The following is a 71,843-nucleotide window of genomic DNA, read 5'->3' as shown; positions in this document are numbered from 1 at the left end:
AAAAGGAAAATGTAAGATTGGTCATAATCATCACAGAGAGTTACCTTTGATTTAAATTATAAGCAATGAGAACATGTAAGTTCAGAGTCTGATGTACAGGCTCTTTTCAAAAGAAATTTGAAAGCAAGTATTCCTAAAGTTTGATGTTTCTTAGTAGTAAAAAGTTTCAGGGCAGAGAGCACCTGTTAGAACACTAAGCTTCAGGCATAAATACTTATTACCACTGACAAAACAAAGCAATTGTCATGATTCAGTTCATAACAGCTGATTCTTACCCAATGATATAGGCCCATTTTCTAAGTTGGTTTCTTCTCTCTGTGGCCATCAGGCAACTGCTACCATTTATAAGGATTCCTATCAAATAGCTTTATGAAACACATTTATCTATAGAAAACAAATAGAATGCAGAAGACCTGTGGGGTTGCATGGAACAAATGTTGAAACTTCAACTATATTTTAGGATTTGTGTCCCCAGTCCTAGCTCTGGGGTATAAGCAGGGTCACAGTAACAGTCACAAAACAGTATTTCTCTTGCTTTGCTTCTTCCTGCTTTGCAGATACTCCCAGCTAATTCTGAAAAGACCGGTGGGAGCTCTCTTGTGTTTGCTAACTTAGTCTCTGCTCCTACTTGGCATTTTCCATTCCTGCTCTCTTCTCCAGCCCACTGTGGTGATATTCTGGAGCTGCCAATATTGTCAGGGCCCTATTGGCTTCTGACAATATTTCCTTCTCTCCTGATTTTCCTCTGGAAAACACTGCATTGGGTTTCTTAAGGTCTATAAAGGTTAGTGAAATAACTTTTTTAGTTTTATTCATACTTTATTGTAGTCCCTTCCCCCCTAGACACTTGAAGTAAGTCCACGGGAGTTGGACTGAAAGACAATCTGAGTAGTAAAGACCTGGTCTACTCCATTCCTTGACTTCCTTCCCCATTGCCCACCTTAATCCTTTGTTCTTGAACCAAACTTGAGATTTGGACACTTGTGTTTGTTCGAATAAATTCTTTCTTTCCCAGAAGGTTCTTCAGTCCTTTAGGTAAATAAGCCCATTGTGGGCCACTGAGCTGGCATTCTAAATATACTCAGACATTTCTGGATTCTAAGATGAATGTGGCATAAGTTATCAACCCAATCTATTTTCTATGAATTTAGATTTGGGTTTCCAGATCTAACAAAGTGGTATGGGATAGAAATGTAAGAACTTCAGCCAGCACTTGAAGTTGCCAGGATTTATAGGCAAGCACAGTGGGTCTTCTTTTTCCAGAGTCATTTGAGTGATCCCACATAGTTCTACAAATAAAAGGCACACAGATACCTATTGCCCCAGGAGAAGGGTGAAACAGAATCTTAATATAACCTGACCATAAGTCCTCTCTTAAGACCCCTTGATGAGCATGGCTAGTTGTTGTATGAGGTAGACAGATTTGCATAGATGCTAAGCAACTTCCTGGGAGAAAAAGGGAGTGAAAAGCCTCTTAAAGTTCAGTTCACTAGACTCCTTCTGATGAATTTGGATGTTTCTAATTGAGATTTTCCAGCAGTTTGAAAGGATAATAGGTCCCCGAAGAAAGCAAACCATGCAGGATGAGGAGCCTGGTCTGACGCGCAGGGTAAGATCTGCACCACAGGGCTGAGGCTGGAAGGCCTCCCCAGGAAGTCCTGCTGGCCTAGAACTCAGTCTTTAGAACAAAGATTGTGAACGTGTGGATTGGCTTGTTCTCTTCTTAAAGCTCAATGTGACAGCATGATCTGGGGAAGCAAGAATGTCAGTTCACCAGGAGACAGTGCCCATTGACCTGTGTGAGATCCACAGCAGCAACCAATGCAAGTCTCTTCTACCTGGTACTTAGAATCAAAATTGACTTTTCTGAACTGAGTAGGCACTTGACTTTCTTGGCAATTGATGTGGGTTGGGGTTGAAGAGGTAGGAAGGGCTTAAGATTGAGATATTGGACTTGTTGATGACTTGAAGGTGATGCTAAAATAATTAATGGCTAAAATTAGAACATTATGACTGCTGTTGTGCCTCTAAACTAATAAAGCCAGTCGTGGGTCATACAGACAAACAAAAACAAAGCCACCTTTCATGAGTTTTAATAACAGAGACAAAGGGCTCACTCATTTAAAAATTTTTATTAGTTTTAAAATTATTGTCCACTGTAACTCAGGGCTCAAATGAGGTTGCAGATTATACTTTTAACTTTACTTCTTAAAATATTAAATACTTCTGGGTTTTAAAAATAGAAGTTAATATGATTATTGGCCATACCCTTGTCTCTTTAATAAGGTCAACCTATCCACACAGACCTTTGGAACTAATCCTGATTATCTCCTCTTTGGATATTTCCACTCACCAGTTTTTGCCCTGTGACTCCTGGCTCTTTGATTTGAGTCCATCTCCAGACCGCAGCCCTCCCTGTCTGCCTGGCCCTCCTGGACTGACTCCCGGTTCTGGGACAGATTTTTTTAGGGGGACAGAGATATTCTCCTTCCGCCTTTAGCAAATACCCACCTTTCTTCTTCTGCCCTCAGCTCCTGCTCTTCACCTGCTGCTTTACCTGCAAACCCTAGGGAGAAAGCTAGATGTTTCCACTCTGCCTTTTGAATTATGGAACGAACATGATTTTTTGTGTAATAATTTTAAGATACACATTAAAAGTTTCCTTCAAATCAAATGTGAATTTTTGCCTTGGAGTACTGTAAGTGCATTCATAGTTCTCAGTTTTTTACAGGATCATGATGATGTGGAGTTTTATGAAAGTTAAAACCCTTGAAAAAATGGAAATTTTTAACAAGTTGCAAAGCATTATATCAAACCTTGGTATGTATTTCCCCTTCTGAAGAGGGAAAGATGGAGGTTGATTAGAGTTGATATAATGGAAAGAAATGCTGAAATCCTGGCATTAATTTTACCTTAAAAATCTGGAGTTTTTATTCACATCAACTTGATAATATAAGCAAAAGTAATGGAGAAATTTGCCCAAAACTTGGTCTTCCCACCTTTATTCAAATTACCATCTTTATTACTTTCCATATCTTAACAAGGGAAAAACTGAAAGTAAGGGACGTGTGTGCTCCACAGTGACTGCAGTCATACCTTCCACCACTGAAAATGAGAATGAGCAAGCAATTTGTTTTTCCACATTCAGAACTTTATTTTTTTTAAAGCACAATTTTCAATGGCATGAAGATTAAAAGCAATCAACAAAGGCAAGAAAATTCACTGCAGAGGAAATGAAATTCCTTCTTAAATCATAAACCCAAGAAAACATAGCCTAATGGTTTGATCATGTCAGGAATCCCCTGCCCATACTCAAAAACAGTCTTTTTTTCCCTGTAACACATCTTTTTAGTCATACACAATGGTGTGTCTCATACACACAATCATGAATAGATTTTTTAAATCAAAGTCCCAAGAGGCTTGTTAAGTTAGGACTGCCTGTATATTTCTTTGAGAGTCATTGACAAGAATGATCAAACTACAAAAACTTTCTAAGATTTCAAACCTGAAGAGATCATGTTTAATTGTGGGGAGGATGAGTAGTAAGTAAGACAGGTCTAGTTTTTATCTTAAACAAAATCAAGATGAGAAAACCGAAAGGAAGATTGGGTTGGGGTTTATGCAAACACAGTTTCTTCCTCTCTACCCCCTTCCCTGCCCTGCCTGCAGAAAAATTTACCTCTCCCTTTTTTTATTCTATCCCTTCATTCCCAGACCACTGCTAGTCAGTCCAGGGAGATTCTAGCATTTTATGTAAGTTTTAGATTGAATAAACAAGGTCAACATTTCTCAGAGTCAACTTGTAAAAGCAGAGTCTCCAAAATAAAAAATACAGTAAGACTCACTATTCTTTCAGTCTGACAGGAGCAGAAATAATTTGGAACTATGTGGCCATAACTATCAAGAAATATTTATTAGGAACCCATTTATATCTAAAGCTGTATTAAGTCAAAGGTACAGTCCTCACCCTAAGAGACACAGGAGATAACAATAATAATGATAACCACTTAGCAAGTAATTACCATATGCCAGGCATTTATATTATCATTCAATCCTTACAGCCACTCTAATAATTATACATTATTGTGTCTACTTTATGGAGAAGAAGCTGAAGTTGAGAACCATTAAACAATTTGCCCAACTTGCCCAATTTGCACGCACACACACACACACACACACACACACACTGTCCTTTGTCTCCAAGAACATACTACTAAACTGTACTCTCCTTGAGCCTAAGTGAAAACTGAGCACATAAGACTGGTAATAGCCTCTTCCCACTAGTTTGCTTGATTGTAAATATATAAATGCATGGGGTCCTTGGATGGAGGGGGAAATAGAGAAAATTGTAAAATCTCTTCTTTAGATGGTCCATGATACTTGATTCTTGGAATGACTCCCTAGAGTGAAGTAAGGAGGAAGAAGATACTAAAGGAACCATAAAATACCTGTATAGTTTTTTCCCCCAGATGCATGAAGTTCACACAAAAAATATACTCTAGTTAAAAATTCAAAAAACACTGGGCACTTGGGTGGCTCCGTTGGTTAAGCAACTGCCCTTGGCTCAGGTCATGGTCCTGGGATCCTGGGATTAAGTCCCACATCAGATTCCCAGCTCCATGGGGAGTCTGCTCTCCATCTGACATCGCTCTCATGCTCTCTTTCACTCTGTCTCTCTCTCTCTCAAATAAGTAAGTAATGTCTTTTAGAAAAATTTTTCAAAAAACAAGATGGGATAGGGAGGGAGACAAACCATAAGTGACTCTTAATCTCACGAAACAAACTGTGGGTTGCTGGGGGGAGGGGGGTTGGGAGAAGGGGGGAAGGTTATGGACATTGGGGAGGGTATGTGCTTTTGGGTAAATTGGAAGGGGAGATGAACCATGAGAGACTATGGACTCTGAAAAACAGTCTGAGGGGTTTGAAGTGGCGGGGGGGTGGGAGGTTGGGGTACCAGGTGGTGGGTATTATAGAGGGCACAGCTTGCATGGAGCACTGGGTGTGGTGAAAAAATAATGAATACTGTTTTTCTAAAAATAATTAAATTGGAAAAAAAAAACAAAGAAATGTATCAAAGAATCCTACCAGAGAAGATTGCTGGTAATGGTTTGTATATATTTTCCTGGATTTTTCCCACATATAAATATATAATTATTTTAAAATAAGATCTAGGGGCATCTGGGTGGCTCAGTGTGTTAAGCTACTGCTTCAGCTCAGGTCATGTTCTCAGGGTCCTGGGATCAAGCCCCGCATCGGGCTCTCTGCTCAGCGGGGAGCCTGCTTCCCCCTCTGTCTCTGCCTGCCTCTCTGCCTACTTGTGCTCTCTCTCTCTGTCAAGTAAATAAAAAAAAAGAAATCTTTAAAAAAATAAAATAAGATCATCTAGTAGTATGCTACATATTTTTTTTCACATCTTCATTTTTTTCCCTGGGAGTTCTCAGTATTACATTGTATGATTATACCATAACTAATTATCTAATATATCTGTTGATTTAAACATTTAAATTTGTTTTAAATTTTTCATTATTACAAATATTCTACAATAAATATTTTTATATACACATCTTTTCATTGCATTTAAAATAAGTCTCTGGAAGTGAAACTGTCAGGTCAAAGGAAAGGCATCTTTTAAAATTTTAAGGACTATTGTCAAATACCCTCTGCAAGATGGTACTATTTTATATTTCTACCATCAGTGTAGAATAGTCCCTATTTCCTCATACTTTTGCCAGTACTGGATTTTATTCATCTCTTTAACATTTGCCAGTGTGATGACTGAAAATCATTATTTTATTAGTTTTTATTTAACTGTCTTTCATTGTTAAATTACTAAGCATCTTTTCATATGTCTATTTGGCCACTTGTATTTTTCTTCTGTGAATTCCTAGTTCTTTCTTCCTATTGGAAATTTAATAAATTTCTTATTAATTTTGATGAATTTCTTATATATTAAGGATAGTTTAGCATTTGTCTATGTACATATTATAAATTTAGTTTCCTATTTTGTCTTTTTTGATTTCCTTGTTTTCTCCTTCTCCTCCTGCTCTTTCTCCTTTTCTTCCTCCTTTCTCTCTCTCCTCTCTCTCTCTATATCTCTTTCTCTGTCTCTTTCTCTTTGCTATTAGAGGCTTGTAATTTTTTGTGTCAGAAAGTTTTTATGACCTTTGGACTTCATGTATTTATTAGAAAATCTTTTTATAGTCTCAAGAGTATATAAATAGCAATTCATATTTTCTTCTAGTACTTTATTTTTTTTCACAAAGATTTTATCTAAGTTGAATTCATTCAAATTTAGCTAGGAATCTAGGTTTTCATGTAAAATTGTCTGTTTAAAAATTTTTTTTTATTGTGTAAGCCAAATTAAACAATGTTGATGGCCAGATCTGGCCATAGACAAAGAGTTTGTGACTTCTTATTACAAAGATTCCACATAAGAAAATAAAACCAGACTGTTTTCATTACATTGCTGATGGATTAAAGGAGTACATACAGTCAGTCTGTAATTAAATTCAGGGAAACCTGTATAACTAGCAGTTTGAAGGTAGCGACATTCAAGCTCCATCTCCTGAGGAAAATTACTTAACCTCTCTCTCACTTTCCTCATTTACAAACTGGAGATAAAAGGTTTCAGAGAATGTAAATTGTGCTGTGGCCTTGTATGGGGTCTGGCACATGGGATAAGTCATTAAAGGTTAGTTATTATGAAAGATTTCAGGGAATTACAGACCTTGTCTTGGCCCTTCTTAGCCATCTCCGTGGCATATTCTAAGCTTATTTCAGGAAGAACTGACTCCAGCGGAAAATCTGTTAAAGTCCAGTAGTGCTTATGTGTGTTGTATTAGTGATGGACTCCGGAGGAGATATGGAAAAAGCATGAAACATAGAATTTACTCTCAGTAAGTCTCCAATTTGGTTGGAAAAATTAGATTTTCATTTAAAAAACAAATGAAAATACAAATAAGGATGATATAATTAAGTACTAAATTGAAATAGAGATATGTTTTATGTAATTAAGGTAAAGTCGCAAGAGAAATGGGAGTGAAGGCCTTGAAAAACGCGTAGGATTTGTTTGTGCTAAGAAAAGGGCATTCCAGGTTTGGGAAACAGCATGAACAAAGGCATAGATAAGGATTCTGTGTGTCATTGTGCATCTCTGCAGATGGTGGGAGGAAGTGAGGAAGGCGTTGTGAATGAGGGTAGCGAGCAAAGGACAAGGCCAGGGCAGAATTGTTGGGAATATGCTAGAACAGACATGTTGAACTAAGTAAAAAAGGGTTACAGTTGTGGGCTGAGCATTTTTGAGGGGGAATACAAGTGTCTGTAACAGTATGAAGTTTGATAACCTGGGCTGATCAGTAACTGGAGACTGTGAGCACTCCCATGGAAGTTGAAGTTGTGACTATGGATGAGAATGTAAAATGAATAATGGCTAGCATCTGTTGTCACTAACATTATCCATAATACATCACTAACATAAAACATGTTTTCAAGAGCTTTTTTAAATCTTATTTATACTCTTATCACCTAACATTACAACTGTAATAAGTTAGGTGACGTTCTTATTCTAGTTTTACAGATGAAAACATTGAGGTATAGAGAGGTTAGGAATTTGTCCAGGAAGAGGGAGATATCTTCAATAACACTAAAGGGTCTGGCACTTTGGAATCTTTAGAAAAGCCACTCATGAAATCAGTCCAAACACCAAACTCTCACCCTTTTGAATGCACCTTAGGACATAGGTCAATAGGGAAGATGAGGATGGGATCATGGTGTCTTGGTGACATCTGCACCCTCACAGTGTGATATATCCCACAGCCTTTCAGAGGATTAGAAATTAGTGAACAGATAAGGTTCATAGACTAGAGAAAGTCTATTCAAGTAAAAAAAAAAAAAGCATTCATTTTTGACTCATTGATTTTCTCTGCTCATTGAGTCATGATTGCTTAATGTTGCCAGGTGTTTCAATAATGCCCTCTTTCCTTTTTTGACTATTAGGTACTTTTTCTCACTTTTCCTTTTCAGTTTTAGGGATTTTCCATATTTTAATTCACTATTAAGAAACGGGGGGAGAGAGAACCATTGATTTTTGTAACTATTTAACACTTAGATAAACCAATTCTCAGAGTAATCAAGAACCCTGTCCAAGAAAACAAAGTTAATCTTTATTAGCAATAGAACTCAAATGTCTTAACATTCTTCTTTGGATCTTTATTATTCGAGAACTTTTAAGAAGTTTTAAGTTATCAGTTTCTGGGATATTGTGTTATTTCCTTCCTGAGATCTAATAAATTCAGCTTTTATTTCTCAAGTCCCTAAAAGAAAAGGAAATCATTCTCTTGACACCCCTAGGTGAGTTAAGGGACCACTCCGTAAAAAGTGAAAATGATAGGAAGTCTGACAGATAATTTGTCCTGAAGTTTACCTATTCAAAATGCAACTACTGGAAAACTCTTTCATATAATGAGCAGAAATTTATTTTTCTGGAATATCAACTCAGAAATCTAAGGCTAAACCAAATTTAGTGTTTTATAATGTGAATCCAGAATGAGCCTGGGATCCACTGTTTTATTCCAAGAACCAGAGGAGAATAACCTCAGTGACTATTTTAGATTACACTTCTTTTCCCTCATGTTTTCAGAATAGATAGTGACAGATGTTTCATATCTGAAGAATGAAGATCACTTCTTATCAATGCAAACAGAAACTCTGCTATATGTTGGGGTACTTTGGATTTTAGAAGACAACAAAAAAATACTTATTTATTTTGTGTGCCTGTGGCTTGCATGAAAACACCTTTCTTTGGTTTGTAAGAATTCATGAATAGATGCATATTTTTTGATAGATGATATATCAGCAAACTATCATTAGCATCTCCATTATAGATCTCAAATTTATCAACTTGTTTTCAGCCCCACTACAGCCACCCAGGTCCAAGTCATTCATTATCATCTTTTTCCTGGACCACGATAATTGCTTCCTGGCTTGGTTTCTAGCAACCAGAATAATTTTTAAATCAAAATCCATTTCTGAGTTCTTTCCTGTTCAAAATCACCCGTGACCTACAAGATCCAGCCTACCCTGGCTTTTACGTACCTTTTCAGTTTTGTCTCATTCTACTCTTGCCCCAGCCCTCTGGCCTCTGGCTTTAAAACATAACCAAGATTGTTTTCCCTAATCTTGTTGCAGAATTGATTTCCTCTTCCTGGAAGACTGCCTTTCTTGTTCTGTACAGCAGCCTCTTTCTTCTCGTTAGGTCTCGGTTTGATGTCAGCACCAAAGATTTGAAAGCTTTCCTTACTACCTTAAGTAGGACCCACCATTTTAAACTCTATTCTTTATCTTTTTTGTTTTATAACAATTATATTAATTTATGTTTGTATATTGTTGTTTATATTATCTGTTTACTTTTTGTTATTTTTCTTTATAAAAAATCTGAAAGCTCTTTGATAGCAGGGACCAACTCTGTTCACTATCATACACCTAGTACCTTGATACCATGCCAGGAATGTAGTGTATTCTGTTGCATATTGATTTCTGTATGCTCCAGAGAGAAACTGCAATGCATTTTTGCTAGTCATTTTTTTAAAATAATAGTTTGAGATTGGATTATTGTCAATAATCTTGACTATGAGAAGACAACTAAGACTGGACTGGTAACTAAGGTAACTAAGACACGGTTTGTGTCATTTGACAGACTGGTCTCTAGGCTAAAATGTTAAAGTGCCCTGATTAAGCAACAGATACTTGCACTGGTAATAGTCCAAAGATACGTCCATATTTAGTTACCAAAAGACTGTGACAAAATCAAGTGTCTTTGGAAAAAGACAGCTAAGATGAGGAAGGATTCAGAAAGCATAGAGTTATAGTAGAAGATGAATAGTGAAGGAGAACAGAAGATGAAAATTTTAATGTCAGCCGGGGATAGAATTGTAAAAAAAATGAAATTAGATGAACATCAAAGGACTGTTATATGGAAGAAGTACTTATTCTAAATTGTTCCAGAAACAGAACTAAGATCAGAAGAAAATGTATTTCAGATCATCATAAAAAAGAACTTGCACAGCTATCCAAAAATAAGATAAACCTTCTTGTGAAGAAATAAGCTTTTTTTGTCAAGACAAATAGTCAGGTGAGACCAATTATCTCTTCAAATGTATTAATGGGAGAATTTTACACTTATTGACTTGTACAAAATAAACCCTCGATTCATACTGATAAATAATTGCAACTATGTAAAGTGATGAATATTTTAATTAGCTTGATTGTGGTAATCATTTCACAATTTATGCATAGGTCAAAACATTACATGTGCACCTTAAATATACATAATTTTTATTTGTCAATTATGACTTCAATAAAACTGGAAAAATTTATTTTTGGTAAATAAATGAGTGTATTATTATGCAAGATTAGACTAAGTGGCCACAGAAGTCTAGAAGAATGCTGATACTCTTGATTTTTCTAGTATCCATTCTGCACCATGTGGGAGATACAAAGAGAAATCAACCCTTGCCCCTCGCCTTAAAAGTTGCTGAAAAGATAAAGGAAATGCTTGAAACAATGAGAAATTAAAACAGTGTTTTAACAGAGGATGTTAGAGAAGGTAAAACCCCTGAGCTGCTGAGTTTTCTTAGAGGAGTTGTATGAGTTGGTTCTTGAAAGGTTAAGAAAAACAGAATAAAGAAGATAATAGCATTTTAGAGAATTAGTACAGAGGTCTAGAGATAAAATTGATCGTGACATAAGGGACAGTGAGCAGATAAGCTTGTTAGAGTGATGTGTTCAATGAGTAAGAAATGAGGCAGTGGATACTTAGAAGCTAGACTGGGGAGTTAGGGCTTGATTCAGGGAACATGTGAAAGTTCTATAAATCATTAAGTAGAGGTGGGTCATGATTAGGATGTGTGTGAGAAACATTCAACTGATAGATACATGCTGGACAAAATAGATGTGTGCTTTTCAAACTCCCACTCACATTCACACACTAAAATGTGTTGCATTGATTTTACTTGAAGATTTGGGGGAAAGGTAATTTAGCTTGTAAGTACTCTAGTATTTTCTTTTGAAACAAATATGATAAAACCTGATTTCAGGGAAATGATGTTCTTGTTGCAGAATGGCCATAGGTTCTGCTCAAGAGTCTTGCTAGCTCTCTTGGTCTGTCTATGGCAGGTGGTCCTCAGATGGGGAAGTTGGAGCAGCTTGTGAGAGAAGGCAAAAGAGCAGAAAACAAAGCCCAGTTAATAAACACTGAAAACATGCTGCTCTGGACACTTGTGCTAAGGGGTGGGGGTAGAGAGGTAAGGATGGTGCTGCCCTGCAGTAGCTGTTCATCTCCTGGGGGAAATAGATGTTTAAGAAGATAAATGTATTTTGGAAACAAATAAAAACCAGATATGCACAGATTGAGGCCCTGAGTAAATTAGAGGAAACAGCTAGAGAATATAATGGCAAATTGAATGCAGGGGCTAAAGGGTAAAACAAAGACCAGACCAGGGCGCCTGGGTGGCTCAGTGGGTTAAGCCGCTGCCTTTGGCTCAGGTCATAATCTCAGGGTCCTGGGACTCATGATCTCAGGATCCTGGGATCGAGTCCCGCGTCGGGCTCTCTGCTCAGCAGGGAGCCTGCTTCCCCCTCTCTCTCTCTCTCTCTCTCTCTGCCTGCCTATCTGCCTACTTGTGATCTCTCTCTGTCAAATAAATAAATAAAATATTAAAAAAAAAAAAAAAAAAGACCAGACCAATATTTCTGTCCTGGGAGACCCATAGGATGAAGTTACTTCTAACAGAAAATGTAGGTAGATATGTGATTAAGTGCCCAAAGTGGTGACTGTTACTAAACAACGTCTGTTTAAGTACAACAGAGAACTCAAACCTAGGGAGAAAACAACACATGAAAAAAACAAACACCCACTTATAGATCTTGTTTGCACCCGCACTGTGTTACCTTACTCTACAGCTCTCCTACCTACCTGTGTACATGAGCTCATTTCCATCAATGATTTTAAGGCACAAGTTCTGATATTTTGTAATTTTTTACTTACCCTGTCTGTCTATTGAGAATAAAACCAGTTGAAAATTCCAGAATAACTGTTTCAGTAAAGAACCTAGAATCTCACAACTCTTGATAACAATTAAAATAAAGATCTAACCTATAGAAATAGAATGTACCTTGTTGAGGTTAGCACTTGAACTATACACATGACTTAGATTTTTAGTTTTTTAAAGAAGAAAATTATAGCAAATTCAAAACACAGTTTCTACTTTTCTTATAGAGCAGTGATTTATATTCATAGAATTGAATTTAATTGAATTGAATACCAGTGGCACATTGGCAAATGAAGTCATTTGTTATTAATAATAGTTTTAAAATAATAATCACAAGTAATTAGCTATTGCTAGTAACTAACATTTCTTGAATGATTAATGTATGCTAAGCACTGGTCTAGCTCAGCAATTCTCACTTTTGGTGCAAGAGATGAATTCATTTAATTTTCACACATCCATATTTGGTGGATATCATTATTTTCTTTATTTGATAGATAAGGTAAATGAAGCAGAAAAGGTGAAGATATCTGTCCAAGGTAACATCATTAGAAGGTGGAGGAAGTTGTATTGCTTAAGAACTCTAAAGCTCAGGGATGCCTGGGTGGCTCAGTTGGTTAAGCAGCTGCCTTAGGCTCAGGTCATGATCCCAGCATCCTGGGATCGAGTCCCACATCGATCCCAGTCCTGGAGAAGTCCCTGCTTCTCCCTCTGCCTCTCCCTGCTTCTCTGTCTGCCTGTGCTCGCTCTCTCTCCCTCTCTCTGACAAATAAATAAAATCTTAAAAAACAAAAAAAAAGAACTCTAAAGCTCAAATGTTTAAGCACTGTACTTCACTCTCTAATAATAATAATTTCAAATGATTTATATATATAGCCACCATATTTTATTAGGTCACCAAATATGTGTTCACACACATTATATTTATATAAGTAATATATAATATATATAAAATCATGTTATATATAATATACTATGTGTATATATAGTATATATACTTAGAATATTATATATATAATATATATAGAATATACTCTGTACCATATATAATACATATATATATACATATATATATATATATATATATATATATATATATATATATATAAAATAGTTATCCCTATGTGACTCTCTAGTAGACAATTCCTTTGAGTAGGAGAGAGAGGGAGATAATAATCAGGTTATGTCAAATACACTAGGAGTCCCACCCCGTCTCAGGAAAGCTCATGGGAGTATATGATGTCCTGATACATCATCTGGGTATGCATCTTAGTAGAAAAAAATTTTCAGACTTCTGTCATAGATCATGAATTGATGGTCAATTAAATTCTACTCTATGCAACATTTGAGAAAACTCAGCAATCTTTTATGTGTATTGCTGATAAACAATAACATGAAATATTTTTGAGAAAATTATCCCAAAGGATTTCAAAAATAGGCCAAATATTAGATGGGTATTTCAAACTGTCAGCAGATCACCCACAGCAATTATTCTTTTGGAAACTGTATCAGACCTGGTTTATGCACCTTTACAGATTTACTCAGGCCCACCTGCCCTTTGGGTTCTTGCTCTTTGGTCAAAGGAGGGCGCTGGCCACCACTGGGAAGTCATCACCTAATACCACCTTCTGTCACCACCTCCTCAGAGTGATTGCTGGACTCCAGTATGGTCTCTGTTGTGCCTGTTGAGAATGCAGATGTGATCTGACCAAACCTACACAAAATCTGGCTCCTCCCATCACTGTGGCCTCAAGTGAATTTTTTTTTTAATGTTACATTAGTCACCATACAGTACATCATTAGTTTTTGATGTAGTGTTCCATGATGGGTATTAAGGAGGGCACATATTGCATGGAGCACTGGGTATTTTACTCAAATGAAGCATTTTAATATAAGGCGTGATATCTGTTTTCTCTAGCAGCTCCCAGACAAGGGTGGGTGGGACAACCAGGATGTGCAAAGGAGTTAATGTACCACATGCCAAACTTGGACTGTTGAAGCATGGAAGATGGAAAGTGGTTGGCTGATAATTCCTGTCCTTGTTAGATTGTTTGAAAGCAATATGGCCCCAAAGAGTCTGTTTGAAATATATCCTCTGTGACTGAGCAGACATCAATGTTTTCTTGTGAAACTGATCAGCTTGTGAATACAATAGCTTATATTTGCTTTCTGTCCTTCCCTGCTACACATTTCTTTTCCCCTCACTTTCTGCCCTAAGATTGTACCTCCAAATAAAGTCTTTACACATAAAAATTTTCTTCAGGCTCTATTTTCTAGGAAATGTAGGCTGGGTCAAACTAATTATCCACTATATAAATGGGTATTGATCTGATATACACATGTGTGTTTAGATAATCTCTCTCCTCAAGAAACTTTCTGCTCCTGAAATTCTGTTTTATTTTTCTATTTCAGCCATTTCCAAAATGTGGTTGTACATGGTAATGAAGTTATGATAAAAATTTTTAAATAGCTGGCAAATGAAGGAAGTTTGGGAAACACTTTAGAAACCTGTTCAAAAGTGAAATCTTGCCATTTGTAGCAATATGGATGGATCTAGAGGGTATTATGCTAAGCAAAATAAATCAGTCAGAGAAAGATAAATACCATATGATTTCACTCATATTTGAAACTTAAAACAGATGAACATAAGGGAATGGGAGGAAAAATAAGTTGAAAATCAAGGGAGGGGCAAACCATAAGAGATTCTGAATTCTAAAAAACAAACTGAGGGTTGTTGAAGGGGATGTAGAGCGGGGAAAAGGGTGATTCCATGATGGGCATTAAGGTGGCTACTTGATGTAATGAGCACTGGGTGTTATATGCAACTGATGAATGACTAAATTCTACCTCTGAAACTAATAAAAAACAAAAACAAACCAAAAAACACAAAGGATTATGAAATAGAAGTGGTAAAAGTGGACACCCTTGCCTTGTTTCAGATTTTAGGGGGAAGGTTTTCAATATTTCATCATCAAGTATGATATTAGATGTAGGTTTTTCATGCATATTTTTATCAACATGTTCTCATCTATTCCTCAATTATCTGGAAGTTTTTATCATGAATGGGTATTGAATTTTGTCAAATGTTTTGCTGTATCTATTGAGATGATCACATGATTTATTACTTTAGTCATTTATTAACTTACATTAATTTTGAGGTGTTATACCCACCTTTCAATTCATAGGATAAACCTCACTTAGTCATGATATGTTATCGTTTTTATATAGTACTGAATTTTATTTATTAATATTTTTCAGGGTTTTTGCATTTATGTTTGTGAGGGATATTGATCTATAATTTATCTTGTAGTATCTGACTGATTTTAGTATTACAGTAATACTGGCCTTATAAAATGAGTTTGGAAGTGTTTGCTTAACTTTAATTTTCTGAAACAGATTCTATTAAATGTTAAATAGAATTCTCCAGTGAAGGAATTGGACCTAAAACATTTTTATTGGAAGGTTTATAATTATAAATTCAATTTCTTTGAATTTGAAAGACTCTACTTGAGTCCTTTAGGGTTTGGGATGAAAAATAAACAGTACCCCTCCTAAAAGTCCTGTGTCTACTATGGGAAAGAACCTAGGTCACTTTCTCTGTTGTTGTTAATTTTTTAGAATAATTTAAATTGATTAAATTTAACTAAAGTATCTTTTGGATACATAGCTTGATTTCTTCCCTCACTTTTCCCCATACAATCTTATTTTCCAGTAAGGAAAATAGAAATTTGCTAAAAATAACAGCAAGGCTAAAAGAGAGTTCTCCAACTTCTGCCGTGTGGACTTTTAGAAAATACAGTATGGCATGTTTGTCAAAGGGAAATGTTGGTATCAGATTGGTGTCATAGCACAACTGCAGCTGGATGGTCCTGGGCAAGTTATTACCCATTCTGTGCTTCAGCTTCCTCAAAATGGAAATGAATAGAAATTATGATTTCCACTCAAAGTCACGGTGAGTTTGTGAATATAAAGTTCTTAATAAAGTGATTATAGGGCATCCCTTATGAGGCCATAGGTACAAGCTGGGAGAGATAACAGTATAACAGAAGTGGAAACTATGTGCAGTTGACCACCTCTTCATGTAATTTACTTGTGCCTTCAGGGCTGGATCAGACTTGATCACATACGTACCACTGCCATCTGATGAAGGAATGCTGCTGTGCATGTCCAGGTCTGTGGTTTGGCAGGTCAGACAAAACCAGTTCATGAGAGGCAGGTCAGGTTACATGGATCAGTGATCCATGGTAAAGCATTTAGTTTCTATGAAGGCTAGGAGCTGTTTCTCAGAAGGGAAGTAGTTATCTGCAGAGGATGGCAGGATTTTGCTCCAGTATGCTGAGGGCCTGCACATATAGGGACCTTCCAAAGGATCGAAACAGCATCCCTATCTGCCACTGACACTTCAAGCACCACTGGATCTACTGAGCCATATGATCCAAGTGGCAGAGCAGGCTTTCACAGCAGTTGGCCATATTGCAGAGTCTTCTCTTGCACTGAGCCTCACCCAAGACTAGTGGATTTTTGGGTAATCTGATAAATGGGCCAGATTAACAAATACAAATGAATGATCTGTTGCCTCCAAATCCAAAGAGATCCAGAGGCATTGCACCTATTTTTTGGTATTTTAGGAAGAGCCAGATCCATTAACTTATCCTTCACTTTAAAAGTGATATCTCAAAGTTCCCCACACCACTAGACCCTTAGAAATTTCACAGAGACCTCTGAAATTTTGTCATATTTATTTCTCTTATTTTAGCATGCAAGTATCTTACCAGTAAGCCTAGAATAGTGGCTACTTCTTACTCACTAGGTCCAGTCAGCAAATGCCATCAGCGTAATGGACCAATATGATATCTTGTGTAAGTGAAAGGTGATCAAGATCCCTGCAAACTGAATTGTGACATAGAGTTGGGGAGTTGATATACCCCTGAGGTAGGACAGTGAAGTTGTATTGCTGACCTTGCCTGCTGAAAGTAAGGTGGCCCTTATTGACAGGGGTGGAGAAAGAGGCATTTGCTAGATCATTAACTGCATACCAGGTACTAGAGGATGTGTTAATTTGCTCAAACAATGAAACTACATCTGGTGCAGAACCTTCAGTTGGTGGAGTTCACCACCTGGTTAAACTTATGATAATCCAATGTCATTTTCTAAGATTCATCCATCTTCTAAAGAGCTAGATAAGCTAATTGAATGGTAATGTGGTGGGAATCACCACTCCTGCATGTCTCAAGTCCTTGACAGCATTATTCTCTGCAATTTAGTATTCAATGCAGTATTGCTTTTGGTTTATATTTTCATAGATAAGACAGTTCTTGTGGCTTCCACTGTTCCTTTTCCACAATACTAGCCCTCACTCCATAGGTCAAAAACCAATGTGGAGATTCTGCCAACTACTAAGAATATCAATTCCAATTATGAATTCTGGAACTGGGATGCATCTGGGGACCCAATGGGCTCACTGTGAGTCAGACCTGAGCTAAAACTCGTCTGACCTATATAAGGTCCTACTTTATGAACAAAAATGATATTTTGGGTCTTTTAGAATTAATATCAGCTCAGAGCCAATATGCAGTATTCCCTGAAATGTCTGATGATTTTCCTTTTCAACAGTGCACAGTTAATTCTGGTAAAAGGCCATGATCCCTTTGGAGAAGGCTGGGAGAAAGATTGTCAGTATAAATATTTGGTAGTGTACCAGGCTCCTTCCTTAGGGTACCCAGCCTCTCTCCATTCAAGTAGTTTTTAGGTAAGTATGTTGGCTCAAGTATAGGAATTGATTGAGGGGCTAGGACTCTGTTTTTAGAATTCAGGTTAGGCTTTTGTTCATTTAACCTGGAATTTTTCTGCTTATACAGATTAAGGAAGAATTTAGTAGGCTTCCTATCTACTTTACTTCTGGAACGCCAAGTTCAAGTAGCCAACTTTAAAGGTCTGTGCCAGTCAGACTATTTTGATTGCTGCTTTGACTCTGCTGTCTATTATGGCAACCACACTCACCTCGCCTTTGGTGATTGAGTATGGTTACTTGGCCCCTGCTACCCCACGATCTAGTTTTTCTCATTGCACTTAGGTTTCTCAATTCAGTGACTGTAGTTCCCACTGTAAGGTCTGACCTATAGAGAAGCATGATCACAGGGCTCTTAAGGATGCTGGAACTCCCCTCATAGTCATTTATTTCCTACAGTCATCATGAAAAGTATGTCTTCTGGACCCTCCCAGTGTGGCATTCAAAAGGTAAATCCACTTTAACATTTCAATCTCCCTAAGCTTTTGAATCCCTGCCTTTACATTAAACTAAGGCAGTTCTGCTATTTCCAACTTGCTTGCAGGGGACCACTTTTTGATCCATGTTTCAGCCAACCAACCAAACTGTTAGAACCCCTTCTAACTCCCTGAATTGCAACATTAAATGCAGAATCTCTGGTTAATGAGCTGATATCACATTTGGCCCAATTAAACTTGATGTTCCTTCCTCTGTTATCACATGTTTTTAATATTCATTCCTACACATGTTTTCTGGATATCTGTCTGTATACATTTGAAAACTAAAGTAGTTCTTTTAAAGTGTAATATATCTCCTCATGGATCACAATTTGTTCCTTACCTTTCTTTAGGGACTTTTTGGGATATGAGTTTAGTCATAGGTCTAGAGGCAAGAATGGGTGGTAGAAGTGGTCCAGGGGAGAATCAACATTGTCTTGTACAGTGGCTGTCTCAAGAGAGGCCATTAGAGTTTCCTTAGGCAATACAGGGTTAATCCCCTCAGACAAGGGTAGAGAGGCTACTTCTTCTGGGAGACAGGAGGCCTCTACCACTGACAAAACTCATCAGAATTTAGATAATTAATGTCCCCAGCTTCACCAGAAGTCTTCACATACATCTCTATTCCAAATGACACCATGGAATATCAGTGCTTTCTTTATTACTAAAAATAGAACCATTAACATCTTTAATCAGAATAGAGAACCAATTCTAGAAACCCTAGAAATAATTCAGAAAACACTTTCTTTACATTCTGTTTCTCTAGAACCACTCTTAGTACCAAAAACTGTTAGTCAGGTGTTCTCCAGAAAAACAGGACCAGTAAGAGACAGATGGATAAATACACAGACTGATTGATTATAAGGAATTGGCTCACATAATTATGGAAACTGAGAAATACCAAGATCTACAACTGGCAAGCTGGAGGCGCAGGAGAGCCAAAGTTTAAGTTTCAGTCTGAAAGCCAGACAAGATGGGTCAATATCCCAGCTCAGTCAGTTAAAAGTTCACTCTTACTCAGCCATTTTTTTCCCCAATTTATTTATTTTCAGAAAAACAGTATTCATTATTTTCTCAGCCATTTTGTTTTATTTAAGTCTTCAATGGATTGGATGAGGCCCGCCCACTCTAAGGAGGGCAATCTGCTTCTCTGGGTCTACTGATTCAAATCAGGGAATCTGGTAGGGAAACACCCTACCAGACACACCCAGAATATTGTTTGGCCAAGAATCTGGGCATCTTGTGACCATATAAAGTTGACACATAAAATTAGCCATCATAGCCATCTTGTTATTTTTATAAATGTTGTCTCTAATATTTGTAGAATAGATTAAATTCAGGTCCTCAACACTTCTCACCTAACTAATGGAACAAACTTAAAATGAACCTCATGATATCCAACTTCTTCTTTATATTCATTCCTTATACTACCCAACATTATATTGCATTTTTAGCGATAGTGTTTTCCACCCCCATCCCTTTGCCAGAACACTATAGCAATCTTCAGTGGTTCTCCTGGGCTGTAGGATTCAGTACAATCTCAGTAGTATGGGCATGAGGAAGTCTTGCTATCATCTTCCACTCCACATCTCCTCATGGGAATGCCTACTCATTCTCCCAAAGAGAAATCAGTGCAATACAATAGATTACTAGGTTGAACCATATGAAATTGCTATCTTTGTGGGTAAAAAATGGTAACGTGGCAGACTATATTGCAGTTTAATCCAGTAATTTTAAAGGAGTATACCTGAAAACTCTCAAGAGTAGAGCCCTTATCTCATTCATCTCCATTTATCTAGTGGCTAGCATGATTTTGGGCACATCACAGGCCATAAGAAAATGCTTACTGAATTAGTCATTTTTATATTAAAGAACAGTTGAAAAGTTTGGAATATGTAGTGAATTTTCATTATCGTAGATTTTACTCTGACTTTATACACATGACATTACCTTAAAAAATTAGAATTACATTCAAAGATTCAAATTTAAAACAGTTATTCTCATAGTTAAGAAGTATTTATGATTTACCTAGACATTTAAAAATATTTTTAGTCTGAATGGAAGAAAAAAATAAGAGACTACCTTAAATTTAACTTGAGCCAAGTTTTACTGCAATCACTTGAAAAGTAGCCCACTGCTTGTGGCCAAAAAACTCCCTTTTGAAAATAGCTCTTGGGGTTTGTTGGGATTTTTGGGTGGCTTTTTTCTGGCTTCAGAAAAAATGCTAAAAATATAACTTATTGAACTCATGGGAAAAGTGAAACATTGTGATCAGATAGAGCCTATTCAATCCATGAATGCACTGGAAACAGCTTTTAATTCAACAGGAAATAGAAAGTTTTTCAGTAGAGGATCTTTCAGGGATAATTATAATCCCAATATAGAATTGGAGGGCTGGTATGAATTTTGGGAATCTATTTATCTATTTTTCAGTAGTACAGTGTTTACATCATCGCCAACAGGTAAGAATATATCCTATTTTTTAAAAAAGGTCTGTAAAGAAGTGGGAATTTAAAATCGCAAAGCCTCTTATAGACATAAATAGTATATCCCCAAAGGGATTGCCAGTATTATACCTAATTTAACATATGAAGTACTTGAGACATAAGTGGTCAATAATTACTGGCTGTCATTAAGTTTGCATAATTAAAATGATCAGAAAAAGACTAAGCGGGTGCTTGCTTGGTTAAACGACTCCCTTCAGCTCAGGTCATGATCCTGGAGTCTTGGGATCGAGTCCCACATCAGGCTCCCTGCTCGGCAGGGAGTCTGCTTCTCCCTCTGACCTCTCTCCTTTCATGCTCTCTCTCTCATTCTTTCTCTCTCTACTAAATTCATAAAATCTTTTTTAAAAAAAAGACTAAGCATATGGCTGGGCTAAGAAAAAAATTCTCTTTATTATTTTTTTAAGATTCTATATATTTATTATATTTATTTGACAGAGAGATCACAAGTAGGCAGGGAGACAGGCAGAGAGAGAGAGGGGGAAGCAGGCTCCCTGCTGAGCAGAGAGCCTGATGTGGGGCTTGATCCAAGGACCCTGAGATCATGACCGGAGCCAAAGGCAGAAGCTTAACCCATTGAGCCACCCAGGCATCCCCAAAATTCTCTTAATTTAAAAAGGCAAAGTGTATATACTTATCTATGTAATTGCTTTGGAACTGGATGATACATATGAAACACTAGAATATATGTGAGCTATGCAACTCCTAGTAGATGTCAGCTTAAATTCTAGCTCTCCTAAATTTCTTCTTAACATGAGGACAATTACACAAATCCACCTTGCAGGACTATTGTGGAGATTATATATATTATTTATAAAATGATTTGTACAGTGCCTGCCCATTGTGGACTCTTCACAAGTAGTTCCTATTAATAGTACTACAACTCAGTTAAGCATTAACACATGCTTGCAGAAAGAGTGAATGATGAATACACTGTGATGAATGAATGTGATGATGTATCTGTGAAGTGATAAGCACAGCTCTACTGGGAAAGTCCCATTTCTAACACCATTCCTACAAAAGCTGGATATTCACAATTCAATAATGTTAAAGTAGATATTCTTCTATTTGAAAGAAGAGGGAACTACATTAGAGGATCACTGACAGCTAATCCTCTGCATCACCTAGGGAAACTTCTAAAAATACATTCTTGAACTCCAAATCAGATCTAGAAAATCAGCATCGCTGGGGGTAGGGAGAAGAGAGAAGGAATCTTGCATTCAAAACAACAAAACAACAAAAAAGCAACCTAGGTGATTCCCATGATAAGTCAGTGAGATGACCTCTCTATTCCCTTCATGATTTAGATTCTGTGATTCTAATCACCCCTTTTAAGTGACTCAGAGCTCAGAGTTTGTGAAAATGAATTTGTGGCTTCCTGTCTTTATGGTAGAGGGAAGTATCACATAATGAGTATTGTCTGATAGATTAAGGGAGATTTGTTACAACATTTTCAGAACAGAAAAATGAAAAATTGCCTGATTAAACCCTTAAGCTTTTCTGCCATAATATTCTAACAAATAAAGTGAACAAAGTAGACTGGATTTTGACATGATGGTTATGTGCCATAAAAATCCCTGACAAAAAAGGAAAAATATCCAGGGAATACTGAAGCAAGCTGCAGTCCAGGGAGCAAGGGAGAATTAAGCTGAAGGTAATAATAGACATAGAAACACCTTGTTTTACCTTGTAACTGAACAACTGCAGTCTTGAGACTGAATCAATAAAGAAAAAGTATAAACCCTTTGCAGGAAGACCAGAGTGATATATTTTATGACTTGTGGAGCATGATTGTTGTCTGAGGCCCATATGGCCGAGGGGAATGTTGCTAAATTAGAGTTCACAAACGTGTTTGATTCAATTGAAGGAAGAAATCCCACGTAAAGTTTACAGTGTGTCACAAACTTGTGCAACAAATCATGACCTCCAGGATAAATCATTCTTCTATGGACTAAGGACAAATTTATATTCCCAGCACTGTATGTATCTGGCTTTCAGAAAGAAACTAGTGTTTATCATGGCTGTTCCAGAAAGCAGGTAACATTCTCAGTGGTCTCCTCACTCTGGGAAGGAAATGAGAGGGTAGGCTTTTACTCCTGAATTGATTACAGACAGAGGATATAGGCAGTTGATGATGCCACCACCCCTTATAAACATTTGCCTATAGCATTGATCTATATGGAGCCAGTTCCTTTGAACCTGGAGTGGTGCTGGTCACGCCACGCACTAACCTTGGGAGTAAGCAGGTTTCTTGAAGAACTCAAGTCTTAGCAAAACAGTAAAACCATACCATGCTTTCAACCAGGAGTGTAATTTTTAAAAATTCTCATTAATTTACATAATTCTAGGATTCTAGCTACTGGGGCATTAACATACTTTGGAAAGGGCAAATACCATGTAGGGCTATCTCAAGGACCCTAACCATTAGAAAAGCCAATCAATTACAAGGTAGAAAGAAAAGAGATTCTTAATGACTGATTCTTATAGCTCTCAAGTATTTTCTGGCCTTACAACTGTACACCATCTCATAGCTAGATAACCCTATCCTGTCACTTGTTAATCCATGTCATGGTGACCTGTTTCAGGGTTGATAAAGTTGAGGTTTGGAGGCTAATGGTGGCTTCTTTATAGGAGGGAGGTCTCAAGGACTCCATATCCTGTCCTGTTTTTAACTGTCTGAAATATATTAACCTATTCACCCCTGTGTAGATGACACAGAAAAGGAAATGATCAGGTTTTAGACTATTTTTAACTTTCTGATTCATTCCTGGTCTCAGAGATCTGTGGGTGTTTACTATAGATTAACAACTTTCTTTCATAAAGTAATGCCCAGGAAACCTCTTCTTGGACCACACCCAGGTACAAATGGTCTCATAATCCTCTTTTGCATCAGTGCATTTGATTGCCTTCAAAGGTGAAAAGAAATTCCTCCCCAGGAGCTAACCACTAACTGGAAAGGATTCTTGATTGCTAATGAATATTTTCCACTTAAACTCCTAGATTCAGGGCTGTATTTTAAAAGGCCCACTTAATGGAAGAACTTAAGTCTAGTTGTAGAGTGATTTGGGGGAAAATTAACAAAACTGTGTGCTTTCCCGGAGTGTCATATCTGCGACAAGAAGTGAAGGGGGAGAACTGTCTTTCTTGGAGTTCTGCTTTTGTGACAAGGCAGTGGGTTATAAAGTAGTCCCAAAGTACTTGAATCAGCAATTCTAGCAGCATTTCCTGTCTACAATGAAATTAAGATAGTTTGTCTTATAGGCTTTCTTCACTTTCTCTTTCTTTTTCACACTTACACTGCATTCCTTTGTTTCACTGCATTCCCCCATCTGCTTCTTATCCCATTCCCTTTTTCTCTTCCCCCTTATCCTTTAAGAACTTCTCAGATGGGGTGTGGATGGGGATGGTAGGGAAAAAAAAATATTCATCCTACTTAAAAGCCAGATGGGCTAAAGTCAGAGTTAAGGATTTCTGTTTGTTTGTTTTGTAAGTTCGAAATTTCTAAATGTGTTGGGGGGATTGTGACTATGGAAACCCAGTCAGATCTGTTGTGCTACTCAGAAGTTGTTGCAAGTTTGCTGGTGCTGTTTTCTAAAGTTTGTCTTTTTGTTGAGTTCAGTTTGGGGTGCACTTGAAGGTCATCTGGCACTAACTTGAGGTGCCACTAACTGGGTCTAAATAGAAGGTCTGGCAAAGTGAGTGGTAGAGAGCTGCGTTGGCAGCAAACTGACATTGCATCGACTTGTGAAAACCCAATCTTCATTGTACAAATGGAAGAAGAATCCATTGGAAACAATCTGTTGGATTTACCCAGCATGCATGAGGGTTTCAGTGGTAGTCGAGTCTTCACTACCAGAAAATGGTATGTAATTCTTGATTTCAAAACTTGTATCCTAAGATGGTCTATGACATGATTTTACTAATTAAAGGACAAATTGGTGTCTTTTGGTGTATGAATTACAATACAGTGTATGAATATAATTAGTGTATTTATTACAATAGGACATTTGACTGATTGACCCAGTTCTTGAACACTCCTTACATAAAGAACATCCTCCACTTTTATCCCACCTGCCTCCACCCCCAACAGTAGTTTTTGCATCCACAGAAAAGCAGGAGAATTGGGGAGGTGGAGGGGGTTTGACCCACAGAAGAATAAAGAAATTGAGGAGAATGGAATGATGATATAGCTTCTGTCCTCTGTCAAGTTCCTAGAACCAGGCTAGATATTGGGATGGATGTGGTACTTATCCTCTCCCACCCTTTGGATTAAGAAGAGAAAGCCAATGATAGACTGAATAGACTGAGTGACAAAGCACACCAAGTTTTAGAGAAGACTCTTCCTTTGTGGAGCCCTTATCACTGTGCTGCCTTCAGAATTGGTAGCTTTGGGAGCACTAGAAGAGCACCCTTACCATGGGCCTTGATGTTTCTCATGAGGGACTACAGTGATGCTCCTTCCAATGGCCCTCTGAACTGTGGACAATGTGGGAAAGTGTGGCAGATCTTAGACAGACACATGTGAAGTATACCTCTCAATTAACTGTGGGAGATGTTGAGGGGAAACTGAAATCTGCAATCAAGTGTAGGGACATAGTAGTTTGGAGATTTCTGATAAAACTGATACATGTCTATTAGGAAAAGCAGAAGTAACCTCTATATGACCGTGTGTGTGTGTGTGTGTGTGTGTGTGTGTGTGTGTCTGGGTATATAGTGAAGGTAGCCAGGATTTAATATTTAGTATAATCACAGAGAGAAGCATCTTTATTTTATGTCAATAGATATTTTTCTTGGCCTTCTCTTTTCTATATAATAAAATATCTTTCTTAATCTGTTGGTCAAGAACTGGTGGAGACTAGGTCTAACTATGACATTGTTTACTATAAAGAATATTTTATCACCAAAATTAATCTAAGGAAAAACATTCTAGACCTAAAGATATTTCCTTGTTTTCTTCCCCTAAAGTTTGTAATTAATATACTCTGATCTTGCTTTAGTTTACCCTTTTTTTCTGGTAAAACGTAAGTATATGAAGTATAGGACATTTAAAATTATGGAAATTTAGAAAGAAGGAAAATATCACAAATTCTATACTGCCATAGGCCTGTTTTGGAAATCACAATCTGTACTTGCAGGATCAGAGAAACGGATTCCAATTCATTCACAGGTGAGGACCAGACTTGCCCTCCATTTATTTATAGCAGAAACAAAATTGAAGCAGGATTCCAGTCTGCTTCTAACTGCATTTTAATAATAGTTTTCTGGAAACAAATCCTTGGAGAGCACCTACCTTGGGGAGGACAACAAAGGAAGCTGTTGGAGAGCCACTGTAGACTCACAGGGTCCCTTCTGTGATTTGGGCTTGGATGGGGATTTTAATTAACAGGGTTTGGCAAAGAAGGCATAGATGAAGGAGAGAAAGGTGAGAATCAAAGAATCCCTGGCAAGAAACCTCAAACCATCTGTTTCTTCCCCTGTTTTCCATGTACAAAATATAATATTAATTTTTTTAAGATTTTATTTATTTGAGAGAGAGAGAAAACATGAAGGGGGTGGGGCAGAGGGAGAAGAAGCAGCAGTCTGCCTACTAAGCAGGGTGCCTGATGTGAGGTTAGAGCCCAGGACCCTGGGAGCGTGACCTGATTCAAAGGCAGATGCTTAACTGACTGAGCTACCCAGGCGCCCCAAAATATGATATTTCTGTTCTCCCTATTAACATTCAGTCCAAAAGAAAATATCAGAAAAATTAATTTACTCCAATGTAAATGTAGTATCTCTCCTAGAAAGTTACAACTGTTATTTATTTGTTTATTTATTTATTTCCTTGCTTGTTTGCTTCCTTAGTTTTTAAGAGTTACAGCTTTAAAGAGGAACTGAAGATGTAAGTCAAGGGAATTTATTTCTAATTGTGGAGTTTCCAAGATTACTAAATAAGATGAAGAAATACTGACTAAGGAGCTATGGCATTACATTACACTGAGAAGGTAATTATCTGAGAAGTCCAGGGCAATCTTCAGACATTCCAAACCATAAATGAATTCAGAGCACTCTCATGGATTTTATTTCAGATACCAAGCATAAGCCCCAAAATGACTTAACTAGACTGAAGATATCCATTCATTCATTCAATACACACTAAGCACACAGTATGTATAGGATTCAATCTTAGACTTTGAAGAAAATAAAAAATGTTTAAATTTTATCCCTAAACATATACAGAAATAATTTTAACCAAAGTTAGAAAGTGGTGGTATCTTGAGAGAGGTTCAGGAGAGAGGTTCTTAAAAAAAAAAAAAAAAAAACCAAAAACCCGGAAGGTGCTAGAGAATATTATTTAGAATAAAAAAATGTCAGTGGAGATAGGTTGATTAAAGGGTCAAGAGAAAGAGATTTTTTTGAGAGAATGATGCTCCTGGGATCAACTTGGCAGAGTAGTTGGGAAAGAAAAATAAAAGAAGGGTGTTGGGGGGTGTGGAGAGGGAAGGAGGGAGAGTGGAAGGGAAGGAGAGAAAGAAATACTTAGAAAATGTGAGATGAGGGGCACCTGGGTGGCTCAGTGGGTTAAAGCCTCTGCCTTCGGCTTAGGTCATGATCCCGGGGTCCTGGGATCAAGCCCCGAGTCGGGCTCTCTGTTCTGCAGGGAGCCTGCTTCCTCCCCTCTCTCTCTGCCTGCCTCTCAGCCTACTTGTGATCTCTCTCTGTCTCTCTCTGTCAAATAAATAAAATCTTTAAAAAAAAAAAAAGAAAAAAGAAAATGTGAGATGAAAAGGAAGAATGCATAGGAGATTTATATTAAGTAACCTTGGTCTACATTAAGTAGAATAAAAATCTGTTTATTGCGAGTGATTATGGCAGCAGGGCTTGATAGAAATATTTAGAGTAATTGTCTAGAGAGGTATATCAATGCATCTATAAAAGAGGGAGACTTGTCAGTTATCAGTGAGGGCCCAATTGGGTAGTTTCATTGTGGATCCATTCAGCCCAGGTCTGTGACTTTATTCTAAGGTTGAAAGCAAGCACAGAAAGAATGGATGGGGACTTTAACCTAAAAAGGTTTGACAAAGAAGGCACAGGTGGAAGAGAGTAAGGAAAGAATCAACAATGGCAGTAGAAACATTACTAAAAAGATGAATGCCAGAGGATTTGGTTGGAGGGGAGAAGATATATGGAGCTGCAACCAGAGGATTCTAAAGGACCCAGTACCGACTGGTACCTCTCCCTGACACATTCATCTAATCTCTACCTAGTGATCTCCTTCACTCTGCCCTGCAAGTGAATCCCTTTAAATCTAAACTTCCTTGGTAGGAGAGGAGGTGGGTGAATGTGGTGATAAGGCTCCAAATGGCAGAATATTAACAATGCAGTGGCTGACTTTTAATTCAACTAGACTTCTTATTCTTCATGGAAATTAAAAAAAACTTAATTTTTTCCTACTTAAATTCTTAAAAAATGTTAAGGCAAAACAAAGAAATATATCTATATGAGTCATATTGCTAAAAAATACAGAAAAGGTGATTAAATAAATAAGAACAGGAACAGTTAGGCACTTTACAAATTCTTAGCTGTCATCAATTATTATTTAATCTTATCCTGTTTCTCTGAACTTGTATAGGTATCTTTTCTGGTCGCCTTGGATCTTTATACTTAGAATGAAAACCATTCCAGAATTGAAAAGCATATGCCAGGAATAAATACACCTATCGTTTTTATTTTGTTGTAGGCTTTAACTTCCCTGAAATAGGAATTTTTTTTTTAACTTTTGGTTGATCATTTCTTTGTGTCCTAAAATGAAGAAGAAATCATTTTTCTCCATTGCTACCTCTGAAGGAGAACAGGTGAAGTCATTAAGAAAACCCTGGCTTTCTCTTTGGTTAACATTTTCTAGGTTTTTTTTTATTTCTTTCTTCTTCTTCTTCTGTTCCCATCTCCCAGTCAACATCTTCTGCTGGTTATCCCCTTAGGGATAGCTATAGCTCCACATCGATGGATGAATTCTAACGTAGAATTTTGGTTGTAAAGTTAGACTTAACGGAATGTATCTTTTAACAAGAGAATTCACCAAGCTTTTAAGGCAGAGCTTAAGCTCCAGGTAAACTTGTGGATGAATTACTTCTACAGCCATGAACCATTTAGGAATCAGAGGCTCTGGGGTGCCCTAGGACAGAACTTCTGGAGTGTTGTTTTTGGCCGGAGCTCTCTCTAGCTGATTTAAACAATGGTGTGAACTCATTGCCCATCTCCCGCTTTAACTACTCTGCCATGCCAGGCCTCAATGTGGTCTTCTCTGCCATACCCCTGATGCTTGGATTGATTGATTATGTGGCCAAAATTTAAAGGAAACAGTCTTTAAAACAAATTCACTTAGAACAGCCAATAAAAACGATAAAGATCACAACTAAAACAATCGCTTTTCCCTGGAAAGTAACAGACAGCTATGAGCCTGGATCTTGCTTTCCTCACCTTGTCTGTGAACCTAAGCTAGGTCCCAGGGAAGTCCCAACTCTATCAGCTGCTCATGGGAAGTCCCAATGCTATCAACAGCTCATTCCACTTTCTTCCCAGTATCACCTTTAGAAGGAAAAGGAGTGAAGTACTGATTGTGTCAGCTTTGTAGAGTGAAATCACTTTGAGGGGATGGAAGCAAAGAAACACTTTGTGCCCCAATATTTCTTTTCTCTTTTGGTCTCAGAGCAAGAGTCACCTCACTGTGAAGTCCACCCACCGAGGGGACAGGATTGGTACTGCTGTGAAGACTCCTCCACAAAGTGGTTGGGCTTCTCTAGTGCTTTGACCTTGGATATACTGAAGTTGGGGCTGGGTGGGCACTGAAGGTTTAGAGCTGACTTCAGGTCAGCTTCAGGACAAGAATGTATAAAATAACAATGGCAGGAGTTTGTGGCTAGAGCAGTGTCTCAAACTGTCTGCACTTCAGAATCACCTCAGGTGGTCTCAAGAGAATTTAGTAGCTGGGCCTGTCTCCTGACACTAATTGAGTTAATACCCACGGAGTAGTGTCCAAGCACTAGTGTTTTTTGGACAGTTCTCCAGATGATTCTAATGCACAGACACTGTTGAGAGCCATTGACCTAGAGCTGGGATATCTTGAGGGCCTCACTCTCATGTCTGTGGCCTGCAGCCTACTGATCCTACTGGTCTCAGAGTAAGCAGAGGTTAATCTTTATTTAGTAGTTGCTAAAGTGCTCTTGACACTACCATTCCCTTTTGTTTGGTGTTATTGAGGGGTCACTGATTAATCATTCAGTTTACAGAATTCCCGTATTGTCTATTTGGAGGAGGTTTTGAAGTCAGCCTATAGGGTTTCAATCCCAACTCCACTACTTACCAGCTTTGTGATCCTGGGTAACTTGGTTATAACCATCTCAGTGATTATGCAACTATAAGATTGGGAAATGATAGTATCTTCCTTCAGTTCCTGTATGCATGTGTGTGTGTTTGTGTGTGTGTGTGTGTGTGTGTGTGTATTTAATGAGTTACTGTATCTAAAATGCTTAAAATAGTGTCTGACATAGTGATTACTCAGTAAATCACTGAGGGTGATTTACTGTTAGGGTTTTTTTTTTTTTTCTTCTAATCACTTTATCACCAAGTCTCATTAGTTAGAAGCAGGAGCCCACATTTAATGACTACTTATCTTAGTTAGGGAAGTATTGCAACTAAAACATCTTCTATGGCTTCCATCTAGTAAGAAGCACATTTTTTCCCCTCGATTATGCATGCAAACAATGTTTCTTAAATATATCCATTTTTGTAACCTAATCCAAATACATCCAATATGATTTTGATTTCATAGGAAAAGTATTGGTCACTAACCCAAACTAAAAGTATTTCCGGTGTAATTCCCCTTAGACCAATGTTTCTCAACTTTTTAAAAAAAATATTTATTGCCTTTCTTCTTGGAACATTCACAGATATTTTCTCCTAGTTGCTTTCCACATGAAATTTTAATACCGAAGATATATGATATGTATGTTTACATGATGTACATAGGTATGCTATACACATTAAAAGTAAGATGTTTTGTTCCACAAATAAGTGAAACCATATGATAATTGACTCTCTCTGCTTGACTTATTTCACTCAGCATAATCTCTTCCAGTCCCATCCATGTTGCTACAAAAGTTGGGTATTCATCCTTTCTGATGGAGGCATAATACTCCATAGTGTATATGGACCACATCTTCCTTATCCATTCATCCGTTGAAGGGCATCTTGGTTCTTTCCATAGTTTGGCGACCGTGGCCATTGCTGCTATAAACATTGGGGTACAGATGGCCCTTCTTTTCACGACATCTGTGTCTTTGGGGTAAATACCCAGGAGGGCAATTGCAGGGTCATAGGGAAGCTCTATTTTTAATTTCTTGAGGAATCTCCACACTGTTCTCCAAAGAGGCTGCACCAACTTGCATTCCCACCAACAGTGTAAGAGGGTTCCCGTTTCTCCACATCCTCTCCAACACATGTTGTTTCCTGTTTTGTTAATTTTGGCCATTCTAACTGGTGTAAGGTGATATCTCAATGTGGTTTTTGAATCTCCCTGAGGGCTAATGATGATGAACATTTTTTCATGTGTCTGATAGCCATTTGTATGTCTTGATTGGAGAAGTGTCTGTTCATATCTTCTGCCCATTTTTTGATAACAAATAGCATGGAGGACAAGGGGCGTTAGAGAGGAGAAGGGAATTTGGGTAAATTGGAAGGGGAGGTGAACCATGAGAGACTATGGACTCTGAAAAACAATCTGAGGGGTTTGAAGTGGCAGGGGGGTGGGAGGTTGGGGTACCAGGTGGTGGGTATTATAGAGGGCACGGCTTGCATGGAGCACTTGGTGTAGTGAAAAAAAATAATGAATAATGTTTTTCTGAAAATAAATAAATTTTAAAAAAAAGTAAGATGTTTTGCCTCTGTTGGCAGCATGCTTTATCCAAATCCCCCCAAATGTTTATGCCATTCTAATGCCACTCGGAAAAGTGACAGATTGTTAATTGGAAAGGAGAGAAACAAATGACCATTTAAATACATTGATAGGAACCCTCCTAGTGCTGTAGATGGGATGCATTTAAGTGAGGAGTCCCAAGGTTTACCCCGCCTTTCCTTCACATTAAATATTCCTCTGCCAACAAGATGTGACTTTTATGACCTGACAAATAAGAAAAATCACAGGAAGAAATGAGAACACCCTTTCCCTTCAGAAAACCAAGCAAATGTCCTAATTTCTTATCCCTCAGAAAGAAGACATATGCTCATTCTAGGTCTAAGAAAGCAATGAAACGAACTAATGAAAACACAGAAAAGGTTGTGACAAATCAACAAACTAATCCCTCCTATTATTTCAAAATCAAGTGACTTCTGGGTGGCTCAGTTTGTTAAGTGTTTGCCTTTAGCTCAGATCATGATCCCAGAGTCCTGGGATTGAACCCCATGTCAGTCTCCCTGCCCAGCAGTGAGTCTGCTTCTCCCTCTCCCTCTGTGTGCTCATGTTCTCTCTTCCAAATCAATCAACCAATTAATCAATCTTTTAAAAAATCGAATGACTTCTCAGGCATATTAGCAATTGATTTCATAATATGGCCATATATTTTTAGATAAATTTTTCCTATAAAGTGTTCATTGACTTTGCAATGATAACTGAAAACATTTAAAATAATTGAAATATTTATATAGTTCTCAATATAATACTCTATTGGTTTTGAAAACAAACTTAAATTTATTATTAAAATGTTTTAATTTGGGGGTGCCTGGGTGGCTCAGTGGGTTAAAACCTCTGCCTTCGGCTCAGATCATGATCCCAGGGTTCTGGGATCGAGCCCCATTTTGGGCTCTCTGCTCAGCAGGGAACCTGCTTCCACCTCTCTCTCTCTCTCTCTCTCTGCCTGTCTCTCTGCCTACTTGTGATCTCTTTCTGTCAAATAAATAAATAAAATCTTTTAAAAAAAAGTTTTAGTTTTAACAAGTAATAAGAAAGTATTCAAATTATAACCAGTATATGTAAATATGGAACATTGGTACTGTGGTACTACAAATAGAATTTACTGATTTTCACATTTCTTCATGCTTTGAGGGATAAGTAAATTTGAAGAATGCATATTGGTTTTACTATGATTATAGAAGGTGTTTCGAGGATCAATTGGATCTCATATAACTAGTTATTTAATCTTCATTGAGTTATAAAATGCTACTTGATGTGTCTGTTAATCATGGGTCCTAAGAATACTGACTGTATTATAAAGGATCATTCAACATGTTTTCGCAAACTTAAAATAGAAAGACAGGTTTTAGTTTTTTCCCATGTAGGAGAGAGTGGAACATTTTAAAATTGAGAAACTTAAAAAGAATTCCAAGATAAAAGAAAGTGAGACTTGAAATTTCTAAGTAGTTCTGGGTCTTTTAGTCACAGTCCCCAAGTCATTTCTCATAAGGTGCTTTTATCTTTGGTAAATATGCCCCTGCTTACATAAGAAAAAATATTATTTAAGGTATTTAGGAGTGCAAGGGTTTAATTTAGAAAATTGATAACAATTATCAAATAACATTTAGTACAGAGTCTGCCCAAATTAACAGTATCATGTGCTGTCATCACTGAGGTGTGAGACGAGTCCCTCAGAGTACCTTAACTTCCCTAAGCCACAGTACTCTCTTCTGTAAAGTATTATAATAAAATATCTCTCAAAAAGTATGTTATATGGATTAAATGAGATAGCATGTTACAACGGTTTAGGAATCTCCCTTTGCTTTGCAAGTATGAAGGATCATTGCCAATATTATTGTCGTTGTGAGCTCAAGTATCAGGAAAAACACAGAATTTCTTGTTCAAGCTCTGGGTCTACTTGTATGTTATCACTTGTACTTTTTAAATATGGGTAGTCTCAGGATTTTCTCTGACTATACAGAAATGTCCATTGATTGTATTGTGATTGTACTCTGTTGACATTTCCTATTTACTTGTCTGTATCCACTACTAAACTATAAGTTAAAAAGGCAGCTTCTCTATCTCATTCATTTGTCGCTCTACACCAACTCTAGCATATGAGTTAGCACCCAGTATGTGCTCAATAATGTGTTGAAGGGATACAAGAATAGGGGAAGATTATACTTTGATTTCCTTAGGTAGAATGTTTTTCCCATGTGGTTTTAAAACCTGCCTCAATTGTGACCTGAGACCGCCATGACTCATTTGGCCTCCCAACCAAAAACACCAGGAGTACTAATTACTGTAAAAGGCAATGTCTTCAGAAAGAAAAGTTGTCTACCTACAGTAACTAAACAGAAACCACCTACCATCAAATTTTATGTTGGTTCATGAACCACCAAAGAGCAGGAATTTTCCATTCCCATCTAAGAAGACTGCTATTTAACAAATTGTCTAAATCACTTTAGAAGGTGTTATGACTGGAATAAAGAAAGTGATCTACCATATACTCATTAAAGCTTTCTTGGGCCTACAGTATGGACTACAACGTGCTAGGCACCCTGTAGGTTATAAGAGAAATGGAAGACTCCAGTCCCTGCCCTCAAAGAACTTGCTACCAGGCCAAGGAGACAAGTCCATACTAGAGAAGAGAGGACTGATTCAAGAGGGTCTCAAGGGACAGTGGGCATATAAATTATTGACCCTTGGCCAGTTCTGGGAGGACTTGCTCCTGGAGGGAAAACAATTAACTCTGTGTTGATTTTTTTTAAACTTTAATCTTAGAATTAAGAATTATTTAATTCTTTATTTTATTTTGTGAATGGGCCATAAAAATGTCAAGGTGGCTTCAGAAGAAAGAGCATACTAAATTTTTATATTTCACTCTATACAGATTTTTCCATCTTCTGCATAGTATTATAATTAAGAAAATCCTTTGACCCAGGGTCCTTCCTAATCCTCTTTGGGTATAATAGTTCATGAACACAAATTCTGACTTCAGGAAACCAATGAAAGACTTAATTCTGGGGCACCTGGTGGCTTAGTTGTTTAAGCCTCTGTCTTCAGCTCAGGTCATGACCCCAGGGTCCTCACATCAGGGAGCCTTCTTCTCCCTCTTCCTCTGCCACTCTCCCTGTTGTCCTCTCTTTAGGTCTCAAATAAATAAATAAATAAACTTTTTAATAATAAAAAAAAAGACAATTCTGGCATAACTTGAGGTGGAGGAAAAGGAAAACTGGGTACTCTCTTGCTCTGCAGTCCTTTGTTTCCCTATGGTGTTATCTCTGTTCCATCTGAGGACAGGGTAAGACAAGTGGGAACAACAGAGGGCAGTGTGGCCAGGCTAAAACAGGCTGGCTAGGTAAGAGGGACCAAGAGCTACTGAGTAGGGATGCTACTTAAAGGTTAAAAGCCTGAAACATGATAGATTCTGGGAACAGTGTGATAGTGATGGGGACAACATGGATAGGTAGAGACAGAGTGACAAGTGGTTCAAAATCAAGGCTAGGTTAAAAACAAGGTATTGCCAGTAAGACTATCCTACAGCAATTGGATTGGAGCTAGGCTTAAGCATTTTCCTTGAGCTGGTCACCTTTTCATAAAGGAAATGTTTAGGTGAAGCAGTGACCAGGGGCTTCATGCATGGCCTGTCCTGTCCTGGCCAAGGTGTAAAGGGAGCCAGCCATACTGGGATTTGCGTCGCCTCTGTATCAGTTAGGACTGCTTTCTTCCTTGTGTGTCACTTCATGGTTATAATGTGGACACTGGAGTTAAGGACATCCTTATTCATTCAAGACACTAGAGGACGGGCAAAGAGGAAGAGGTTAGTGTCAACAGATTTTCTCTAATGTTTTTCTTGCCAGAATGCTATCACTTGGTAATGTCTGGAGTTTCTAGCAAAGAAGGCAGGAAATAAACTGTTAACTTTTTCATCCTCTCAAATAAATAGAGTCAGTAGAGATCTGGATTTGGGTGTGGAGAAACCAACATTAACTGTCATTCACGGGTTCCAAAATAATCCTTACCACTTGTTTCCTTCCTACTCTGTCCCTCATGACAAGGTTTTTTTTAAAAAGAAGAGAATGCTCAAGGATATTTCTAGTGGAAATAGTTAACAAAATCATTTAAGTCCTCAGCTGGCATTCACCCAATCTGCTCAGATACCCAGGAAACCTGTTTCTTTTGTTTGATCACCTTTCATTCTTGTAGATATTTATCTTGTCCCATTTCTGATTCCAACTGCAGCCATGGTGGACACTTCTATGTATGCCACTAAGAATCATCTACCTCGGACACCCACCATAACCTCTCCATTTTCCTGCCCCAGGGTTTTCATCAAATCCAAAAGAATTCATTGGCCCATATATGTGAGTAGCCCAGAAATGCAAGAAAGCTTATTTTCTTGGAGATAACCCTTCTCCAGGGGCAGACAGGAGTCAGTAGACAATGCCCCAATCTACTGCATTTGAACAGTCTTGAGGAGCATTCCATATGCTTCTTTGAAGGTCCCAGCTAGTTGAACATGGTAGAAACCACTCCAGCAAATCCCTCTTACCTGTTTGTTTTCTCCCTCTACCTAACACTCCTTTCTCCAGCACTCCTGCTTCTGGGGATCACCACATGGAGATGTAAGGAGCCCTGCATCTACATCCTTGTCTCAGGCCCTGCTTCGGCAGGGGGACCCAAACTAAACGGTGTGGTAATAATTTTTACCTTTTGGCATTTCCACAGTATCCTTCTTTTTACATAGTACATTTTGAGGGGAAGCTAGGCTTGATTTCTCTACAGAAACTAAAAATCTAGATATGTGAACAATAATTCATTATACAAATGTAGCCATGTCATATGTTTTTCTCTTGGGAGAAACAAACATATCAGAGAGTATTCTTCTCTCAGAATTGCTTATTGGACGAAGGTATTGACTGATTATTATAAATGTGTATGTGTCTAGGAGAATCAGCAACAAAACCAAAGCATTTACAAAGTAGTCACTGTGCCAAGTATCTGGTCCAATGATATGAGCTGAGAATCCACCATCAGACATGATTGCTGCTCTCAAATCACTCATGGAGTGGAGGTAGGGTGTGGGGTGGTCAGGTAAACAATGATCCATGTGGTATGTGTAATAAGGATCCACAGATCTTGGTGACTGATGAAATGGGGAATGGGAACAAAAAAGACATAGGGATCTTAGATTCCCTATTCAAAGCTTTCCAGCCTGGGTGACTGGGTGGGTGGCACAAAATTAACCAAGATAGAAAATGCAAGGGCAATAACAGATTTAAAGAGAAAGATGACATGTTGAACTTCAAATATCTGTAAATTATTCAGGAGAAGATAACTAGTAGATGGAAGTATAGGTCCAGGGATAAGAAAGAAATCTAGATTGGACTGCAGATTTGGAAATCATTAATGCATAAAGTTAATGTTATGGAAATAAATTAGATCAGCAGGAAAAGAAAAGGGAGAAAAGCAAGTGGAAAATTAACCGCAGGAAACAGCAGGACTAATAAAAGGGTTAAGAAATAGGAACTAGCAATAAGACTGAAAAGGGTTGACTAGAGTAGGAGAAGAATCAGATGGGAGTGTTTCTCAGTTCTTGAAAGCCAAGGGAGAAGTGCAATTTATTGTGCCTGATGCTATGCTACAGAGAGATTAAGCAGAATGGATAAAGACGAGAGCCTTCAGCATCAGTGACCTTGGATATCAATGGGGTGGACAAAGGACATCTGGTATGTTTTTTTACTCACTGCAGCCTGTATCTCCTTAGGAGCCATAAAAGAAGGGCATTAACATTACCATCTAGAGCCTCTACTTATAATCCCAGCTTCTTCTGACAACAAGAAGCAGATTTCTTCACTTTCCTTTTTCCCCTCTCCTTCTCCTTCCCAAACATACTGAGATTTATCTTCTTCCTATGTGAAGGATCGCTCTCTCCTCCCGCACATTTCTATTTGCCATATAGAAGATGCTGCTGTTTCTTGGCTGTTTTGCACACCAAGTTGTGGTAAAAATAACTGTTATATGAACAGAAATTCTCTGAGCTGGTAGACAGCTTCTAATTTGTATTAATGAATTTGACAAAAAGACTCCTACTGCACCATCACTCCACCAATAAATCTATGTGGCACATGCCAGATCATTGGGCTAAAAACAATTTGACTAAGAAGAAAATTGGTAAAAACCCAGAACTGGTTGCAAAACTGTATTTCCAGTCATTTGTTTCACATCTTTTTAGGCACTGATGCTTATTTTATTTTGTAATAACAAACAGGCTGGTTTGCTATTGTTACAAACAGACTGTAATAATAAACAGACTGGTCCTGCACTTGGGGAGGTTTACTAATGCAGAAATTACAACAAAGACCTGATATTTTTTTCAAAGTGGTTTTGGGAATCACCTAAAAACAGAAGTAAATCGTGATGTGAAACATGAAATGAGTTACAGTAAGCTGCTTAGCCCACAGGCTGTAGATGCTGAAAGGGTTTGGGAAACTGCTTTATGTGCTTTATGTGAGCTGGTTGGGTGAGTAGTGTGTAGAAGCTGGCTTGGTGATTTGGTAAGATGATTATATCTTTGGTTCTAGACATAATGAATCTGATTTAGGTCTGGTTAAAATCTAGAGAATCTAGAGAAATGTTTGGATGGAAAAGTCAAAAAGGAATGCATAAATGGGAAAGGAAAAACTGAAGAGAAATAAAGCTGGAGATTTGAGAGGTTATGCATGCAACTGTGGGATTGGGTAAGATTACCAATGCAGAATAGAGGGAGGTAAAAGAAGGTTTGATGAGACTGCTAGCTACCAGCCCAGCATCCATTCCTCTATCTTCCTTAGTAAGAGAAGGCAAACTTTTAGCTGAGTACCTCACCTCCTGAAATAAAAGACCGCATTTCTCCGTGTACCATAGAGCTGTTGGTCACATGACTAGTTCTGGCCAATCATTTTTTGTCATAGTGTTGCATGGGACGTCAAGGACAGAGCAAGTCCTCTTTATCCAATCCTCCTTCCTGGTGCTTGGAATGCAAAGGTAATGGCTAATGCTAACAATCAGCTTGGTCATGAGGTGGCCTTGAGGAAATCACAACAGTAGAGACACATGAATTTCTGTTAACTTCCTAAAGCTGTTACATACCAGCTCTGGACATTCCATAACTAGATTTTCTCTTATTGGAGAAAACAAACCCTTGTGTGTATAAACCACTATAGTTGAGTCTTTGTTACTTTCAACTGAATGTAATTTAACTAATACAAACACAGGGTGAAAAAGGAAGGAAGTGCTAAAGAAAAAGACAAAGAAGCCAAAATTAGAAAAGTAAGAGGAGGATTAGGACAGGGTATATCACGGAACCAACGGGGAAGAAAGAGGAAGACGATCAACAGGATTAAATACTGAAGAAAATGATTATATTTCTTTGTAAGCTCATTAAACTCATAGTGAGGAAGGCAGATTTATTGATTAATGATAATGGAGTATGTACCATTTATTTAGTGTTGCAAAACACCTACAGCTTACAATTTTCTATTTTTCTAAAAGACTTTATAATACATCTCTTAATTGTCTTTCACCTACTGCCAATCTGAGCCACAAAACTTTAGAAATTGTATTTTGTGTTTAAGTGTAACAATGATGACTACATTATAGAATGGAAAGCAGCAAAGATGTGGCAAAAAAATCTCTATGTGCAAAATGAAATTTAAAAGTCTCTAAAGAGGGGCGCCTGGGTGGCTCAGTGGGTTAAGCCTCTGCCTTTGGCTTAGGTCATGATCTCAGGGTCCTGGGATCAAGCCCCGCACCAGGCTCTCTGCTCAGTGGGGAGCCTGCTTCCCCTCTCTCTCTCTGCCTGCCTCTCTGCCTACTTGTGATCTCTCTCTCTCTGTCAAATAAATAAAGTATTTTTTTAAAAAAATAAAAGCCTCTAAAGAAATTAGTGTAGTGATTTCCAATGAGTTATGAATTATACAATAGTAGTAGATTTTTGTTGTTGTTGTTTATTTAGTTCTCAGTGTCTATTCTGAGACAGGAAATTTATATCCATCTTAATGACAGTGTTCATCATTATTGATCCATGCTTATTTGTCTCAAAATATAAATGTTGCTGTGTATTGGTTTATATTTATAAAACTATCATCACAGATTTATTCAGCAGGCATAACAGCATTATTCTTCTCCCATCACTGCCCCCGAATACTGTATCAACTCTCCATCTCCAAAGTCTGAATACTATATGAGGCAGATTCTAATCTTTTTCAGTCATTTTGGGATAGTAGAACAATTCCTATTTTCTACTAATAAGGACAGCTTAGTCTAACATCAAAATTTAAATCTTTCATCCAATTAAACCTCCTCCTACCTGCCAGCTTAGAATTGACTCATGGTTTTAAAACAACCATGGGGAAGAAGGGAATGAGATATTCTTCTCTTTCTCTGTCCTTTCTCTCCTCTTGCAAACACACATTTTTGCTACACTTGGCTCCTTCAGGCCAGGCAGAGAAGAGGGACAAGAAGTAAAGCATAATGCTTTAACTAGTTGGTGCTGTTGACTATATTCTCTCACACAGGGATTCAAATACTGACCATTTCGTGGCACACATTAGTGAATTCCTCAGAGAACTCCACTTGCCCTGGTTCTTGACTTAGGTGATTTCCTCTCCCTATGACCTGTTGTGATATCTCATCAGCTTCTATCCCTGGTGGTGACCACATGTGACCTTGTTCTGCCATGATTCCCTCACTCCAGTGGACAGACTTCGGGTTGGAGCCCTTTAGAAATGGCTCTTAATGTGACCATTCCACCACCTATTCACCCAAAACTGGCCTGGCGAACATTTGGCATCTTTGCTCTGCCCAGTCCTACTGCTGCTTTCTTCTCTTGTCCTACCTACCCTCTTCGGCTACTCTTTTTTCTTATTCACATGTGCCCCTAAGCTCCTGGGAGCACACCTGAGTTTGATCCCAAAGCTCATCCACTTGGGCACTCTGGTGTTAGCAGCACATGGCAAGTGCTAAACCAAGAGATGTGGGGTCAGAGAACCTGTTCTGTTCTGGCAGGTAACACTTGCCTCTAAAAAACTTCTTTTGAGGCCTCCCAAATGCACTTGGGGAACATGTAGCTCATATCTTTCCTCACACGGAGAATAGGGGAAATACCTTCTTTACTATGAACTCTGCAAAGAATTCTCTTCCTGGGGAATTCTTAGTTTACTTTTATACAGTGTGTTGGGGGTGTTGGGGGTAAAGGTCACTGAACGAGGTTGGATATTTCTCAGCAAGTCATGCTGGGATTTATCTAGTGACTATTGAATGTAGCTTTGTATTTTAGCTGAAATCTCAAGGTAAGGGGAAATGTTATATTCCAAAGCCTGCTACACTTGTGTTTGAGGGTGTGCAGTAATTTTTATGGTACGCATAAAATGAGGATGTTGAATTAGTTCATTTTCTAAAGGCTCCTCTGTCAGTAAAATATACTGGGATTTATCTGCATTCCTTTATTTGAGAGTCTAGCTTTTTGAGAAAATAAAAAGTCAGGAAGTAACCCCCAAAGGCCTCAGAACAAGTAAAAATAATATTTAATAACACACACACCAAATGAGTACTTTATTTAGTAGAAGATTTCCTTGGGTCTCTCCTCAATGCCCAATTATTCTGACTCTTTCATATGCTTTAGCTCAGATTAAGTCATTGAATACTACAAAATTACTGTTCTTTTGTTGCAAACAACTTAAAAGTGCTTATCAATTAGCATGTTGTTCATTACAACTAAAAATATAACTCAAATAGACTTTAAAAATAAAAAAAAGTACTGTACATGAAAGTGACATGTCTACAGGCTTCAGACAAAGTGTGACCCAGGTTCTCACCAAGGACCTAGTTTCTTTTCTTTTTTCCTGCATGGTTTTGGCTTTATCTTAAATCTGACTTTCCTTACAGTTATAAGGAATTGTCAGAAGCACCTGACAGTTAAATATCTCTTTTATGTCCAATGGCCATCTTTTTTGCTAAGTCCTAAGAATAAGAAAGGAAACTTTTTTCTCAAAACCTCCTAGGAAATTCTTTTAAACTGAATTAGAACAAATGAGGTCATGTGCTCACTTCTGCGTCAATAACTCTATACAGGAGAATGGGGTGCTCTGATGGGCTTCAGTCTGGGTCCATTCTGAAGCCAAGGATTAGGACTGGTTCTAATTAAAACATATAACTGGAAATTAGGGGGCACGTGGGTGGTCATTACGCATCTGCCTTCAGTTCAGGTCATGATCCCGGTATCCTGGGATCGAGCCCCGCATCAGGTTCCCTACTCCGTGGGAAGCCTGCTGCTCCCTCTCCCATTCCTCATGCTTATGTCCCCTGTTTCACTGTCTCTCTCTCTCTCTCAGTCTCTCTCTGTCAAATAAATAAATAAATAAATAATCTTAAAAAACAAAAACAAAAAACATATAACTAGAAATTAGGGGAGTTGTTAGGGAGGAAGAAATAAAGAATAGATGATGAGAAGCATCAACAGATGTCCACTATACCAATTTAGGAGGGGAAAGCAGAGATTATTATCAAAATTTGGTAATGTCTTATAGAACCTAAGGACAGGAATATTCTGGACCTCAAGAAGGAATGGAATTGGTAACGAGAAGTTCTTTGTGAATCCTTGCACACTTTTTCACTGCCTCTTATTTCTTAAGCATCTACTTTACATAGGGTTTAGGGTACAGGCCATATAATGGCTTCTCATTGCTCTCAAGTATATGTATTACAATCACAGACTCGCAGAGAGTTTAACACTCACTCTGGTTCCAGACTCCACATTCCCTGGGAGGGACCATTGATCAACCTAGTCAGGTGGGCTGTCCATGCAATCAGCTGTTTCCACGCACTAGGTTATTATAAGCAAACTTTGCTTCTTCTAGGATCCTGTTCCTGTGTATCGGGAAGAAGTTGAGGTGACCACAGGGAGTTAGGCACTCTTCACACGATGTGTCTACCATAGGTAGTAAATGCTCAAAACAGGCACATCACTGCAACCTGTCAGCAACAAGAGAAAGAGAAAGAATTTACAAATCAGACACAAGAGTTTAAGAGTATGGATATGCACCAAGTCAGTTCTACATGACCCAATAGTCTATATTCATGATAATTCTGGGTCATTTAATGTGACACTGGATTCACTCTTCTGGTTAAATTGAAATTTTACCCCTGTGGAATAATGTGTGGCCATTGTTATCTAGTTAGTATAACCTACAGCTTCCCTATTCCGTCTTTGTGGTTTCCTTAACCTCTATACATGGGTGATATTAATTGTTAAGATTCCCTTCATTGTATGTATCTGCAGTTATTTCTGATACCAATTCTGAATCACCACAGTTGTTTCTGACGTGAGTTCTTTCAACAGACATTTCCCTCTCACTAAACAGAAATGCTTGATGATGATTTTCCTCTCATTAAACGGTATGCTTGCCTTCTTCCATAATGTGTGCAATTTTTTTTACATCGTATTGACTGAAGTGATGAAGATGGCTGTTATTTATTTTAGTTTCCATAGGAGAACTTGTCATCAAACTGTTTACAGATATCATTATTCCCAAGTTTTGGTCACAAAACTGAATATATCTACTGAATGGTTTCTCTATGCTGAAGTCTGGTTCACTTGAGAAGTAATGCCATGTCTATTCTGAAAGACCCTCAAGCACATAGAACTGGAATAAAATAAGAGAGACTTATTACCAGAGAAGCTAAAATAAATTGTAGTCATGTATCAGTGTAGCAGGAATGCTGAGAAGTTAGATCCAGGACCACCTCCCTGAGCCTCTGTCTTGTCTTTCCTTAAATTGATCTAGATTTATATTCCCTTCTGGAGACAGGGCAGCATCATGGTTAGGAATGCAAACTCTGGAGTCAGAAAGGGTGGTAGCATTAAGAACATGGGCTGGATTAGAATCCAATGTCTTTCACAGGGAAACTCAAGGAAAATTACTTACTTTTCCTTACTCATTTTTTCCTTTATATAAGAGTTTTAATGTTAGTAAAAATAATACCTACCTCATAGGGCGCCTGTATAAATGCAGTGCCCATATTTAGTGCACTCCCCCCATAACCTCCTTTTGTATTCTTTACTAAACTGTTTTCTTTTTCTTGTCTTTTAGGGAAAGAAAACCATTTCATTGTTGAATAAACATTAAAACTGAATGCACATCACAGGCAAACTGCTGAAAGATTTCAGAGGCAGAAAGATCTCATCCCCAGTTACATACATATTTTTAAGATGAGCTATAACTAGTCCTCAAGTAAGACAGTTTGATAGTGCCATTTGCCACATGTAGTTTATCCTAACTTTACCTGGTAAGTAGAGTGATGCTCTGTGCTAGCTAACTGACTTTATCTGAAGAAAAAAAAAAAAAAAACAACTTCCCATTTTTACGGCAGGAGATGGTGTTGTATCTTGGAATAAGGCACCCATCTAAGCTATGTTCCTATCCTCCCATAGAACCTAGGTGGCAGAGGTGCTTGTATCCTTTGCTCTGCCCTTAATTACCCAGCAACTTGACCTTTTCAATATTTTTTTTTTCAGGAAGTTCAACTTTTTTTTGAAAAAACTGAGATATAATTGGCAAATAGCATTATAATTAAATTTAGATGTACAACATAATTCAGTATTTGTATATATTGTGAAATAATCACTGCAATAAGTCTAGTTCTTCCAATCTCACTGAATCTTTATATACCAATGTAAGATATCTGAAAAATTTCACCATACTTGAATATCAAATCATTCTTATTTTCTTTTTCAAATATTTCTCAACACTTTTTTCTGGAACCATCTACCTTAGTGAAATCCTAAGTCTCTTCGTCAGTTCAGGTTTCTTTCTGAGGAGCAAAGGCCAAATTCCTTGGTAGTGACTGGTGCTTTCTTCTGATCTGAAGAAGAACTGCTGGCCTATTTTTTAGCTCTGTTTTCTGGGAAATGCCTAGTAATCCTCTGGTCTTTAAGGGCTAAATAGTAATCACAGTTTGAATTAATAACTGCGCAGTGGCTATGTGTATCATAATACTTACCCTCCTTTGCCTGTACCTTTATTGATAGTAACAAACTCTTAAAAACAAAGCAAAGCAAAGTATATGCACATTGTAATAGAAGATGCTTAGGGATAATGGAATAAAGCCCCTGCCCCTGAGGCAAGGGCTAGGAGTCACCTTGTTCCCTGTAGAAGCTGGAGCCTGTCAAAGCTGCCGTGGAGGGGTCTAACGAGAACCCCAACACACAGATCAAATTCCAAGGGTCTTTATTTATAACAAAGGGGGCACTTACTGAGCAGACTGGAAGTACTTCTTACCCACAGGACAATAGCTTCCTTTCAAGTTCAGAGAACCCCTTACCTTGCAAAACTGACAACACTATCTGAAGGGGTTTAATTCTAAGAAATACTTCATTATTAAAACTTTGTGGCTCGTACCCAAAGAAAGCTGAAGTGGAATATAATTGCCTCTGGGTCTGTATTTTGATATATACGTCATAGCACCAACTGTTGTTAAATGGCATCTTACAGTAAAGAGGACTTTGACAGAATCCAAGACAGTCCTATTTATTAAAACATTGATATGAATGTAGATTTACAAGTGGAAATATCACCACAATTTAAGTTTAAAGTGGAAATGTAAAAAAAAGAATCATGGAGAAAGACAAATTTATGGCATAATTTTATCACTAATACTTCCTAGTCTAGAGCTGCAAACCCCTTGAGCCAGTTCCTTTAACTGCACTGCTCCCTGGTGGTAAGATGGTTTAGTACAGTGACAGAAAGAGGCCGGTTGGGAAGGAAGGAAAACAGGTGAGAGTGCAACAAGGCAAGGGACAACAGGTCAGATAAGAAATAAAATAGAAAAGTTTGCTGGAAGAGTAGTACGAAGATCCTGCCAGTGAGAATGTTGGCGGCAGCCGCTGGGATCTTGTAGGAGCTGCTTTTGCTGCTCATCTGTTTTTGTCAGCTCTCTTGAATTCCTTTGATTTTGCTTGGTTTGTTTTGTTTCATTTTGCTTTGTTTTGAGGCCTTGTGAAGGGTCCGTGTTGTGAGAGAGAGTCACACTTCTCAGCCGCCACTAACCTTGGGCTCCCTATCATCTTGGAGAAGTGTGGCCTCGGAATTTGGATGATACTAGTCCACACACGGACACTTGGCAGAGGAGATGGCAGAATAGCTCAGTGGCCCAGAAGAAATTCCTCTGGGGAGCATTTTACTCTTTTTACTACCTTGGAGGCTGACAGCCAAATGAGGGCCTTGGTGCTTGTTTATAATTTATGCCTCTCTAATTTCCATGAGGTGAGGAGGCCTGTCATGAAGATCACAGTTAGAGAGATGCTTGGAAAATAAAAAGGAAAACTAACAATGCTGAGGAGTAAGCACAAAGTTCAGGGACAGAGGCACCAGGTGATTGTCACAACTGAGCATAGCATTTAGCTCTCAATTTCCTCCTAGCTAAGGAAAAACTGGAAATACAGGAAATAATAGAGTGTGCATTACACGAGAGAAGGAAATACAATGTCCTTCACATAGTTTCTGTGACTTGTTGGAGTTTTTAGCTAATGCTGTGGTGGGAATCATTTTACCATATGTATGAAATCAACATGCTGGACACCATAAACTCACACAATGTTGTTTGAAAATTCTATCTCAATAAAACCGAGGCAAAGTTTTAAATGACTCAAGATAGTTCCTGACATTAGATTCCAAGAGGAATTTATCCTAGAAATTTTAGACTCATAAATAAACACCGAACTGTGAGGCATCCAAATGCATAGTCCATTCTCTTCCAGAAGGGCTTGCAGTTAACTGGGTGTAGTTGAGTTCTTGCAGTGATGAATAGTTCCCATCTGTCAGTGTTTCCTAGCTTCTGGTGGGACCCCTAGTGGTCCATGGAGTTATTGCAAAGTGTCCACGAATCTAGCTTCTAAATGCACAATCTCAGGAGGGAAAATTAATGTTTTGTGCAAACGTACTAATATTTTTTTAAAATGTAAGGATGACTAGAACTAGCAAAATATAGATTTATGTAAAAGAACACTGAGTTCAAACTAGCATTTCCTCATTATATATTTTCTTAGTTAGATTCTACTAACAATACCATTGTTAAGATTTGATATTACAAGGGGGTCCTTTTGCTTGACAGAGTTGTGAACCATCACTGGGGCAGATGGTCTAGATGGTGTTACTGCTCTGAGCAGAGAAGGCAGACTCTCTACCCCACCCCCAGCCCTTCCCTAGTCACTGCTCTCAACTGTTTTTCATGTTCTGAGATGAGCTCCAAGAAAGGCACCCATGTGTTCAGATGCTTGGGGCTTTGTTCAGTAATCAGCTTTGTGGTTTTAGGAGGCCCAAAAGAACTTCAGGGCTTTCCACTCTGAACCCTTTGTTCAGGAAGCTTAAGAGACTTGTTGTGGTTTCAGAAATGACATGCTTGAAGTTCTGGAGTTGGCACAAACTACTGTTCCTGCTCAAACGGATGGTAGGAAGAAAGGCAGCCATAGGGGCTGGTGGCCCAAAAACTGAAGCTGTGGTTATCTCCACAGACAACAGCTCTTTAGCAAGCTTGCAATTGCTTCATACCCTTTCATGTGGGCAAAGAAAAAACTTTATCAGACAGAGAGTCTCTATTCTCTTGAAATGCTGGGCTGAGAGGAGAGGAAATTGGGCAGCAGATCGTGGCCGAATTTACAACAGGGAAAATCACGTCTCTGTTGAGTTCTTCCTTATCACAGGGACAGCTCCACGCCCCTGGATGCGTCACCGACGCTTGAGTGCTGGCTGATGCTCAGACTGCAACATGAGGACCCCTGAGAGAAGCAGGCAGAGCTCTCTGAAGCAAACCTGAGGTCTTAAGCCACTGTGTTCTGGATCGCCTGTCTTGGCTGTTTAAGGACAGAGGCCAATGGCTGCAAGATTCCAAAGCTAAAATGGGCACTGCAAATCCTTGTGAGAGAAGCATTGCTACACAGAATTTCAGCTGTTGCAGTTAAGACAGTGCCATTAAATAAGCCATCCAGTCACCACCGAAGGACAAGCTGGCACATTTGTTAAGGAGACTACCAAGGTCACAGTTTGTATGTCTTTAGTTATAACTCTAAGGGCACATATTGAATCTAGCCAAAAATGTCTTCAAGTCAAGAGTCTTTCAGTCTCTCTTAGAATACAAACATTCTGAGGCACGTGGGTGTGCAGTCCATTGAGCAGCCAACTCTTGGTTTCTGCTCCGGTCCCGATACAGGGTCATGAGATTGAGCCTCACATCAGGCTTGTGCTCAATGAAGTGTCTGCTTGAGTCTCTTGCCCTTTCCCTCTGCCTCTCCCTGCCTCTCTTGCTCTTTCTCTATCTCTAAATAAACAAAATAAATGTTTTTTTTTTAAGATTTTATTTATTTGAGAGAGGGAGAGATACAGATGAGAGAGAGAGCATGAGAGGGGGAAGGTCAGAGGGAGAAGCAGACTCCCTGATCAGGAAGCCCGATTCAGGGCTTGATCCTAGGACTCCAAGATCATGGCCTGAGCTGAAGGCAGTCGTTCAACCAACTGAGCAACCCAGGCACCCCACAAACAAAATAAATCTTAAAAAAAAAAAATACAAACATTCTGGTGGGTATATCTGGTAGGAATAGGGGAAATGACTGGTGTCTGAAGTTGAAGCAAAGTGCTGGGAACAGAATGTTAAAAGAAAATAAAAAGGCCATACAGATTGTGCTTATGGCTTGGAAAGCCTAGAATAGTAACCTGTGGTCAGAAATAAGTGGCTAAACGCAAAATCACAGCCAGGCAGAGTCTGACTAGCTCATGGCCCAAATTCTCAGCTCCCCCTCCTTTCTTCCTGGGTCCTCCTCCCCTCTTGCTGACCTAACTTCAAACTATATACTCTTCTTTTACTCCCTTTGCTCCAGCAAAGCTGTCATACGAAAGCACTGAGCCAAGGAAATACTCACTTGTATCTTGATTCTTTAGGTAAGGAATTCCACTTCTGTTTTCCCATATAAAAAAGAGCTAGTGCCATCATGGTTCCCTGATGCTAAAGTAACAAACAAACAAACAAAGAACATATCTTTCTTGCTTTTCTGAATTCTGGAAACATTTAAAAATGTATATATTTAATATGGGAGTGTTTATATATATATATATATATATATATATATATCCCAAAAAGTTGTTATTAAATACATGCTGTATCTTCTAATTAATGGTCCCATTGAACTAAAAAATATATAGTTTGTTTTTGTTTTGCTCTTTCTCACAAGTTAATGTAAAGAATAAATGTGATAATTCTTGTGAAAACTTGGCAGTATATCAAGGTAGATAATAGAATGCCATGAGATTTTTTTTCCTAGAGGGTCTCCTAACTCTTGAATGATGGTTCAAATGATTCCCAAGGACATCTTGTGCAACAGACACATGAGGCTCTCTTTCTTATAGGCACAATGTTATAAGATTGGGTTCCATTATTAGAAAATTCTTTAATATCAGAAAAATATCCTTATTTTAAAAAGAGAGAAAATACTAGTATATGTTCTTATAAACATTAAAAGTAAACATAATATAAATTACATATATTATGTATATTATATACATTAATTAATATATATTAAAAAGAATCATTAAAAGATGTTCCTTTAGGGATTTTTCTGCATGGTCTGGGTTGACCAAGACTTCTTTAAAATATGAATCCAATGAAATTTTGATAGGAAATGTCTTTCTATTTTCCTAAATATCCCATAGAAAACATAGTTGGTCTTGATTACTCTAAGACTTGTTAAGGTATGATGATTGTTTTAAGGAAGATGGCTGTTGGGCTTCTGGCAGACCAAGGTTTGGGTACAGACCAACCTTGTGGTACCTCCCAATGGTATCAGGTAAATGGGCCCTGCTCTTCTTCTTGGTCTATTCTTTAGAAAATTTTTATATAGGAGATATTCTCTCTCAAGTCTCAAACTTTAGGATATATAGTATCAGGGCTACTAGGGGTCTGATTGTGGACAGCATTTTCAGATTCCAAGAATTTGGTTTTCCCAAAGTTAGATGTAAATTCATGGCAACCAAGATTAAAACTTAGAACTGTGTCCTGTGGGGATGGATAACATATTTTTACAACCAAAAATATGTTATTTGTTGAATAACTGCTCTGTGCTAAGTTCTATATAAGGCATGAGATATGCAAAGATGAATATATATTGTTATAAACTGATAAAAAATATGAGCTAGAAAATCATAGAAGAAAATTACATATGGTCAATAAACATGTAAATGTGTGTGACTCACTAACAATTAAAAATATGTTAGGGGGGAGGAGTCAAGATGGCGGAGAAGTAGCAGGCTGAGACTACTTCAGCTAGCAGGAGATCAGCTAGATAGCTTATCTAAAGATTGCAAACACCTGCAAATCTGTCGGCGGATCGAAGAGAAGAACAGCAATTCTCGAAACAGAAAAACAACCACTTTCTGAAAGGTAGGACTGGCGGAGAAGTAAATCCAAAGCGACGGAAAGATAGACGCCGGGGGGAGGGGCCGGCTCCTGGCAAGCGGCGGAGCAACGGAGCACAAAATCGGGACTTTTAAAAGTCTGTGCCACTGAGGGACATCGCTCCAGAGGCTAAACCGGGGTGAAGCCCACGCGGGGTCAGCGTGGCCTCGGGTCTCGCAGGGTCACGGAAAGATCGGGAGTGTCTGAGTGTTGCAGAGCTTGCGGATATTGGAACGGGAAAGCCGGCTACAGAGACAGAGCTGACAGTAAGCTTGCAGCTCGGTGTTGCCTTGAGCCAGTCGTGGACTCGGTGAGCTCGGAGCACGGCCGGAGGTTGGGCAGACGGGAGTTACTAGGAGCTGTTCGCTGAGGGCGCACTGGGGAGCGGGGCCCCGGGCTTTCGGCTCCTCCAGGCCGGAGACCAGGAGGCCGCCATTTGTGTTCCCGTCCTCCGGAACTCTACGGAAAGCGCTCAGGGAGCAAAAGCTCCTGAAAGCAAAGCCCAGCGATTCACTCAGCCCGGCCCCTGCTAAGGGTGGTGCAATTCCGCCTGGGACAAAGACACTTGAGAATCACTACAACAGGCCCCTCCCCCAGAAGATCAACAAGAAATCCAGGCAAGACCAAGTTCACCTACCAAGGAGTGCAGTTTCAATACCAAGGAGAGCAGCAGAATTCCAGAGGAGGAGAAAACAAACCACGGAACTCATGGCTTTCTCCCTGTGATTTTTTAGTCTTGCAGTTAATTTAATTTTTTTTCTTTTTCATTTTTTTTCTCTTCTTCTGCTAAAATTTTTTGTAAACTTTTACCCTTTTCTTTTTTAACATTTTTAACTAGTTTATATAATATATATACATATATTTTTTCTTTTTTATACTTTTTTTATTCGTTTTTTTTTAATTCTTTTTTTTCTTTCTTTATTTTTGAACCTCTTTTTATCCCCAAATCAGAAGAGATCCCAATCTCTTCAATCTCTTTTTTAAATTCTTTTTTTTTCTTTCTTTCTTTTCGAACCTCTTTTTATCCCCAAATCAGAAGAGACCCCAATCAGAAGAGATTGGGAGATCCCAATCAGAAGAGATCCCAATCAGAGGAGATCCCTCACCCAATCGTGAGGGGGGAGAAATCCCCCCTCACGATTTGGGATCTCTTCTGATTAGATTAAAGCATATTTTCCTGGGATTGTTGCCACCCTTTTAGTATTTTACTTGCTCCTTCATATACTCTTAGCTGGACAAAATGACAAGGCGGAAAAATTCACAACAAAAAAAAAGAACAAGAGGCAGTACCGAAGGCTAGGGACCTAATCAATGCAGACATTGGTAATATGTCAGATCTAGAGTTCAAAATGACAATTCTTAAGGTTCTAGCCGGGCTTGAAAAAAGCATGGAAGATATTAGAGAAACCCTCTCCAGAGATATAAAAGCCCTTTCTGGAGAAATAAAAGAACTAAAATCTAACCAAGTTGAAATCAAAAAAGCTATTAATGAGGTTCAATCAAAAATGGAGGCTCTCACTGCTAGGATAAATGAGTCAGAAGAAAGAATTAGCGATCTAGAAGACCAAATGACAGAGAATAAAGAAGCTGAGCAAAAGAGGGACAAACAGCTACTGGACCATGAGGGGAGAATTCGAGAGATAAGTGACACCATAAGACGAAACAACATTAGAATAATTGGGATTCCAGAAGAAGAAGAAAGAGAGAGGGGAACAGAAGGTATACTGGAGAGAATTATTGGGGAGAATTTCCCCAATATGGCAAAGGGAACGAGCATCAAAATTCAGGAGGTTCAGAGAACGCCCCTCAAAATCAATAAGAATAGGCCCACACCCCGTCACTTAATAGTAAAATTTACAAGCCTTAGTGACAAAGAGCAAATCCTGAAAGCAGCCCGGGAAAAGAAGTCTGTAACATACAATGGTAAAAGTATTAGATTGGCAGCTGACTTATCCACAGAGACCTGGCAGGCCAGAAAGAGCTGGCATGATATTTTCAGAGCACTAAACGAGAAAAACATGCAGCCAAGAATACTATATCCAGCTAGGCTATCATTGAAAATAGAAGGAGAGATTAAAAGCTTCCAGGACAAACAAAAACTGAAAGAATTTGCAAATACCAAACCAGCTCTACAGGAAATACTGAAAGGGGTCCTCTAAGCAAAGAGAGAGCCTACAAGTGGTAGATCAGAAAGGAACAGAGACAATATACAGTAACAGTCACCTTATAGGCAATAAAATGGCACTAAAATCATATCTCTCAATAGTTACCCTGAATGTTAATGGGCTAAATGCCCCAATCAAAAGACACAGGGTATCAGAATGGATAAAAAAACAAAACCCATCTATATGTTGCCTCCAAGAAATTCATTTTAAGCCCGAAGACACCTCCAAATTTAAAGTGAGGGGGTGGAAAAGAATTTACCATGCTAATGCACATCAGAAAAAAGCAGGAGTGGCAATTCTTATATCAGATCAATTAGATTTTAAGCCAAAGACTATAATAAGAGATGAGGAAGGACACTATATCATACTCAAAGGGTCTGTCCAACAAGAAGATCTAACAATTTTAAATATCTATGCCCCCAACGTGGGAGCAGCCAACTATATAAACCGATTAATAACAAAATCAAAGAAACACATCAACAATAATACAATAATAGTAGGGGACTTTAACACTCCCCTCACTGAAATGGACAGATCATCCAAGCAAAAGATCAACAGGGAAATAAAGGCCTTAAATGATACACTGGATGAGATGGACATCACAGATATATTCAGAACATTTCATCCCAAAGCAACAGAATACACATTCTTCTCTAGTGCACATGGAACATTCTCCAGAATAGATCACATCCTCGGTCCTAAATCAGGACTCAACCGATATCAAAAGATTGGGATCATTCCCTGCATATTTTCAGACCACAATGCTCTGAAGCTAGAACTCAACCACAAGAGGAAGTTTGGAAAGAACCCAAATACATGGAGACTAAACAGCATCCTTCTAAAGAATGAATGGGTCAACCGGGAAATTAAAGAAGAATTGAAAAAAATCATGGAAACAAATGATAATGAAAATACAACGGTTGAAAATCTGTGGGACACAACAAAGGCAGTCCTGAGAGGAAAATATATAGCAGTACAAGCTTTTCTCAAGAAACAAGAAAGGTCTCAGGTACACAACCTAACCCTACACCTAAAGGAGCTGGAGAAAGAACAAGAAAGAAACCCTAAGCCCAGCAGGAGAAGAGAAATCATAAAGATCAGAGCAGAAATCAATGAAATAGAAACCAAAAAAACAATAGAACAAATCAACAAAACTAGGAGCTGGTTCTTTGAAAGAATTAATAAAATTGATAAACCCCTGGCCAGATTTATCAAAAAGAAAAGAGAAAGGACCCAAATAAATAAAATCATGAATGAAAGAGGAGAGATCACAACTAACATCAAAGAAATACAAACTATTATAAGAACATACTATGAGCAACTCTACACCAACAAATTTGACAACCTGGAAGAAATGGATGCATTCCTAGAAACACATAAACTACCAAAATTGAACCAGGAAGAAATAGAAAGCCTGAACAGACCCATAACCAGTAAGGAGATTGAAACAGTCATTAAAAATCTCCAAACAAACAAAAGTCCAGGGCCAGACGGCTTCCCCGGGGAATTCTACCAAACATTTAAAGAAGAACTAATTCCTATTCTCCTGAAACTGTTCCAAAAAATAGAAATGGAAGGAAAACTTCCAAACTCATTTTATGAGGCCAACATCACCTTGATCCCAAAACCAGACAAGGATCCCATCAAAAAAGAGAGCTATAGACCAATATCCTTGATGAACACAGATGCGAAAATTCTCACCAAAATACTAGCCAATAGGATTCAACAGTACATTAAAAGGATTATTCACCACGACCAAGTGGGATTTATCCCAGGGCTGCAAGGTTGGTTAAACATCCGCAAATCAGTCAATGTGATACAACCCATCAATAAAAGAAAGAACAAGAACCATATGATACTCTCAATAGATGCAGAAAAAGCATTTGACAAAGTACAGCATCCCTTCCTGATCAAAACTCTTCAAAGTGTAGGGATAGAGGGCACATACCTCAATATCATCAAAGCCATCTATGAAAACCCCACCACAAATATCATTCTCAATGGAGAAAAACTGAAAGCTTTTCCACTAAGGTCAGGAACACGGCAGGGATGTCCATTATCACCACTGCTATTCAACATAGTACTAGAAGTCCTAGCCTCAGCAATCAGACAACAAAAGGAAATTAAAGGCATCCAAATCGGCAAAGAAGAAGTCAAATTATCACTCTTCGCAGATGATATGATACTCTATGTGGAAAACCCAAAAGACTCCACTCCAAAACTGCTAGAACTTGTACAGGAATTCAGTAAAGTGTCAGGATATAACATCAATGCACAGAAATCAGTTGCATTTCTCTACACCAACAACAAGACAGAAGAAAGAGAAATTAAGGAGTCAATCCCATTTACAATTGCACCCCAAACCATAAGATACCTAGGAATAAACCTAACCAAAGAGGCTAAGAATCTATACTCAGAAAACTATAAAGTACTCATGAAAGAAATTGAGGAAGACACAAAGAAATGGAAAAATATTCCATGCTCCTGGATTGGAAGAATAAATATTGTGAAAATGTCTATGCTACCTAAAGCAATATACACATTTAATGCAATTCCTATCAAAGTACCATCCATCTTTTTCAAAGAAATGGAACAAATAATTTTAAAATTTATATGGAACCAGAAAAGACCTCGAATAACCAAAGGGATATTGAAAAAGAAAGCCAAAGTTGGTGGCATCACAATTCCGGACTTCAAGCTCTATTACAAAGCTGTCATCATCAAGGCAGCATGGTACTGGCACAAAAACAGACACATAGATCAATGGAACAGAATAGAGAGCCCAGAAATAGACCCTCAACTCTATGGTCAACTAATCTTTGACAAAGCAGGAAAGAATGTCCAATGGAAAAAAGACAGCCTCTTTAATAAATGGTGTTGGGAAAATTGGACAGCCACGTGCAGAAAAATGAAATTGGACCATTTCCTTACACCACACACGAAAATAAACTCAAAATGGATTAAGGACCTCAATATGAGAAAGGAATCCATCCAAATCCTTGAGGAGAACACAGGCAGCAACCTCTTCGACCTCAGCCACAGCAACATCTTCCTAGGAACATCGCCAAGCAAGGGAAGCAAAGGCAAAAATGAACTGTTGGGATTTCATCAAGATCAAAAGCTTTTGCACAGCAAAGGAAACAGTTAACAAAATCAAAAGACAACTGACAGAATGGGAGAAGATATTTGCAAACGACATATCAGATAAAGGACTAGTGTCCAAAATCTATAAAGAACTTAATAAACTCAACACCCAAAGAACAAATAATCCAATCAAGAAATGGGCAGAGGACATGAACAGACGTTTCTGCAAAGAAGACATCCAGATGGCCAACAGACACATGAAAAAGTGCTCCATATCACTCGGCATCAGGGAAATACAAATCAAAACCACAATGAGATATCACCTCACACCAGTCAGAATGGCTAAAATCAACAAGTCAGGAAATGACAGATGCTGGCGAGGATGCGGAGAAAGGGGAACCCTCCTACACTGTTGGTGGGAATGCAAGCTGGTGCAACCACTCTGGAAAACAGCATGGAGGTTCCTCAAAGTGTTGAAAATAGAACTGCTCTATGACCCAGCAATTGCCCTACTGGGTATTTACCCTAAAGATACAAACGTAGTGATCCAAAGGGGCACGTGCACCCGAATGTTTATAGCAGCAATGTCCACAATAGCCCAACTATGGAAAGAACCTAGATGTCCATCAACAGATGAATGGATCAAGAAGATGTGGTATATATACACAATGGAATACTATGCAGCCATCAAAAGAAACGAAATCTTGCCATTTGCGACAACATGGATGGAACTAGAGCGTATCATGCTTAGCGAAATAAGTCAAGCGGAGAAAGAGAACTATCATATGATCTCCCTGATATGAGGAAGTAGTGATGCAACATGGGGGCTTAAGTGGGTAGGAGAAGAATCCATGAAACAAGATGGGATAGGGAGGGAGACAAACCATAAGTGACTCTTAATCTCACGAAACAAACTGTGGGTTGCTGGGGAGAGGGGGGTTGGGAGAAGGGGGGTAGGGTTATGGACATTGGGGAGGGTATGTGCTTTTGGGTAAATTGGAAGGGGTGGTGAACCATGAGAGACTATGGACTCTGAAAAACAATCTGAGGGGTTTGAAGTGGCAGAGGGGTGGGAGGTTGGGGTACCAGGTGGTGGGTATTATAGAGGGCACGGCTTGCATGGAGTACTGGGCATGGTGAAAAAATAATGAATACTGTTTTTCTGAAAATAAATAAATTGGAAAAAAAAATATGTTAGAGTCTCGGTGGGGAGTCTTGTGCTTCCAGATGCAGGTGACCATGTGGCAGCCACTGGCTTGAGCAACACTGTGAGAAACACTGTCAGATTCTTGGACAGCCCCACCTACCATTTCTGGACTACAGATGCTACTCTCAGTGGCAACTTTTGAAGATGTGTCTATTCCTGAGAAGCTCAGGAAGCAGTTTTGCGATCTTGGCACTTGGTGGTGGTTACCTCCACTGGGGCCATTTTGAAATGATGCACCTAACAATGAACACTATATGGACCCCATAAATATGTTTGCCATATGGAGAGCATCAGCCCCTTTTAAGCTCATCACCTGCAAGGGTATGAGACAGCACATGTGGGAAGGCAAAACTTCTTTTGGCAGCAATGTGATTCCTGTGAAGGTTGGCCATCTCATATGGAGATGGGAGGGCATTGTAAATTCAAAGAGGTACAGGTTTCCTTGATCAGGTTGCCCACAAATTGCCCTTCTCATTGAAGGCTGTGTGTACAAGACTCTAGGGAAGATGTGGAAAGATCAAGAGGTATGAGAACAGAACAAACCAAACCCCTGGATTTTTGAGCATATAGCCACTGCCAAAGCAGGGGGTATGGAAAATCCTAAGCCTGTATAATTTCACCCAGAAGGGAGGTCCTGGGACAAATTCTATATGCCTTAATGTGTGTAGTGAGAATGTAAAAAATAAATGTACAAAGAACACTGAGAGGGAAAGAATCTACATTTTTATTCCCCTCAGTCTACCCTTAAAGTCTTTGGGTAGCTCAAATGTCTAACCAAGGAGCAGCATATGAATAAATTATTTCTGAAAAATTATACAATTTCTGTTGATTTTTAAAATCTTTTTCAAGTTTTAATTTAAATTCCAATTAGTTAATGTACAGTGTAATATTAGTTTCAGGTGTAGAATTTAGTGATTCATCACTTACATACAATTAGGTAATGCTCATCACAAGTGCTCTCCTTAATCCCTATCACCCATTTAACCCAATCCCCCACCCACCTCCCCTCCAGTAACCCTCAGTTTGTTCTCTGTAGTTAAGAGTCTGTTTTCTCATCTGTCTCCTTTTTTTCTCCCACTACATTTATCTGTTTTGTTTCTTAAATTCTACATATGAGTGAAATCATTTGCTATTGTCTTTTTCTGACTGACTTATTTCACTTCACATAATACCCTATAGCTACATGTCATTGCAGATGGTAAGATTTTGTTCTTTTTTTATGGCTGAGTAATATTCATTTGTATACACAAACACAAACACACACACACCATCTTCTTTTTTTTAAGATTTTATTTATTTATTTGAGAGAGATCACAAGCAGGCAGAGAGAGAGAGAGAGAGAGGAGGAAGCAGGCTCCCGGCTGAGCAGAGAGCCTGATGTGGGGCTCGATCCCAGGACCCAGAGTTCATGACCTGAGCCGAAGGCAGCGGCTTAACCCGCTGAGCCACCCAGGTGCCCCACACACCATCTTCTTAATCCATTCCTCAGTCAATGGATATTTGGGCTTTTTCCATAATTTGGCTTTGATTGTTAATACTGCTATAAACATTGGGGGTGTGTGTATTCTTTCAAGTCAGTGTTTTTGTATCTTTTGGGGACATACCTAGTAGTACATTTGCTGGATCATAGGTTAATTCTATTTTTAACTTTTTAAGGAACCCCCATACTGTTTTCCAGAGTGGCTGCCCCAGTTTTCATTCCCACCAATAGTGTAAGAGGGTTCCCCTTTCTCCACAGTCTCATCAACACCTGTTGTTTCCTGTATTGTTAATTTTAGCCATTCTGACTGGTATGAGATGCTATTTCATTGTAGTTTTGATTTGTATTTTCCTGATGATGAGTGATCTTGAACATCTTTTTATGTCCCAGAAAAAGGAGAGAGAGAAAGGGGGAAGAAGGTTTATTTGAGCAAACTGTTGCAGAAGATCTCCCTAATCTGGGTAAGGAAATAGACATCCAAATCCAGGAGGTACAGAGAACTCCCATCAAAATCAACAAAAGCAGACCAACATCAAGATGTAGTATAATTAAATTTCCAAAATATACTGATAAAGAAAAAATCATAAAGGAGCAAGACAAAAGCAGTCCCCAACCTAGAAGGGAAGACTTATAAGACTAACAGCATATCTCTCCACAGAAACTTGGCAAGACAGAAGAGAGTGGCATCATATATTCAACACATTGAATGGGGAAAATTAGCCAGGAATACACTAACCAGCAAGGCTTTCATTTAGCACAGAAGGAGAGATAAAGAGTTTCCCAGAAAAACAAAAGCTAAAGGATTTCATGGCCACTAAACCAGCCCTGCAAGAAATATTAAAGGGAATTCCTTGAGTGGGAAGGAAAGACCAAGAGCCACAAAGATTAGAAAGAAATAGAGAAAATCTCCAGAAACAATGACAAAACAAGTAATAAAATGGCACTAAATGCATCTATTGATAATTACTCTGTATGTAAATGGACTAAATGCTCCAATCAAAAGATATAGGGTATCAGAATGGATAAAAATGGATAAAAAAAGACCCATCTATATGCTGCCTACAGGAAACTCGTTTATTTTCTTTCTTTCTTTCTTTCTATTATTTTTTATTAACATATAATGTATTATTTGTTTCAGGGGTACAAGTCTGTGATTCATCAGTCTTACACAATTCATAGCACTTAGCATAGCACATACCCTTCCCAATGTCCATCACCCAGCCACCCCATCCCTCCCACCCCCCCCGCCTTCCAGCACCCCTCAGTTTGTTTCCTGAGATTAAAAGTCTCTTATGGTTTTCTCCCTCTCTGGTTTCATCTTGTTTTGATTTTCCCTCCCTTCTCCTATGATCCTCTGTCTTGTTTCTCAAATTCCTCTTATGATATTTGAGATCATTTGATATTTGTCTTTCTCTGATTGACTCTTTTCACTAGCATAATACCCTCTAGTTCCATCCACATCATTACAAATGGCAAGATCTTGTTTGTTGATGGCTGCATAGTATTCCATTGTGTGTGTGCACACACACACACACACACACACACACACACATCTTCTTTATCCATTCATCTGTTGATGGACATCTAGACTCTTTCCATAGTTTGGCTCTTTCCATAGTTTTCCATAGTTTGGCTATTGTGGACATTGCTGCTATAAACATTCGGGAGCATGTGCCCCTTCAGATCACTGCATTTGTATCTTTAAGGTAAATACCCAATAGTGAAATTGCTGGATCATAGGGAAGCTCTGTAAGAGACTCATTTTATACTTAAAGACCCCTGCAGATTAGAAGTAAAGAGATAAAGAAACATTTACCATGCAAATAGACATCAAAAGTAAGCCAGAGTCGCCATACTTATATCAGACAAACTAGATTTTAAACCAAAGATTGTAACAAGAGATGAAGAAGGGCACTATTTCATAACAAAGGGTTCTATCCAACAAGAAGATCTAATGATTGAAAATATTTATGTCCCCAAGTTGGGAGCACCCAAATATATAAAACAATATCTTGATTTTTTAAGTATATTATACTTACATTAAATAAAGTTCGAGGATTACCTCAGGAAAAAAAATATGTGTCTGAGTTAAAATGAGAAATCACTCTTTTCCTTTTAACATACTGTATACAGACTCATCCTATTCTTGTTTTCAAAAAAGTATACATACTTATATGCATACTAAGAAATTAAGAAAGATCCTGTTTAAAAACAATAGCTATATCCACTGTTAGAGAAAGTGTGTGTTTAACTTTCCTATACTGTTGATGAAACACAGTCTTCTAGAGGAGGTGTTCCAATTTGGCAAATTGCATCCAAAGAAAAATGTTTACCTTTAACTTTACAATTCCCATTTGGGAATTCAAGCAAAGGCAATAATAGAAAAAGGATCTAATGATATGTATATAGATTTTTGCTGCAGTATTTTTCATAATAATAGTTTCATATGAGCCTTGTTTACAGAATTCTTAAATAATTTATGCTATAGTCTTTCAGGGGATTATTGATTATGTATTTCTATGTTGGAAAGCTATCCACAATATATCATCAAGTAAAAATAACATAATACTATATACAGACTCATCCTATTCTTGTTTTCAAAAAAGTATACATACTTATATGCATACTAAGAAATTAAGAAAGATCCTCCAAGATGAGAAATGTGGACCAATCTTTCTTTTCTTTTTTATACTTCTCTGTAGTTCTTTAATATTTTTGCAATGAACTTTAATTACTTTTATTATATGAAAAAAGCTACTAAAATATCAAGCACTCTGCCCTCAGGGATATCACATTTGTATACGCTGGCATAGTTTTCCAAGCTGAAGTAAAAGTTATCTAATAATTCTAGAATTTTCAGCACTGGAAGAGCTAAGCTGTGAGTTCACCTCTCTTTTCAAAACCCAAACTCCAGTTCCAGGAAGAGAGCAGGAGATCCAGACAAGTCTTGCCTCTTGTGCTCCAGTGAACCAGCCTCACCAATCTTTTTCTCAGCATTTTTCTGCTTATGGTAAATCAGATCCAAGTGATGTTATTTTCTGGAGAAGGGGAGGAACTGAAATTAATCAGAAGGTTCCCAAGTTCCAAGCACTCTGTTTATTACTCATATATCCTCCACTGATGAAGTCAGTGTTAACAAAGTAAGTGGCCTCAAATTGACAGAATCATGCTTCAAGTCTAGTCCTCTGATTCCAAAACCCATGCTCTTTTCATGGGTTCCTCAATGTCTATTTCTGTGTATTTGTGTGTTCTCCAACATATAGATTCCTCCTTTAGTATGAAATAGTTTGTGCCTAAATGTTTGCACTTAATTGGGTCTTCCTTCGAAGAGGTCTATAGTGGGCACATTTCTTTCATGCCCTCACTTTCTTTAACTGGCTAGAGACCTGCATAGTCCACCCATCCATCCATCCGTCCATCCATCCATTCTTTCATCTACCCATCCTTATGTATATCATCTCCATTTATACATTCTTCCATCTAGTATTTGTTAAGAGCACTATAGTTTAGAGTTTAAAGGCATGTCCCTAGAATCAAATTGGCTGGCTTCAATTCATAGCTCTACCATTTACCAGATATAAGACCATAGACAAATCACTTAAATACTTTGTGACATTTTTTTCTGTAAATTGGTGATAATAACAGTATTTATCTCATAATGTTGTGTACATTAAATGAGTTAATTAATCTAAAGTACTTGAAGTAATGCCTGGCATGTAATAAATACATTTACATCATGATTAATATCATGTGCCAGGCCCTGGATACTAAAATTTCAAAGTAGAACAAAATAGGGTTTCTGCCTTGAAGACTAGATTTTAGTCTAGAGGAAGGGATGGGTACATGTATGACCAAAAGCAGAGTTATGTAGGGACAGCACCGGAGAAGGTGGGCATTAAGGAGGCTTCCCAGAGAAGAGATTGTATAATCTGAAGTCAACCACGTAAGGTGGGAAAGGCAAGGAAGAAAGCCTGGAGGCAAGAATGTGTGCCAAGCTTGAGGCACCCAGGTGGTTCAGAATAACTGAGGTGCAGAGTGCTAGAGGGTATGGGAGAGTCTGAACTGGAGAGGGGAGGTCAGCTAGCTCTAGTTCTTTGAAAACTTTTATACAAGTGCCTTAAATTAGTGGAGCTCACTACACCCCTTCTCCTTTACTTGTATTTAAATCTTTTTGCCCTTAATAACAACACCTCAGACCTAAAAGATAAGGTTGGAGGTCATGGGTAAAAACTCTCCTTTCATCATGCTTTCAGTTTCTGGGATGAAATGACTAGGTCATACCTGTTATACTTGTGTCTGGAAACTTCACCATATTTAGAGTCTCAGACTGTGGGAGTGGGATTCACAGTGACCCCAACTTTGGGGGAAAATGACTTCCCAGCCATTTGGGCTTAGCAGGCTTTTTGGGACCAGATGCCTCTCAACACAGACAACAAGACATATACTGGACCCACACTCCTGCCTTCAGTGGAAGTCATAGTGTGTCTGACAGGCTGATCAGCTTAAGCAGGCAGATTTATTTTATAATTCTTACATTGTCTTTCTCAACAATAATTATGTTTGAAGAAAAGCACTTGAGTGCTGAAACTCCCACTGACTAAGATTTTTATGACGGTCTTGACTTCTGAAGTACTACTCTCCTTCTATTTCTTTATTTGCCTTTAAAGTATTAAGTGTTAAAGTGTCTTTTGATTATTCAGGTTTTTTTTATTAAAGATTTTATTTATTTATCTGACAGAGAGAGACACAGCGAGAGAGGGAACACAAGCAGGGAGAGTGAGAGGGAGAATCAGGCTTCCTGCGGAGCAGGGAGCGCCATGTGGGGCTTGACCCCCCGGACCCAGGATCATGCCCTGAGCCGAAGGCAGATGCTTGTGACTGAGCCATCTAGGAACCCTTGATTATTCAGTTTTAACTAATCACGAAATTTACGTTTTCTTAAATTTTGTCTTCAATTCATTTCTTAGATGTTCTCTGTGAAATATGTGTCTCTTGTTATATTTTGAAATTCTCTTTAAAAGTAACGTAAAGATGCTCACGGGACTGGTTGCCAGTTTCCAGAGAAGGTTCAAATCTTGTTACCTAGATCTTCAAAAGGATTTCTGTAGGTCTGTCACAACACCTTCAGTGTTTCTCTGTTAGCTTCTGCTCGCTTTTTGTTTTTTGGTGTAACATCCTCCATAGGGTATTTTTGGCAGCAGAGCTTGTCTGAATCAGTCTCCCTTTCATTTCTGAGGCAAACCAGTGATTCATCTTTGGTACAGGAGGACTTTCACAAACAGCTATATTGTTTTGTATAATTAAGGTTTGAGTTTGGGAGACAGACCAGTGGGAACTGTCTCAGGGGCATTCAGTTTTCCAGTTAGTTCTTTACTGTTGCTCCTGTCAGTGGTACCAAGAAGAGTGTGAGTGCAGGTGCAGGTCTTCTGGGCCTGATTTTTGACACCACCCCAGCTCAGAAGGCCATGGGATGGGTGGGGGAAGAAAGGCTGGAAGTTGAAACTGTAAGTGCATTAAAGAGTAATAAAATCATATGTGTCCTGATGTGCTATCCTGAAAAGGGCACAGGATCCCCTATATTATATTCCTGCCAAAAGGATTTTAGCCTAATTATAAGGAAATAATCAAGTACATCGAAACTGTGAGATATTTTGCAAAACAGCTAGCTTAGAAATCTCAAAACAGTCAGTGTAATTAAAAATAAAAGGTTGGGGAATTATTCTAGAATTATTCTAGATTAGTTTAAAAAATATGCCAGCAGCATCAGCATCACCTAGGAGTTTATTGGAAATGCAGAACCCCAGGGGCCACCCCAGAGTCAAAATCGGAATTTGGATTTTAATAAGATTCCCAGGTGATTTGTGTATACATTCAATTCTGAGAAGCCCTGAACCAATGTACAATTCATATTCAAATTTCCCCCAATTGACCCAGTAGTACCCCTTTTAGCTGTCCCCAACTCATCCCACCCCAAATTTGAATCTAACAAGTATCACACAGTGCCTGTAGTTGTCAGATCTCTTTATCTTTTAATCTAGAATTGTGGTTCTCAAACTTAAAACACAGACAGTCAGATTGCCATCTCCGAAGGCAAGGGAAACAAAAGCAAAAATGAACTATAAAAACAAAAATAAAAAGCTTTTGCAAAGGAAACCATCAACAAAACAAAAGGGTAACCTCCTCAGTGGGAGAAGATATTTGCAAGTGGTATATTCAAAAACAGGTTACTATCCAAATATATAAAGAACTTATGCAACTCGACACCCAAAAAAATCTGATTAAAAAATGGGCAGAGGACCTGAATAGATATTTTTTTTCCAAAGAAGACATACAGATGGCCAATAGGCACCTGAAAAGGTACTCAACAACACTAATCATCAGGGAAATGCAAATCAAAACCACAAGGAGATATCATCTTACACCTTTTAGAATGACTAAAATTAAAAAAGACAAAAAATAACATGTGTTGACAAGGATATGGAGAAAAACGAACACTCATACACTATTGGCAAGAATATGAATTGGTATAACCACTGTAGAAAACAGTATGGAGGTTCCTCAAGAGTTTAAAAACAGAAATACCATGATCTAATAATTCCACTACTGGGTATTTACCCAAAGAACACACAAAAAACCCTAATTTGAAAACGTATATGTACCTCTGTGTTTCTTGCAGCATTTTTTACAGTAGACAACATGTGGAAGCAAACTGTGTCCTCTGATAGATGAATGGATAAAGAAGATGCGGCATATATATATGCAATGGAATATTGCACAACCATTAAAAAAATGAGATCATGGGTGCCTGAGTGGCTCAGTTGGTTAAGCAGTTGCCTTTGGCTCAGGTCATGATCCCAGGATCTTGGGATCAAGCCCCACATAGGGCTTCTTCCTCAGTGGGGAGACTGCTTCTCCCTCTCCCTCTGCCTGCTGCTCCATCTGCTTGTGCTCTCTCTCTTTTTCTGTGTGTCAAATAAATAAAAAATAAAATCTTTTAAAAAAATGAGATCATGCCATTTGAGAAAACATGGAAAGACCTAGAGGGTATTATGCTAAGTGAAATAAGTCAGACTGAGAAAGACAAATACCATATGACTTCACTCATATTTAGAAACGGACAACAACAACAATAAAACAAATGAATCAATAAAGAGTAGAATCAGACACATAAATACATAGGACAAAGGTGGTTGCCAGAGGGGATGGGGTGGGACATTGGGCAAAATGGGTGAAGGGGAGTGGGAGATATAGGCTTCCAGTTATGGAATGAATAAGATGTGAATATAAGATATAGCATAAGGAATACAGTCAATGATATTGTAAAAACGTTGTATGGTGAGAGATGATAGCTATACTTGTGGTGAACATAGCGTAATGTATAAGCTTATTAAATGCCTATGTCATAGGCCTGAAACTAATGTAACATATGTCAACATACTCAAATAAAAAATTTTAAAAGTTAAAAAAAAAAACAAACTTAACATCTTTACAGGATCCCAGGTAGATCAAAAAAATTCTATAAAATTCAGTGTTTCTGTGGTGCATTTTAGTGGAAGTCTTTGTCTTATCATTTTACACTACAAAAAAATAAGCCTCTTCCCAAGTGCGGTATTTCAGGAACTGTTTATTGAGCACTTAAAGTAGGCATTGGATTCCAGGACAGAAAATACAAACAAGATTACTGCCTCCTAATGCATAGGGTGCAGGGTGGGAAAACGTGGGAATAACTGGTCTACATTACAGCTCTGTGTGAATGGTTTAAAGAAAATAGTATATCAAAACAAAGAATATTCATGAAATTCTTTGATTATACTAATAAAAATTAAAAATTTAAGAAAAATGAAATACAGATTCCACACGCCCTCCAACTCTCACATACACCATCTGAGAGTTCCTAGTGGTAATGTCAGATGCTGCTGGCCCTGGGACAACACTATGGGTAGCAAGGAATTAAATAATAATATCAGTGCAATGCTAAATTTCTAAGTGTGATAATTATGTTTCCTTTGTTTTTGAAGATTCTTGATGAAGTATTTAGATATATAGTGTCATGATATCTACAAGTAATCTCGAAACATTCAATAAAATAAGTAAATAGCTATCTGAATGGATGGATCATGAATACATAGATGAATGGATGGATGGGGAGATACATGAATAGATATATAGAGCAAAATTAACAATCAGTGAAATAGATGAACAGTGAGCATAGTGAACAAAAGAAATAGTGAGGTAACACATAAACTGTGGGGGAGGAAAACTTTCTTTGCCCTTTTAGATTTATTACCTGCGGCTTTGCATATTATCTTAACAGAAAAAAAAAGGCATACAAATTTTATTTGATGTTATTTTTTAATGGGACATCATTGTTTTTCTGGAAAAGAAGTGAGGACTCAAAGAAGTAGATAGGACTGAGAGCTTCTATACCATTTTTTTAACAAAGAATGAGAAATTATGGAGATGTGACATGACAAAGGAAAAAGTTTTGCACTTTCAGCAGTGGCAAACTGTGGGAAGATAGATACATGGAGGAAATTAATGAGACATCAGCGTCAGGTTTGACATCCCAGTCAGGTTTGTTTGTACAAGTCTACCTCGGGGATGGGGGATTTATGGCAGCCCTTATTTCTCAGTACTTTCTGCCTTTAGTCAGATAAGGAAATATCTGGGGGGGGTTCTTTATAGATCTGTTGATTCTCAAATATTTTCAGTTCAAAATAATCCTTATGCCAAAGTGGTAGCGGGGTTCAGAATGCACTAACCCAAAATACGATACCTTGGCATACTGATTATTTGAAGCTGGAGAACTTTGAGAAATGACAGGTGCAGGAAAAACTGACTTCCTCCATCACCCCTGAATCAGGTCTTTTTATTTTCTCCCCCAAAGGGTATGTACACTTATACATTTATTTTATTTTATTTTATTATGTTATTAGTCACCATACAGTACATCATTTGTTTTTGATGTAGTGTTCTAGGATTCATTGTTTGTGTGTAAAACCCAGTGCTCCATGAATCAGGTCTTAAGATCCTCACATGAGAGGTGTCTTCCTAACTGGATGAAAGGAGTGTCCTTATTTCCAAAGATAGAGGGACACTGAGAGGAATCTGAATCAACAGGCCTTGCTAAGTTTTTCCCAGTGTACTACCTTAGTTGATACCATTCTCCCTACCACATTTTCCCATGACTCTCCATACTCCATCAAACCTAGTAAACCACTCCTTTTGATCTCATTTCCTCACATAAAACTTATCTCACATAATCTGGATGCTTTTCTCTGTTAATCTGTCTTTTGTTGGTCTAATTTATAGGCTCTTAGCCAGGGAACATATGGAAGGTGGAAGAAAGCATATTTTTTTTCCCTCTCCTATGGTGGCATATTTTAGAATAGCATAATCTGATCTCCTTCAAAACAAAAAAATGTTTACATAGAGATAGCTTTTAGTTGTCCCTATTAAGAGTATACCAGTGTGGAGTGTGGTAAGAGCAGTCTTTGGGCAGGTCTGATATGTACCACAAAGGCCACTGGATGAGTAGAATATGGTGTGCAGCTCAATAACTGGCCTTTATGGTTTCAACCTGAAAAGCTGAATGATTTTGATAGATAAACACTTATAGATAGTATTTTGTGCCATAAGGACTAAAAGGAGTCACGACCATGTTGAACTGATTTATCTGATTAATATTGTTTAAGTCTCCAGTCTGTCATCCAACATCTTTTACTATTCCTATGGAATGTCAGGGATATTTGACCCTTGCCATCTGTGTCCAACCAGCAATCATCTCCAGGGGCCTACAGCAGGAAAGACCTCAATCTCTGGGAAGGGTGGGTCAAAGTACCCTGGTCGAGGTAAGAAAAGAATGCACATTCTGCTGCAGGTAATGCTAAATTAGAGATCTGTGGCCTGGTTAGTTCACTCAGGCTCTTTGGGATTCTGTTTTCTTATCTGCAGCCTCACCATTGGACTGGAGCAGGGATTTTCAGACTTTGCTTTGTGGAACTTTCAGAGCTTCCCTGAGGAGAACTCAGGGACTGCTGGAAAGAGTGAGGAACACATCTCAGACAGGGCTGGGAGGCAGTCCTCTCTGCCCCAACCACACCTGTGAACCATGCTCCTCTGCACAGCAAATGACACTCCTAATGGACATTCTAGGTTATCCATTGGTGAGTGGGACACTGGTGAGAGGGACACTGACAGAAGGAATGGGAAGGCAGGGTGGAAAAGAATACAAAGGAAAGAAGAGTCCTCTTCAGGGACTGGGAAAGACACCAGAAAGCCTCATTCTCGTCAGCATTTGTTGAGTGCATCCTGAGTTAGGCCAGATGGGCTACATAAGGACTGAGGAGGAGGTGAAAGCAGCACAGGGTCCAACATGACCACCTAAGGCTCCTTAGAGGAGATATTTTTCAGTTAGTTCCCAAAAAGGAACCCTGATTCTGAGGCTGGCATATGTCCTGCCTTTACCCTCGATGGCAATGAAAGAGAACTCTCCACATTGTCATTTTATTTTTTTTTTAAATTTTTACTTATTTTTTAAATTTCTTTTCAGTGTTCCAAAATTCATTGTTTATGTACCACACCCAGTGCTCCATGCAATACATGCCCTCCATAATACCCACCACCAGGCTCACTCAACCTCCCACCCTCCGCCCCTTCAAAACCCTCAGATTGCTTTTCAGAGTCCACAGTCTCTCATGGTTCTTCTCCCTCTACGGTTTCCCCCAACTCACTTCTCCTCTCCATCTCCCCATGTCCTCCATGTTATTTTTTATGCTCCACAAATAAGCGAAACCATATGATAATTGACTCTCTCTGCTTGACTTATTTCACTCAGTATAATTTCTTCCAGTCCCATCCATGTTGATACAAAAGTTGGGTATTCATCCTTTCTGATGGAGGCATAATACTCCATAGTGTATATGGACCATATGTTCCTCATCCATTCATCTGTTGAAGGACATCTTGGTTCTTTCCACAGTTTGGCGACTGTGGCCATTGCTGCTATGAACATTGGGTACAGATGGCTCTTCTTTTCACTACATCTGTATCTTTGGGGTAAATACCCAATAGTGCAATTGCAGGGTCATAGGGTAGCTCTATTTTTAATTTCTTAAGGAATCTCCACACTGTTTTCCAAAGCGGATGCACCAACTTGCATTCCCACTAACAGTGTAAGAGGGTTCCCCTTTCTCCACATCCTGTTCAACACACGTTGTTTACTCTTGTTAATTTTGGCCATTCTAACTGGTGTAAGGTTGTATCTCAATGTGGTTTTGATTTGAATCTCCCTGATGGCTAGTGATGATGAACATTTTTTCGTTTGTCTGTTAACCATTTGTATGTCTTCATTGGACAAGTGTCTTGTTCATGTCTTCTGTGCATTTTTTGATATGATTATCTGTTTTGCGTGTGTTGAGTTTGAGATGTTCTTTATAGATCCTGGAGATCAGTCCTTTGTCTGTAGTGTCATTTGTGAATATCTTTCCCATTCTGTGGGTTGCCTCTTTGTTTTGTTGACTGTTTCCTTTGCTGTGCAGAAGCTTTTGATCATGATGAAGTCCCAAAAATTCATTTTCGCTTTTGTTTCGTTTGCCTTTGGAGACATATCTTGAAAGAAGTTGCCGTGGCTGATGTTGAAGAGGTTACTGCGTATGTTTTCCTCTAGGATTCTGATGGATTCCGGCCTCACATTGAGATCGTTTATACATTTCGAGTATATCTTTGTGTATGGTGTAAGAGAATGGTAGAGTTTCATTCTTCTACGCATACATTGTCATTTTAAATGCCTTGCAAAGCTCTGTGCTTCAGTAAGAAACGCCAAGTACCCCATAGCACCAGGTCAAAATTGCTATAAATTGTGAACCTGAAAAAACAGGTACCTTTGTTGGATCATTAACTTTTGCTTATGTTTAGATATAATTTTAAGCAAACGATTTTGCTAGTGAGCTATAGTGTTTACACTGACCATTATTCAGATGCTTTAAAATCACCTTGCCACAGCAGACTGTCCCACCAGTCAGGCCCATGTCTGTAGACTGCTTCCTGTTACAGTAAGAAATGACAATGCTAACTAACATCTCTTGTGTTTAGCATCTGCCCTTACCAAAACCACTTTCATACATAGTTACTGGCAGCTTACTAGTCACCAAGATGTAAATTTTAGACTAATCCTTTGAAAAATGTAAATAGCATCATATTTGTTATTGTTTCAGTTTTAGTCCAGTAACTAGTCCTAGTTTACTACTTACTCAACCAGTCATTATGCCAGGCACTAGAAAATAAACCTTTAACTTATTGGAGCCCCATAGTCTCAAATGTTACAATAGGTAAGAGCTTGATATTATATTTCTTTAAAAATATGCATACACACACTGAGAGAGATGAGCCTCATATTAAAGATTTCTTGTGGATTTGCATTTATCCCCACTACCTTCTCTGCTGCTTCTGGTTATACTAGCCAGTTCATGGTCTCACATAAGGAACTGAGCCTTTCTGAGCCTTAGTTTCTCATTTGTAAAATGAGAGGGTTGCAAGCTCCTGAATGGCCATCTTATCTTTGGTCTGATTCTATGCTGTGTTCTCATCTTAGAAGCTCATACCCACCCTCTAGACCATTTTTGTCCCACAAAAGACATTTGGCAATGTCTGGAGAGCTGTTGGGTTGTCACAACTTGTGGTGGGGGTGTGAATGACATCTAAGCGATAGAGGCCAGGAATACTACTAAATGTCCTATAATGCACAAGGCAAGCCCTCCCAACAAATTATTATCTGGCCTAAAATGTCCATAGTGTCAGGTTCAGAAACCTTTTTCTAGACTGGGGAATTTCTGCAAATCCTTGAGTCTGCAAGGTATATGTCATGTCCCACAGGATTCCTTATCTAATACCCTAAATTGAACATAAAGCTGTCAGAACACTATCCCTATAGAGTTATAATTGTTCTTTATCCATTTTTCTCTTTAGGAGATAAGGTTTAGTGTTTTATGTCTCTCTTGAGCTTAGCACATAATATAGTTGAACAAAGAAATGGATGGACAGATGGATGATTAGTTAGCTAAGGCTGTCATAATGAAGTACCACAGACTGTGTGGCTTAAACAACAGAAATTTATTTTCTCACTGTTCTGGAAGCTGGAAGTCCAACATCAAGTGTCACCAGATTTGGTTTCTTCTGAAGCCTCTCTCCCTAGCTTGCAGATGGTCATCTTCTCATTGTGTCCTCACATGGCCTTTTCTCTGTATATATGTATAAGAATATCCTCTTATAAGGACACCAATTAGATTGGGTTAGGGGCCCCCCTAATTTTTAACTTATCACCTCTTTTAATGTAATCCCCTCTTTCAAGGCCCTGTCTCCAAATGCAGTCACATTCTGAGCTACTAAGAGTGAAGTAGTTAGGACTTCAACATATGGATTTTGGAAGGGACATAAATCAGACCATAACAGATAGGCTTTATTATCTCTTACATTCTGAGGTTCAGCTCCATAGGAATGTGTGTCAGTTGAGGAAGAACAATTCTCCTGATCCCTTCCCAATTCTGATTTTTCTTCTGTAATCTCCCCACCTTCTTCCTCCAAAATCACTAACAGTTGTGAGATCAGAAAATGAAAATCACCTGTTGTAACCTTGTAGCTAACACCTTTACGCAGGTGACCAAAGGCAGATATCTGTGCCTGGTTGG

General features: G+C 38.4%; 1 pseudogene; it reads left to right on the top strand.

The window, feature by feature from the left end:
• Positions 1 to 20,556: 20,556 nt before the first annotated feature.
• Positions 20,557 to 57,292, top strand: LOC122890263 (annotated as a pseudogene).
• The last annotated feature ends 14,551 nt before the right edge of the window (positions 57,293 to 71,843 follow it).

The sequence above is a fragment of the Neovison vison genome, chromosome 11 (assembly GCF_020171115.1).
Source record: "Neovison vison isolate M4711 chromosome 11, ASM_NN_V1, whole genome shotgun sequence".
Classification (NCBI taxonomy): Eukaryota; Metazoa; Chordata; class Mammalia; order Carnivora; family Mustelidae; genus Neogale; species Neogale vison.
This window is presented reverse-complemented; position numbering and strand designations above follow the sequence as displayed.